Source organism: Eleutherodactylus coqui, chromosome 6, assembly GCF_035609145.1.
Source record: "Eleutherodactylus coqui strain aEleCoq1 chromosome 6, aEleCoq1.hap1, whole genome shotgun sequence".
In the NCBI taxonomy this organism is placed as follows: Eukaryota; Metazoa; Chordata; class Amphibia; order Anura; family Eleutherodactylidae; genus Eleutherodactylus; species Eleutherodactylus coqui.
In genome coordinates, this window is record NC_089842.1 from 237774196 (window position 1) to 237831028 (window position 56833).

Here is a 56833-nt window from a genome sequence, read left to right on the forward strand (position 1 = left end):
TTCTGTGTTGCATGATCGGTGTGTATTGCATAGCTGCAGCACTGAAAGAGTTAATTATTAAGGATGAGCGAGTATACTCGCTAAAGCACTACTCGCTCGAGTAATGTGCCTTAGCCGAGTATCTCCCTGCTCGTCCCTGAAGATTCGGGGGCCGGCGCGGGGCGGGGAGCTGCGGGGGAGAGCGGGGAGGAACGGAGGGGAGATCTCTCTCTCTCTCTCTCCCGCCCGCTCCCCCAGCTCCCCGCCGAGACTCACCTGTCAGCTGCGGCGGCCCCCGGATCTTCAGGGACGAGCAGGGAGATACTCGGCTAAGGCACATTACTCGAGCGACTAGTGCTTTAGCGAGTATACTCGCTCATCCCTAATAATTATCTGATATGCGAGTTGTCTGTCTGGAAATGTATCGTTTTATGTTGTGAGTTGGTGGTCACCTGACCATGCTTCTTATATGTGATTGCAAGGTGTGTGCAAGAGAGTTCTGTTCTGGACCTGCCAGAAAAAAGTTTCCTGAGTTCCTCAAGAGAGCCACACAGGCACCTTCAGCCCTGTGTGGCGCAGAATAGAGGGGGCTCAAAGGAATCTACAGCCTGCCCTGTGCCTGCTGTACCCAAGAGATGCCAGCGTGTTCCTTCAATACTGAGAGAGTGAGCGAGTGAGGAGTCGCCATGCAGCATACCTTTTCCTAAATGGGAGTGTTGACCGGTAGAGAGGTAGAGAAGAGAAGAGTCGCTGGGATCAGGACCTACAGATAACAGAACTGTGGTTACTCCTGACCTCCCATGAATCCTTCCTGTCACACCGTCTTGTGTTTTTGCGTTGTTCTATTGCTGACGTGTATTGATGGATGGTGACCAAGTTATTTTCAAGTAAACGAGCTTCACCTATCTTTTCCGGTTTGGCTCAGAAAGTTAAATCCCTGTGTGCGGACTCTTTATCACCCACAACTGGATTCACCGCAGAGGATGGAACGGTGGTGTCATGTGTGACACAAACCTTCATTGGGTTCCTCTGTTTTATAGCCTGCCCTCGGCCCCTTGGACATGTCACCGGTTACTCTCCGGGTGGGAGATGATAGAGCCACTGTGACAGGGCCCAAACTCTACCCCGCTGTCTCCTAAGCTGGTCCCTGCTCCTCGGATACTGTACTTGGTAGCCCCGTTAATTAGCTCAAGCTCATCACCAGACGCACTGTCAGTGCACACAGTGCTGGAAGCAGATAGAGTTGTCTATATTGCAGCAACCCGGTTTGGCACTTCAGGCATAGCTCCAATGCAATTCAAAGGGAATTGTGCCTGTAGTATTAAACTGGACCACTGCAGTGCTGGCAGTGCTACCTACTTCCAGCACTGTCTACACTGACAGCGATCCTAGTGATCAGCTGATTGGTGGGAAAGCCAAGTGGCGGATATGTCATCCATAGTAAAAGTCCCGGACAACCCCTTTAACAAACAATGGAAGATCAGTAAATGGCTCGTTTACAGTTGGGTGGCTCACTACTCAACCTAATGCCACCTGCAATCCCAACCATTTTTGTACTTATTATTGTGGTTACATTTTAAATAATCAGGTTTTATGGATCACTTCATACAAAACGGTACAGTAGAGGGAGGTATTTAGGTTAAGCCACATAAAAATGGACCTAATGTATATGATGAAATTACTGGATCTAGAAAAGCTAGAATTCACAGAATAAATCACTGAAATATAACTTTTAATATCATTCATAAAAAGAGAGGGACGTTGTTAAACAGCGAGGTCTCATGTCCATGGGCAGGTTGGATTCTGCATGCGGGAGCCCGCAGCAAAATCCGACCCTGCCTGCCGCCAAGGACCCTGCGTGCCTGTCCGGGTTTTCTTTTTTCTGCATTGCGGATGTTTGCGAAAGCATCGGCCGGCGCACATGCGCAGTGCAGTTTTTTTTCTTTTTGAACTCCTGCTTTCCTGCGGAATCCATTGCCCATCCGCAATTCAATTGCGGATGGGCCGTGGATCGGTTGGCTTCCATTGACTTCAATGGAAACCGTCCGTACGGGACCCGCACTGATATGGAACATGTTGTGATTTGTTTTCAGGACCAAAAGGTCCATAAAACAAATCTGCATGCTTTAATTCAGATGCAGATGCCCATGCTTCTCTATGGGGTCACCCTCGCGGACTTCGTAAATCAGATGCGCTCTAAGTCAGAAATTACCTATTTTTAAGTTCCTATAAAAAAAGACTGTAGCCACCCAAACAAACCGTTGTTAAGGTTAATACTAGGATTCAACCTCAGGGCCCCAGAGTTCCAAAGCCAAAACACTAACCACTTTACCTAGCAGTTACCTTATAAGGTGATAATCAAAGCATGCTGAAGCCCAAATAATTAGAAAGCATCCCTAAGATGATACAATACAAAACATAGACGAGTTCCACTTTAGATAGTTCATAGGAAGTCCTTTGTATCTTTTGAGAGAGACCAAGGTATAGGGATCAATCCCTCTGATAAGGGGGGCAATATAGTCATTCTTAATCAGACCACTTACATTGAAATGTGTGTAATAGAATTTTGGATGATCGAACGAGTTAAAGGCAACCTGAAACGGATGTTTTCTCTAGACAGCTTAATGAATTACTTATTAACCCTTTCCAATCCACTGTCTGACGTCTGAAGACATTCTGATTGAAAGCTGTACAGCTTCGATGTCGAAAAAGACGTCCGGCAGGGTAATCTTACTGTATATCACTGGCCGCTCTGTTGTCAGGGCCTCTCCAGCATGTCCCATACAGCAGTACTGGCTCTAGCCAGCAGATGGCGCCATTGTATAATGGCAGAAAGATAAAACCCCCTAGGAAACCCTAAATCCAAAATTGGATTGCAAAGGGTTAAAGCAAGTGAACTAAAATTGATCAGTCTCTCTGAGTACTCTTCTATGGCATCGTCACAACCACAAATATTGATCATCTACTGGCTTTCAAAAGTACATAAGGGTTTGACCCGGATTAAGGGACGCCCTATCGTGTCTGGTATAGATCTATCTCAGAATGCAAGTATGTCGATGAACTTTTACATCCATTTATAGTATTGTTACCTACACTTCTACGAGGCTCAATGAATGTTTTAAGGCATCTGGATGGGGTGGAATTGATCCCACGGACTAAGCTTGCCAGTTTAGATATAGAGGCCCCGTATAGCTCGATTCCCCATGTGAAGTTCATCTTTGAACTTCTTCCTGTTTAATGGGAATCTCTACCGCCAGCTCAGGGGTACCAGTATGGGGAGCCCTTGTGCTCCCTCGTATGCAAATGTGTACCTGGGCCGGTGGAAAGAGAGTTTCGTTTTCTCTGATGCTGATAAACGATGGACCACCAATATCACAATGTGGTTGTGTTACATCGATGATGTCCTGATTTTCTGGACAGGTTCACAGGAGTCATTTGTTGAATTCATTGTATATTCTAATACTCGGGGTTTACACTTTACTTCTGAACTTCATAAGTCAGTCCTGAACTTTTTGGATCTCTTTTTATGAATGATATTAAAAGTTCTATTTTAGGGATTTATTCTGTGAATTAAAGCCCAACTTGGCATTTCGGAAAAGGCAACACAGACTCCCTGAATTACATGTATTGTAGAGATGAGCGCCTGGGGTGGATCCATAGAGTCCCCCACCTCCCTCCACCCTATCAGCTGTCCCTTTTGTCTATTGACACAATAGATGCAGCCCAGGTGAACAAATACCCGTCAGTGAATAAGCATATGCCAGCTGCTGTACAAACAGGTCTTGGGCAGGTGTGGCCCCTGGGATGACCCTCAGCTGCTCCTGTTATACTTTTCAGCTGTTTTTCTGGGTGGGGAGATGTTGTTACTCCACAGGGAAGGACTCATTCGCATGGAACAGAATTGTCTGCAGGAAATGCTGATTTTTCATCATTTTTAACTGCGGAATGCATGCTACGGGACGTTTTCGGGAATTTCTTGCATATTTTCTACAGATTCTAATTGCAAAAATATGTATGTTAGAAATCCACAACAACAGTTCCAGAAGACGTCCTTAAGAACACTGAAAGCTTTTCCGCTGCGGAATTGAATTTTGCGGTTTTGAATTAGACACACAAAATAAAATTGTGATGCAGAAATGTCTGCATGTCACCGAGTATAACGTGCGTGAAAAGTACTGACGTAACATACGAACATCATACGCCCATGTGAATGAGAATTAACCCTTTGCAATCCAATTTTGAATTCAGGGTTTACTAGGGGGCTTTCTCTTTATGCCATTATATAATGGTGCCACCTGCTGGCTAGAGCCAGTACTGCGGTATGGGACATGCTGGAGAGGCCCCCGACAACAGAGCAGCCAGTAATATACAGTAAGAATACCCTGTTGGACGTCTTCCGACATCGGAGCTTTACAGTCTTCAATCAGAATGTCTTTAGACGTCAGACAGTGGATTGGAAAGGGTTAAGGGACCGTCACATGGGACGGAATATTCTGCAACAGTATTGCGGAATATGCCGTCCCTGAATTCCGCATCAAAACCTGCAAGCTAGCAGTGAGGATTATGGTGCTGAATATTCCACAGGGGGGCGTAATCCGGAACGCTATTGTGGAATATTCCATCCCGTGTGAAAGGTCCATAAGGGGAACCCTCACATGGGGTGATTATCCTACGAATTATCTTTGGAAACGGCAATAGTTGTCCCGCTGACATGCGACCGCCAGCTGGGCACTGAGCATGAAATCTCTGACTCATTGGAGTCGCTTTGTTTCTAGCAGAACTGTGAATGGAGGCGGACGGACCTGAACAATCTCCGCCTCCACTCAAAGAATAAGCATCGCTACTGTGTAACGCACAAGAGCAATAGTCAGCGGTAGCCTGAGGGCCGGCTGCTTCAATGAGCGTATTTCATCTCCGTATTTGGTCTGTGTTTTGCAGACCGTAATATGGAAATAATGTGAATCCATGCATTTAGTCACATGGCCGCATTTTTCATGGCAGTTTTTTTTTTTTATTGCAGCATTACCATTTTTTGGATTTTTTCACTGTACGGAGACAAAAACCGATCAGAAACTGATGAAATACTGAAAACATGCGGTTGTAATGTCAGCCGTAACACGTCCGTATTATGGATCCATATTGTCTTACAACACGCTCATCTGAAACTGTCCTTAGGGCTCTTTCATACAAGCGTATGTGCAATGGCGCACACTTCAGCGCAATGTATTTGCGCTATGTACGGGGTAGATTTGCGCACGTGTCAGCACATTTTACTGTACTTTCTGCGCACACAGGGCAGGGGTTTTTGCGCACGGGATATTACCACCTCCTGATTTGAAAGGCTATTTAGCCCAATGAGGTCCAGATGTGTTCTTTCTTTCACGAAACTGTGCAGCGTACTGCAGATTTGTGCTCGTATTGAGTGTGAATTTGCGCATCTCCCATAGACTTCCATAGGGACAGCAGGTGCGCAAAAGCCCCAAAAAAGGAAAAAAATGCCGCATTTTTTCTGCATGCGAAATGCGTGCTGAAAAAAGAGAAGTCGAACTGATTGAAATCACTGGGTTCTATTCAAATTTTGCATGTGGAGGGAGTAAGTATAATAGCCGGATCGCTTGTGAGATCGATGTGCTTTTTCCATTTTAATACTGGAACCTAAGGGTGGTCTTACACCGAACGACAGCCGTCCATATAGTCGCTCATAAAAGTCGCTGAAGTCTATGAACAACAGTTGTCTGATTTTACACACAGCGCTTATTGTTCATTAGTAGTTTGCCGATAGATCGTTTATAGAAGGGATCTCCATGCCAATTAGTTTACAGGTTATTCAGATACAAATGACTGACTTTACACCAGACGACTTTTGATCAACCAATGACTACTTTTTAGGTGAGCTGTAATGAAATGACTTGTGGGTAGAGATGAGCGAGTATACTCACTAAGGCTAACTATTCGAGCGAGTAGTGCCTTAGCCGAGTATCCTTCCGCTCGTCTCTAAAGATCCGGGGGGCCGGCTGGGGGCGGGGAGCGGCGGGGGAGAGCGGGGAGGAACGGAGGGGAGATCTCTCTTCTCCCCCCCCCCCGCTCCCCCCTGTTCACCGCCGCAACTCACCTGTCACCCGCACCGGCAGCCGAATCTTTACAGACGAGCAGGAGGCACTACTCTCTTAAGTAGTTAGCCTTAGCGAGTATACTCACTCATCTCTACTAGTGAGACACTTATCGCTCCTGGTGGTCAGGTTTACTCAGAACTACTATTGTTTGCATTCATTTGACTGAGCAATTACTTGGAGGATAGTTGTCCCATGTAAAGGTATCCTTAGGCCAGTTGCACACTTACTGTGCACCCGAGTTGTGCCCAAGAGGCTTGGGCGTAACTACTATTGGACACCTCATGGGCAGTTGTCCATATGCCACCCAATACATGGCCATCCCGCACATTGACATACATTTGCATGTCCTAATTCTCATTCGGGATATGGAGAAGAATAAGACATGATGAGTTTTTTCACATAGTCCATGTCTGCGTGAAAAAAACTTGGTAGGGTGTGCTGCCCCATTGAATAATATGGGTCTGTATGCTTTCCCTGTGTGGTACGTTTTTTCATGTCCGACACAAGGATAAAAAAATAAGTAAAAAACTCTAGTGTGTCGGAGGCCTTAGATGTTGGTGCCCTGCTGGGAATACCCTTTTATAGAGTTGAATGCTTATATAAAGACTAAGCCTTAGTGTATATACAGGTCACTTACGTTTTTTTCTTCTCTTCCAGATCATAAACACCGTCCCGACCATCAGTAGAAGGATTACAGGGATAATCAATAAAATATACCAGTGGCGAGTCTGATCTGTGGAACATAACAGCAGGAAAGAATATCAACTCACACTCTACAAGTGAACACTACAAGGATGAACTCCTTAATGAGTGCCTAGGACATGGGGAGATATTTGGACTACACCTTGCAGAGTTGTAGATGGCTGCTCCTATGGGGCCAGTCGCAAGGAGTGTGCCTGGTGGGGGGCAGTATCCAGGGTACCAGGATCGACTGATGGGTGTTGTAGTTTCTGAGGGGTCAAAATGCAGTCTGGGTGTCAGAGTCCTCCAGGGAAAACTTTGCTTCCACATCATCAGCCCAGCTCTGGCTTCTGAGGATTGGCCTCTCGGGCACCGCTTTGTCTCTGGCTTTCACTAACCGGTCTTCATTCCATTTTGTAGACTCAGCCTCATTGCCATGAGAATGAATGGGGTTTATATCCATCGTGCCATCAACTAATTTATTAACTTGATGCTGAACTTGCTTTCTCCCTGGGTACTGGGAGAACAATCCGTGGACCTCAGTAGCATGTCTCCACTTCTCTTGTTCTTGGCCTTAGGCTAGCTACTACACTGTCTCAGACCTGGCAACGTTTGGTTTAAAGGGGTTGTCTCGCGAAAGCAAGTGGGGTTAAGCACTTCTGTATGGCCATATTAATGCACTTTGTAATATACATCGTGCATTAAATATGAGCCATACAGAAGTTATTCACTTACCTGCTCCGTTGCTGGCGTCCCCGTCTCCATGGTTCCGTCTAATTTCGGGGTCTTCTTGCTTCTTTAGACGCGCTTGCGCAGATCCGTCTTCTCCCTTCGGCTCCGCTCGGCAGCATCGGCGATTTGGCTCCGCCCCCTTGTACGCGTCATCGCGTAGCTCCGCCCCATGATGTGCGCCGGTTCCAGCCTCCTGATTGGCTGGAATCAGCACGTGACGGGGGCGGAGCTACGCGATGATGCCTACAAGGGGCGGAGCCAAATCGCCGATGCTGCCGAGCGGAGCCGAAGGGAGAAGACGGATCTGCGCAAGCGCGTCTAAAGAAGCAAGAAGACCCCGAAATTAGACGGAACCATGGCGACGAGGACGCTAGCAACGGAGCAGGTAAGTGAATAACTTCTGTATGGCTCATATTTAATGCACGATGTATATTACAAAGTGCATTAATATGGCCATACAGAAGTGCATAACCCCACTTGCTGCCGCGAGACAACCCCTTTAACTATACCGACTGTCTGCCAGGGGGTGGGTACCGGCCTCCAATATATATCACGGGAATAATTTGGAACGTTACACCAGACACACACTCAAGGGGTACAGTCTTAAAGCATTTCAACAAAACAATGGTAAAAAAAAAAAAAAAAAAAGAAATGATCACCTTCAGTATGACACCATTTAAAACCTGCTACTCTACTGCTACCCCAATTCAGAAAAGGACTTATTAACTGTATAAAATCATAGCGAAATTATGTCAATGATGAGTTATACTCCAGACCTGAGGCACCTTGGGTCAGTAGAAGTGGCGACTCCTGTGCTACATAGCCGTAAGTGGGGCCGGCCCGCAACACATACGTGGCACACTAGGTCAAAATAGTTAGCCAACAGGCCTGCTGTGAATAAAAAGAGGTACATATCAACTGCAGTTGACATGCTGTGTTTCAGTGTATGGTGCTGCTAGTAGTAGAGCATTAACCCTTAAATTATGCATTGCATAAACTGTATTCATACTGCAAACCTATTTAAGTTTGTAGACCCCTTTCATTGACCCCTTAATGACACAGGACATACACATAGAGTTATATCCTGGGCCTTCGGGGTTTGTGTGGAAACTCATAACATGAATATAGCACAAAAATGTAGCTTAATACATAAATATTACAAAATACAGCACCAGATCCAAGTCAATAACATAAATGCAGTACCAGAACCTAGGTCAGTACATAAATACAGCAGAAACAACCTTAGTACATAGATACAGTCTCAGTTAAAGTCAAACTGATAACATAAATACAGCATGCAGAAACCTCATTGCATAGATTCAATACCAGAACGAAGCTCATAACATAAATACAGTAGTAGAACTAAGCAACTGAGTTATGAGGGTGCCAATGGACTGACAGTGGAGCCTCGGAACATTAGAGTGGGAAAGACAGGGCCAGGAAGAAGATAATCTATGCAGCTCGGCAAGATGCTGCTGCAAGGAGGAAGAATATCACCTGGTCTGACGGATCTAAGGAGTGGGATGATAAGTTAAAGGCTACATCTGCCTGGTGTAAACAAGAATTCATCTATTCACTTGGAATGGTAGAATTTAGAGATGAGCGAGCATACTTGTCCGAGCTTGATGCTCGTTCGAGTATTAGGGTGCTCGAGATGCTCATTACTCGAGACGAGCACCACACGGTACTCGTCTCGATTAAACTAGCACTGACCATTGAATTCAATGGAGCCGGCAATACAGCCGGCTCCATAGAAAGCAATGGGCTGCCGGCGATCGCGGGATGAATTGTCGGGAAGGGCTTAAATATATAAGCCCTTCCCTGCAATTCATCCAGAAATGTGTAAAAATAAAAAAAATATATACTCACCTTGTCCCGGCAGAACGATGTTAGCCCATTGAATTCAGTGGAGCTGGCAATACAACCGACTCCATTGAAAGCAATGGGCTGCCGGCGATCGCGGGATGAATTGTCGGGAAATGTCATTCAGCTGAGAGCTGCCCCTGAGCCAATCAGAGGCAGCACTCACTCACCCATTCATGAATGAGTGTGAGTCAGACCTGCCTCTGATTGGCTCAGCGCTGAGCCAATCAGGGGCAGGTCTGACTCACACCCCCTTCACACCCACTGCAGGCCGGCCGAGCTGAACTCCGTCTGCCGGGACAAGGTGAGTATATATATTTTTTTATTTTTACACATTTCTGGATGAATTGCAGGGAAGGGCTTATATATTTAAGCCCTTCCCGACAATTCATCCCACGATCGCCGGCAGCTCATTGCTTTCAATGGAGTCGGCTGTATTGCCGGCTCTATTGAATTCAATGGGCCAACATCGTTCTTCTCTGCCACAGCTGTTACAGCTGTGGCAGAGGAGAACGATCTTTACGCTGACAGTGGGGGGGGGGGTCTCACTCTTGCCGCTATTGTGGCTTAATAGTGGGACCTGGGAACTTGAGATGCAGCCCAACATGTAGCCCCTCGCCTGCCCTATCCGTATCTGTGTCGTTCCCATCACTTTCTTGAATTTCCCAGGTTTTCACAAATGAAAACCTTAGCGAGCATCGGCGATACACAAAAATGCTCGAGTCGCCCATTGACTTAAATGGGGTTCGTTACTCGAAACGAACTCTCGAGCATCACTGAAAGTTCGACTCGAGTAACGAGCACTCAAGCATTTTGGTGCTCGCTCATCTCTAGTGGAATTGTATTGCAGTTAGGCTAAATCATGTAACCTCTTCACCTATGTGACACAGAGCACCTTACAGACACCTCTGTCCTTACAGATCTCACCAATGCAGCTTCCTACTCGGGCCTCATGTTCTCATTTTTAGTATAATGTATCTATTTTAGGAAATGTACATTTGTGTTTTACTGATGTGTCTACAATGTATGAAGAGGTCGAAATAGCTACCAGGTGACCACCGACACCACACAGGATGCTGGGAGCAGTGGAAGTAGTCTCTCGGTGCCTTCAACCAGTTCCTGTCTGCATGTCTACATTTCAGATAGCTGTGGCTTTAGATCTTAAGCCTCTTCTGACCACTTCTGCTTCAAGTCTTTTTAAAGAGTGGGTAAGAATTTGTTGGATCCATTACTTTTACCTGAAAGAGATTCCCAACAATTGTTTGGAAAGTTAAAACTTCCCACGATTAGTATATTGTATGTTTTTTAGAGCTTGGCCATCTGATGTAGAAAGAGTTCCTCCATATCTTCTGCTTGTCCAGGTGGCCTATAGTAAATGACTACAATGGTGCCCTTTTTGTTGTTCTCTCCTTGTATTATTATCCACTTTTTTCAGAACTCCCATGCTCTGAAGCTTGAATCTCTCTGGAGATAAATGTTTTCCTAACATACAACACAATATCTCCTCCCCTTTTATTATGTCTGTTTCTTATAAATAAGTTGTATCCTTCAAGTCTTGTATTCCAATCGTGTATCATTCCACCAAGTGTACGTGGTGCCTATGGCATCATATTTCTCTTCCCTTGCCAGGAGCTCTAATTCTCCTTGTTTGTTCCCCATGCTCTGTGCATGTGTGTAGAAACATTTTAGTTTGTGATCGGTGTCTCTTACTCCTCTACTTTCCTCTTAAAGTTTTTGTCTTTTTGTTCTTTCTTTCCACTTCTAATTGCAAAGTTCTCAAATGTATTAATTAGCTGTATATTTTGCCTGGCCTTTCACTCCCTTCCCATATTGTTTTAGTTTAAAGCTCTCCTGATGAGTGAAGCAAGGCGCCCACCAAATACATGCTTTAGCTATCTTTGTAAGGTGCAACCTGTCTCTACCGAGGAGTCCATCATTTGTTTAGTAATCCAAAACAGCACCATCAACGTAGCCATTTGTTCAACTCTTGAATCCTGTTCCATCTTCTTATTCTATGGCCATCCAATGGGAGGATGAGAAGATCACCTGTGCTCCTAGTCCCTTCAATTTCCTGCCAAGGTCTTCAAACTCTCTGCAGACTTTAATTGGATGGTGTATTGAGCATTATCTGGGTGTTATACCAGATACATGGCATGAGACAAAGCATGCCTACCACACTCTCCCCTTAAAGGGAATGTTACAGCAGTAAATGATCTATTATATAAATCACATATTTGTATTAAACATATCTTAAGAATTTTTGATTGTTCTTTTTTTATTTTTGGTCACAACCTGAATTTGAAAAAAAAAATAAAAAAATTTAAAGTCCTGCATTTTTCACACTGATTACGAAGCCTAATACTAGTCCGTCACTTCCTGATGTTTAGAGAAAACCTTGCAGCAGTCATCTCATTAACATCACAGCCAGGGTGACATTCAGAAGTGACACCTAGATGTAGATAACACAGGATCCACCAGTCACAATAGGTGATCATCTGTGACTATGTACCCCCTTCATGGATAGGCAAGATGGCTGCCCCCAAAGTCATATACAGACAAGATGGCCAACCCATAGTCATGTGAGGCAACAGAATAAACAATTCTACAATCAGAAAATTAAAACAGATTAGAGAAATTGAAACTATTTTTCTATCTATTTTGTTTTAATTAAGTAAAAAAAAATGGTGATCAAGTCCCTTTAAAGCTAATCAGTCATCCTGTAGATTAGAAATGGGATAGCAGACTGTTACCCTCATAAAAAGAGCTCCAACTCTTAAGGTCTTATGAGAACTGAATAACTTGTGAGGGCACAGACACAAACTAGGGCAACTTAACACAGGTGTAAACTCTCCAACTTTACAAAATGACTCTACAGGACTGGACCATTACAAGTCACTGCTCAATACTTCTTTAGGAGTTATCATTGCCATTGAAGACCATAAGGACTTTCATAGACTGATATAATTAAAGGGGTTTTCCCACTATTATGGACATGTTACTGTTTCAGCCAATCACTGGCTATAGAAGGTCAATTCCGTGACCAGTGATTGGCTCCAGCACTCACATGTCCTGGTCAGCAGCAACCAGGCAGGACAGAGCAGTGGTGAGGCAATTTTAAAGTAGTGGGAATGCCTCTTTAAAGAGGTATTCCCATCTCAGACTTTTATAGCATATCTACAAGATACACCATAAAAGTTAACTAGGTGTGATACTCGCACCTATCTCTAAGTTGGCCCCTACCACCCAGCCTATGGAAACAGCTTAGCAGACTTTGCTACGAGTTACAATGTAGTTCCTGAGTTATGGAAACCGCATAGTCCAGCCATGCTTTGCTGGTTCCATTTTAATGGCCACTTCACATAGAGATGTGTTCCAATTGTGGCCATGTATGGTTGAGGTCTCTATGTCCTGCCTTGAGCTAGCTCCGGCTCACACCTCCTCCCCATCTGCAATCTCTGGAACTATTTTAAGAACATCCTAATTAATGTCTGTAGTATTCTTTGAACACTGCCATTTTGCCAGAAGGGTCCCCTTGACAATAGGCTGATGACAAGGAGCTCCACAGTTAGAACACCTAACAATCAACTATTATCTGTGGTAGTCTGTGGGCAAACCGTAAAGTAAGTGTACAATTTCCCTACAGCACCTCCAGAGGAGAGATGAAGCATTACATTGTTGCATTGTAGAGCGCATGGACATGTCAGGTCTTGCAGGTACTTTTCTCAGCTGCTCCCTGCTCTGACTAATAGACAAGCATCCTGAATGGAAAACCCCCATCAATTAATTCCATTTTAACCTCCCAATAGTTACATTAAAATTGGAAAAACCCTCCCAAAAATCCCATTTGAATTTATGTCTCATGCAAATGTATTTGATGCAGAACTCAATGACCTTAAGTGCATTTTAACCCCTCAGTGATGTAACTACCGTATTTATTTGTCTGTATTTTTCTGACTATAAGGCTCTATACACACAGATGAGAATCTTGGCCCGATATCACATTCGCCAGCATGCGTCATCATGCCGATGTGAGATGTTTTCCCAGCAAAACACCTCCTTTTACTTCTCTGAAGTAGCAATCCTCCGATGCGGCTTTCGGCCACTTTAGAGGATCGGCAAGAGTTTCCCATTGTTTTCAATGGGAAACCTCGCATTGCACTTGCAAGCATTTTGCACGCCGCTCAACGTGTTTGCCTGTCCCATTTAAAACAATGGGCGATGGGTTCCGAGGAAAGCGAAAATATAGGATATGCAGCATCGCTCTGTATATGACTCAATTCAAAAGGATGGGATTTATATTTGTGCCAGTTTCTTGGCTGTGTGAATCTGGCCTAAGGCCTCATGTCCACGGGCAAAAGAAGAATTAAAATCCGCAGCGGATTTTAACTCTTCCCCCGCCCGCGGATCCGCATCCCATAGGGATGCATTGACCACCCGCGGGTAGATAAATACCCACAGATGGTCAATAAATTGATTTAAAAAAAAAAAAATGGAGCATGAAAAAATCTGGACCATGCTCCATTTTCGTGCGGGTCTCCCGCGGGGACGGCTCCCGCAGGCTTCTATTGAAGCCTATGGAAGCCGTCCGGATCCGCGGGAGACCAAAATCGGAATTTACTCACCTGCTCCGGATCTTCCCTTCGCCGCGGCTTCATCTTCTCTCTGTCGCGGCCAGATCTTTTTTCTTCGGGCCGGTGCATGCGCGAGGCACGCAACCGACGTGCCCTGCGCTTCCGCCAGGCCGAAGAAAGAAGATCCGGACGCGTCGGAGAGAAGATGAAGCCGCGGCGAAGGGAAGATCTGGAGCGGGCGAGAGGTGAGTTAATTCTTATTTTCAGCGCTCATGTCCGCGGGGCAGGAGGGACCCGCTACGGATTCTCCATGGAGAATCCGTAGTGGGCCTGATTTTCCCCGTGGACATGAGGCCTAAGGCTAACTTCACACGCATGAGCGCCGTGAATCCCACCCCATATCGCTCTCCCTACGATGTGAACCCGTAGATGTGAGGCGTTTTCATAGCAAAGCAGCCCCACATCACTTCAGGGATGAAGGGAACCTCCGCAGTGCCTGTGACAGTTTCTCCTATTAAGCACAATGGGGCTGCGATGCGAGATCACGGAGCCAGATAGAACACGCCGTGATTTCTTTCCCGCATCGCGGAGGACATGCAGAAAACATCGCTTATTTGTATGACGCCATTTAAAAGAATGGGGTTCATATTTGTGCGAGATTTGTGCATCTCATAACGCCCAAATCTTGAGCAATGTTATCACCCATGTGAAGCCGGCCTAAGTGTCGTATCCTGTGAATGCACCTTTAGAAAGCTGTTTGTCTTCTGGGAAGTGCAGGAGGGGATTAATACTGGTAATCTGAGAGGGTTCTTATCTCTCTATGTCCTGTTAGGTCGGCTGGGGGAAAAAAGCAGTATGGCCAGGACAGATCCCTCTGTGCTCTGATTATGGCTGCCTGCACATGACCGGGTCAGATTCCACAAGCGGGAGCCCGCAGCAGAATCCGGCTCTGACCCCAACCGGTGACCCCACGTACCGTCTCTTTCCTGTATTGTGGATGACCACGGACGCTCGCCGTCAGTCATGCACAGTACAGATTTTTTTTTTAAATATGTTTTTCCCGTGCCGTCGCTAGGCGAAGACACAAGTACCCGCAATCTATCCACAAAGCCAATTGCGGATGGACTGCGGGTCAAACTACTTCCATTGACTTCAATGAAAGCCGTCCGTGTGCAGTCTGCAGAAAAATAGAACATTTTGTTTTTTTGTGATTTCTTTTTGTGGCGTCCACGGGGTGGTAGAAATGTTATGTTACCTTTTTCTACGTGTCATTATTATTATTCTGAGGGTTCACTCGGACAATCAATAGCGTCGTTTTCCCTGCTTCTTATAGGTGAGATGTTTACTGGCTGTTTCAATAACTGTGGATTGTATATCATGCAATAGGGGAAAAAAGTTTAAAAAATGTTTTCCTGTAAAACCATTTAGGTGCCATGGTGAGCAATGACTGCAGCATCTGCTAGTCCTTATCATTCCACTCCTTTTCTGGGAAAAGCCCATATGTGATAATCAGAGAGCAAATATGTTGTCTGATTGATGGGGGAAAGGGTGATAACATGAACAAATATTTATGTCACCCCTCCCCTGAGAGAGGGAGATAGAAAAGAGAAGAGCAGATCTTCCCTGCTGCCGCTGGTCTTCCACCCTGCTGTCTCTTCTGCACTCTAACAAACTGACAGCTGTACATTCAGTGTTCCCGACTCCTATTCTAATGGCTGTAACTCCGGTTCTAAGTAGAACAAGCTCTGTTCTTCCCAAACTGTAATGTTCTTTTTCCTGCAAAACGAACAGAGCTCATCCAAAACTGCTGGGAGGTTGAAGGGGTTATTTTAAAGGGGACATAGTTCTGCTCAAAAGCTCTTACTCACCCTTCCACACTCCTCCGCTGTAGGCATCTAGTCGGCTCTCCAGAATGTAGAGTAGCCACAAATTTTCTGAAGGATCAAGCATGTCTATGCAACCCAGAAACCACTAATCCCAGGAGATCGAAGGAGGATAAACAGAATCCTTACTATGTACATAGGTGAACCCAGACAACTCCCATCTCTTTGTAAACCATGACTTCACCATTGTCAATGGCATAATAAGAAACAATCTCATGGCATTAAATATCATATTAAGTCTTCACAATTCACCATGTATTCTTTACTCCTTCCCCATTCAACATAGATTCAGCTATTGTCATGAGCAACTAAATATGAGTTCATATAGCCTCTAGCTCAAAACATTGCATTACTTATCCTGTACTGATGCTGAGTTACATCTTGTATTATACTCCAGTGCTGCACTCACTATTCTGCTGGTGGAGTCACTGTGTACATACATTACTTATCCTGTACTGATCCTGAGTTACATCCTGTATTATACTCCAGAGCTGCACTCACTATTCTGCTGGTGGAGTCACTGTGTACATACATTACTTATCCTGTACTGCTCCTGAGTTACATCCTGTATTATACTCCAGAGCTGTGCTCACTATTCTGCTGGTGGAGTCACTGTGTACATACATTACTTATCCTGTACTGAGCCTGAGTTACATCCTGTATTATACTCCAGAGCTGCGCTCACTATTCTGCTGGTGAAGTCACTGTGTACATACATTACTTATCCTGTGCTGCTCCTGAGTTACATCCTGTATTATACTCCAGAGCTGCGCTCACTATTCTGCTGGTGAAGTCACTGTGTACATACATTAGTTATCTTGTGCTGTTGTCCAGTTATATCCTGTATTGTAGTCTAGGGCTGCATTCAATATTCTGCAGGCATCAGAGCTGAAATTTCACACCAACCCCTGCTTGTTCAGTGTCTTCACCAGGCTTATTCTGGCGTTTTGTTTTCTGTTGGTCTTTGCACCGAGCACTGTATATAAATGTGGTAAAAACTAACTGTCCAATAAAAAACCGGAGCTCAACCGCACTACTTGCATACTTATTCCAGATAACAGATAAGATATGGCACTTATATCTGATACCCACCTGTACTGGAGCAGAATTCTACAGTGATAGAGACGTTCTTCTGGTCGGCCGGGTTCTGGACTATACACAAGAACTCCATGTCCTGGTGGTCCAGTGGTAGTGATATCTGGATGGTGCTCCCAGTATTATACTGCTGGTAATGGCCGTTCTGTCTGTATTTCCAAGTATAGGACTGATCTGATGTATTTGATGAGACTGAACAGTGAAGAGTCACATTACACCGATCCGTGGCATTTTCCTTCACAGTGGTTACATTTGGAAGGGGAATAGGCTCTGTAATAAAAAAAGACACACCAAGTATAATTATGCAGTATTAGTAAAGTTTAATGTGATATAATGTGTATATTATGTATATATGTAGTATGTGTTGCAGTTTCCCAAAATCCAATTTTAAAGTGACTTGCATGGGAGAGTGCTGTGGGCATGCTCTGTGGCCTGTGCAGGAAGGGGGAGGAGGTTAGCTGAGATATTACCTATTATGAATGGTGGATCCTGTGTTATCTACATGTAGACATTACCATTTATTGTAATCCTGCCTGTGATGATAAGGAGATGACAGCTGAGAGGTCCTGCAGTTGCAGAAGAGGTTGGCTGTCAGACTCAGCTGACTCCTGTGGATGGCACAGGATCAGCTTCTAAGCCCATGCCAATAGGACATAAGCTTATGTCATTTACGGGAAATGCTTCCCAACCAAGACGTAAACTTACGTCCAGGAGTGGGAAGGAGCTAAAGTAACAGTAATATCTTCAGAAGTTTTCTTATATTACAGCAGCAACAAATTAACAATAAAACTCAAGTTCTTTGCTAACTTAACCCTTTGCAATCAAATTTTGGATTCAGGGTTTCCTAGGGGGCTTTCTCTTTCTGCCATTATACAATGGCGCCACCTGCTGGCTAGAGCCAGTACTGCGGTATGGGACATGCTGAAGAGGGCCCCCAATAACAGAGCGGCCAGTAATCTACAGTAAGAATACCCTGCCGGATGTCGTCCGACATCGGAGCTGTACAGGCTTCAATCAGAATGTCTTCAGACGTCAGACAGTAGATTGGAAAGGGTTAAAGCCTCTTGGGAAGAGCGCAGTGGTACCCCGCTACATTGGGACCATCAGAAAAGAGCTGTTTTTTATAGTTGCTGCCCACTCTGGTCCGTAGATGAGGTCAGTGGTGGACCCCCTCTATAATATCCATATGCTACATGAAACACAAATCTATAGTTTGCCACAATGTACCAGCGCATGTACAATTTATCAGCCTACTGATACATTTAGCATACGGAGCGCTTTCCTGTGAAACCAACTAAGTGATAGAGGAGAAGAGAAAAGATGGTATCCGATACATAAGCCTCAGGTAAATGTAGCAGTGCTATCACCCATTGTTCTGCCAAACGAGCACTACACTTGAACAGAGGTATACGTTTTGCACCAGACACTAAGAGCAGCTTAACGCGTGTGCGATTTCGCTCACACTTTCATACTTTGGCGCACACATTTTGTTCACGCAAAAAAATAGAACATGCTTTATTTTTTTGTGTATTTACGTACCAAAGGTCTCCTAAGAAGTCAATGAGGATACGCAAATGCACACGCAATACGCAAGGAGATGCGTGAAACACTGCGTAATTGCACAGGAAATAGAACACATTGGGAACTCATTCGATGAATTAGCCATTTCAACCAGTGTTTGTGTCCAGCGAGCAAAAAATTAGCCCTGCGTGCAGAAAGAGTGCTGCAGGCCGACACTCGAGCAAAAAAACTCGTTCAGAGTACAAAATATTGCGCTAAGGCGTGTGCAATGGCACATACGTCTGAAGCCAGCCTTAGGTTGCTTTTATATGGGACAATCTGCCAGGCAATAAATGCCCCACAGATCATTCCAGCAAGAATATTCCTTGAGATTTTACACAGGTAAGAGCCGGAGGTCGTTTTGGTCATCCCGTCTCCATTCACAGTAAGCAGGCTGTCATTGATGATACAATCTGTGATCACGGAATGATATGTCATTCAGCAAGCATTTACTGAACGATAATCATAAAAGCTCCAGTCAGGGCTCGAACCCACGACCTCCTGTACTTTGGCCTGTAGCTCTCCCCAGTGTGCTATCCAGTTCTCCTGGAAACCTCAGCCTTGTTCTCTGATCCCAGTTCTCTAGCTCCTGCTTCCTGTTTCTGACTCCGCCTCTGTGTTTGATTGCACTTCCCATATAAGCCTTGCCCTGCCACTCCCTCAGTGCAAGATGATTCTGCTCCAGAGTGTAGGAATGTATTAAGAGAATAAACGTATAAAGGCAAGGATTATATATACTGAATGCTAGAGGTTGAAGATTACAGGAAGATGGATATAAAAAGAAGAAATGTATTAAGATAAGAAAGATATAGAATGAAGGAATGTAAGAAGAGAATAAAGATATAAAGGCAATGATTATATATACTGAAGGTTAGAGACTGGTTATTACCGTAAGATAAATAGAGAAGGATGAACTGTTATACGAAAAAAAGAAAGAAAAGGAAGTAGTATGAAAACAGATCTCTGTGCTTGTGTTATGCCTTGTTCTGTTCCCTTTCCTTATCTGTCATACATGTACATTCCATTATGTCATTCATACTCACAAACTGGCGAAACTCCGGCAGAACTTGGAAACAGCAGATATAACTCATGGACAGGCATAACACACTGACTGACAAATGCCCTAACCACAACCAAGCATACTTGCACGCAGAAACAGATGTACATAGATATGATGTGAGGTATTAGTTCGTATTTTGGCCAAGATACTTGAGCCCGCAAGCCCACTTCAAGGGTTCTGGTACAAGGACGGCCCCGGGCTGGAACCTAGGAACCTACCTAGATCTAGATGACAAACGAAGCACAGCAGGACTGAGCGCAGCTCACACCCACATGCCAGGGATTTGCATACAACACCGAACACCATGCGCACTGAATAGGACTGTCTACACCTCATGTCTGGCACAGACATGCAGGAACGTGATACTGTTCATACTGAGCACACTGAACAAGCAGTAAAGCCCAGAAGCCTCTAGCAGATGAGCTGTCATATATAAGCAGCAGACCGTGGTGATTGGCTGGCTGGAGAAATCTACACCCACCCAGCTCAATCAAGGCACTGGTTCCCCTTAATACCTGGGTGGATGAAGCTTTACAGCCTCTTGTTCATCATATTCCACGACCCGGGGAGGCCAGAGTACCCTCTGCTGCAGCTAGCCTCCTCCAATAATGACATACACAATTCTCTTTGGATAAAGTGGCCACAGCTGTCATTTGATTAGCATATTGTCATAAAATTATAAAAACCGAACACACAACCTAAAATCTGGTGCTAAACATACTTATTACCAACTTTACCTAACAGGACATACTCTGCGTTGTATAATGACTTTGGCCATGATTGTCGGTAATTTCTTTTCTCACTGTGTTTGTCCTTGAAACATTCGAAATTCAAAACCATATATTTATAATTATCAATGTCCTGACCACAAAAGCAAACTATTTTCGAAATGAAAGGTATTTTACATTATATTTGATAATAAGCTAACAGGAACAAATAAACTTTTCTTAGACACAAAAATTGTGTTGTTTTTTTTTTGTTGCCTAGTGCAATTAATATAATTTACAGTTCACGAGTCGAGAGGATGTGTTTTCTGCATCATTTTTGGAAATTGCTCTCAGTGTCAATAAAGACACTAATAAACTAGTCACTGGATTTTTTTTAGAAGAGAACACGCAGGTAACACTATTCTACAGGCTGAAAGTCCCCATCCTTCCCATACTACTGAAGGAATACCCATTGGGGAGTTAATCAGAGCAGAACATATATGTTCACAGGAAACAATTTATTAATTGTGATAGCGAGCACATTATATGTAAGATGTTTCACACCAGCTGTAATACGATCTATACAGGACGCTCTGTTCGTAAGTGAAAGACCAGAATTGTGGAGTAGATCCATGAGATAGTAAAGAATAATAATGGTTCAGGTGCAGCAAGACATTTTCTGGAACATCGTGCAAGAATTTTACATTTGTTCAGAGTCTGCCGTATTAAAGTGGTGCAGAACTTTCTTGTGGGATATTGGATTTCAGGAACACGCCAACCAGAAGGTTTGAATCTCAAAAATGATTTGCTTTGTAGTTATCAATATATGTGTCACGTTCGCCCTCGGCGTAAGACTTACCACGTTCAGGACAAACGTAAGGTTATGTTCACACAGAGAGAAGATTATAGGAAGGAGTAAAATATCATATCATCTAAACAAAAAAAGGAAGGGACAACTTCATCCTGACTGCTAGGACAAGAACAGCTCTGCCTAAAAGCGGGGTAGTGCCTCAGCCACCGACTCTAGCAGCTAAAAAAGCAAAAACACTAATAAACACACAAAAGCACCACTTAACTTTACAACAGAACTCCAACCACCGCGAACATATCCTCTCTGCAAAAGACTGAGAAAATAATCAGCAACATCCAGACCCAGAAGCGGACTTAAGTGACCGAAGCAATGCAATTATATAGACAGGGTTCCAGAAACACCAGAGTAAAATCCACAAACGAAACAAGAGAACATAATCAGTGACAGGGAATACAAAGGAACACCTAAAGAAATGAGAACCAAGGAAACATAAACATCAATGTCACATAGAATGGAACAGTGTAGACAGTCCGTCTATGTGTCGAGACCACCGTGCCCTGACCCCTTGCGGCCGACAGACTGTGACAATATGAATTGTATTTGAATTAGGCTTTGTGAAAATGTATCTAATTATATGCTCACATTATCGCATGCATGAGATCCGATTGGCTTCAATGGTCGGGTCTGTTAGCTGTGATCAAGAAAGTAGTAGGTTACAAAACACGTCTTAGAGCGCACATGAAGTTACACGGAACCTTCATTATGTGATTTCATATCTTTTTTTTAAGTAAAAAGGATTGTTTTATGGAGCCAGCATTTCTTCAGTGTCTTACTGATATATTTAGTATACAGAATGTCTAGAGTTGATACATGGTAACAAACCCTGACCCGTGTAATGAGGTTTTCAGATGTCATAAGACAACAAGAATGTTCCTATGTACTAGAGGGGGTGGTGGAAAGAGAGCGGTCAGGTAGGGCAGGTCATGGGAATATATATATGTATATGCATCTGACATCCACCTACACAGGAAGGAAGACAAATGAGGTCTTGTTTGTGACATTTCACCAAATAGGGGTTGCTGCAGACATATAATTCAACTGATAGTGGTGGGACGGAGGGATTCTGGGTTTGACTATTAAGTAAGATGTTGCGGTCACTTAGCATTTCTTATAGTAACTTGTATAAAAATGCAATCAATCTATAGGGCGACGAATACCTCATGTATATACCATGGAGAGAAATGTGATATTAAAAGGCCACTCCAGCAAAAACACATTTTTTCATCTCTACCCCCCCCTCCCCCTTGCCTGATTGCCTGTCACACTCTGGAGGTCTCCTCTGTGTATTCCAGTCACTTCCCTGCAGTGCAGCCCCCTGTCTGATGCTCATCAGGCACTTACTTGATGGTAAGATTTTTTTTTTTAACTTTCACTTTCAAATCAATCCCAAGATGCATCAGCGCAACATTAACTAGAGGTTATTCCATTTCTGCTTGCTGGAGGTAGAGTTAAATTGTCATTACCTTCTATATTCACCTAAATAAGCTACAGGGCATAAGTAAACAGCCAGGAGGATGAGCTGTTATCTTCTTTATTATAACTGTGTGACAGGACCTGTGTGATCAGTAACTGTGACAAGAGTGTCTGCCCCCCCCCCCCTCCCCTAAGCAGTTTCTGTAGTAAATCCATGTAACAGCATCACACAAACTGAGAATCTGACTAGTTTAAGGCAGCATAAGCCAAAGTAAATCTGAGCTGGTCAGAAATGGGATCCCATGACCATCTGAAGCAAAAGAGGCCGGGAGTTTCAAATAGAAAGACATAGCTAACCAAGGTAACACTAGTTCACGTATATATATACTGGGGGGAGAGCTACATAATGAATGAAAAATAAAATCACCGAAGTGGGCCTTTAGGGTATGCTTACCGGGGGGGAAAGCTGCAGAATGTCTGCAGCGGAAATTCCGTAGCAAATTCTGCAGCTCTACCGCATCCAAAACAGAGTCAAAATCACACTGTTAAATAGAGCTTGTTGACCACTAGATACCTCTATGACGCAGAGAAGAGATTTCACCCTGTTACCAGAGTCTGAGAGGGGCGCATTATTGGGATGTGAGAAGCTGGATAGTCATATCAATGAATTGTCACCCACCGGGCAATTCTAACTAGACTATTAGGAGGTGTTGGGTCCAGAGGATGTGTGAGGACACACAAGGTGACGGGGCTCAGGATGCCCCCTACAGACCACCAGTAGAGAGGAGAGTCTGACCAGACTGTTAGGAGGTGTTGGGGCTGGTGGATGTGTTAGGGCACACAAGGTAACTGGGCTCAGGACGCCCCCTACAGACCACCAGTAGAAAGGAGTGTCTGACAAGACTGTTAGGAGGTGTTGGGGCCAGTGTATGTATGAGGGCACACAAGGTGACCAGGCTCAGGACACACCAACAGACCACCAGTAGAGAGGAGCATCTGACCAGACTGTTAGGAGGTGTTGGGACTAGTGGATGTGTTAGGCCACACAAGGTGACCGGGCTCAGGACGCCCCCTACAGACCACCAGTAGAGAGGAGCGTGTGACCAGACTGTTAGGATGTGTTGGCACCAGTGGATGTGAGGGCACACAAGGTGACCAGGCTCAGGATGCCCCCTACAGACCACCAGTAGAGAGGAGCGTCTGACCAGGCTGTTAGGATGTGTTGGGACCAGTGTATGTGTGATGGCTCCCAAGGCAACAAGGTTCAGGAAGTCCTTGACAGACCACCAGTAGAGAAGATTGTCCAACAAGTACAAGCAGCTCTGTTTCGTTGTCTGCCATTCAGAGACAGGTACCATCGTTAAAAGTCCATGTCTGTCAGAACCACTTGACTGAAGGATATTTGGTTTCATGGTGCCCATTACTTGCACTCTGTTTGCAGTGGTGTTGTAATGGAAAAACTTGGAATGGAATTGGGTAGTCTTCAGCAGCAAATCCAGGATTCGTTTAGGCACTGATGATGCCTGTGTTTGTTTCGGAATGATGCTTGGCTGCACACAACAAGGGGGTCACAGGAATAGCTCCACGACATTTCCACACTTCTGTGTCTACTTCTGTGTCTACCTGATCTCCAGATTTATTGCCAATAGAACATTTATGACATCAGAGCAGAGCACAGTCAAGAAAAATGCAGCTGAATACAACTTTTATGCTCCAACTAATGTGTCCAAACACACCACCTACTGTTCCTTAGGACAGATGGGCTAAAACAGCAGACATCCAATTCCATCGCCATTGTGTCTAAGTGAAACAGTAAAGCTAGACTCAATGGGCAAGAGTGCAAAAATTCTATCACTGATCAGTGGAGAAAGATTTTTGTTGAACCGTGCTTATGTGAGGGTCAGAATTTAGCACAAGCAGCATGAAACGATGACCCCTTCCTGTCAGCTGGTCAGAAGGTGTCAGTGCCTCTATCTAATGTGCAGCAACTACAAGAAGCTTCGTGTCCGTGGGGGCCGATATTCCTGCAGAATGATTTCATCACCAAGTAGAATCTAAGCAATGACTAATTGTTGCGGTTCTGAAGGTCAAAGGAGGTTCAACGTGCTTCTAAATGGGGGTCTCTAATAAAGTGGCCCTTCAGTGTATATAGGTTTTAGGCCTCTGGACGTAAACAAGAATATTTCCTTCCACTAACAAACAGAAATATTTTAAATGGTGAAGAAATGAAGAATTATAAAGTTGTAGAACTTCTCATTCTGCAATAGATAAGCTTTGTTTTCATGAAAACCGGAAACATCTTTAACACCATTGGTAAAGAAGTGCTATACATGTTGTGGGTGACAAGAACAGACAAGTGTTAACCATCTAACCAAATAAGAAGCTTCTGTGAATTTTTCTTAACTAGTGAAACCTCAAATAATAGTTTTTCCAAGAATAGATGGCTGATTCGCTGGTGCTCAATGGATCACTTACTTTACGATTAACCACTTAGTCTGACAGCTTATTACCAAATGACATTGAATTACCTGAGCACGCTACTGTTACTGGTACAGACCTCTACATTCAGTGCATGGACATAGAGGGAAATGATAAAATTCTGGTTGCAAGCAGTCACCACTAGGGGGAGCTCACTGTAGGCTGTTAATTCATTAAAGGCATTGTACTAGCATCACAATTTATCCCCTATCCACAGAATATCCATGCAAAAGGACAGGGCATAAGTGGCTGATTGGTAGGAGTTTCACCACTGAGACCCCCACTGATCCCAAGAAAGGGTGTCCCGTGTCCCCTCATTGCAGGCTTACTGAACCCCATGCAGTGTTAAAGGGGTTGTCCCGCGAAAGCAAGTGGGTCTATACACTTCTGTATGGCCATATTAATGCACTTTGTAATGTACATTGTGCATTAATTATGAGCCATACAGAAGTTATCAGAAGTTTTTCACTTACCTGCTCCGTTGCTAGCGTCCTCGTCTCCATGGAGCCGTCTAATTTTCAGCGTCTAATCGCCAAATTAGCCGCGCTTGCGCAGTCCGGGTCTTCTTCTTTTCTCAATGGGGCTCCGTGTAGCTCCGTGTAGCTCCGCCCCGTCACGTGCCGATTCCAGCCAATCAGGAGGCTGGAATCGGCAATGGACCGCACAGAAGCCCTGCGGTCCACTGAGGGAGAAGATCCCGGCGGCCATCTTCAGCAGGTAAGTAAGAAGTCACCGAGCGCGGGGATTCAGGTAAGCGCTGTGCGGTGTTCTTTTTTAACCCCTGCATCGGGGTTGTCTCACGCCGAACGGGGGGGGGGGGGGGTTGAAAAAAAACAAAACCTGTTTCGGCGCGGGACAACCCCTTTAAAGAGACTGGATAGAGTTCTGCTTATGAAAGCACGCTGACGCTCCATTCACTTTCAATGGGACTGTGGAGATTTCCCCCCTCCGGAAATGAATGGATTACTGCCTGCGCATGCTTGACCAGCACTTGCCTTGACTGTTCATGCTGATGTAACTGCTGGGGAAAAAGTGGCCTTGCAGTGACAGGACAATGGGAAAACAGGACCCCTGTGATTGAGATCAGCGGGGTTTCAGTGGTGAGATCTCCACCAATCAGCAAGTTATCCCTTATCCTGTGGATGGCTATAACTTGTTACTGTGATACAACCCCTTTAAGCTCAATGACAAAACCTGTATGCAAAGAGCTCCCTCTAGTGGTAGTTGAAGCAATGAGAACTTTATGACATAACTATATCTATTTAGGAGCTTTGGAGCTGCTTTGTATATATAAAACATAGAAAAACAGAACCTCCATCAATATGAATTATTCTTGATGATAATGAAAGGTGGACAGTCACTGTAAGTAACTGTATTTTGGTGAGATGGTCTGTCCAATAGAATCACCCCGAGCGCAGCGCCATGTTTGATTCCATGTAACGGTAACCTATTTCTTTAATCGATATACGGGCATATCTTGTACATACCATATACTGTGACGTTGTATCTTGCATCACGTGTTTCACCATCTATGGAGGTGATTGTTAGCAAGTAGACCCCTGTGTCCTCCATCCTCAGGTCTTTGATACGTAACTTTGTCCCATTATTGGATATTTCCACACGGTTGGTAAACTGAGATTGGTAGATTGTTTTTAGTCCTTTATGATATGTGACCACTTTGATTTTCCTTGGAGTTAGAAGTTCCCAGGCAACATCTACAGCAGAAAGTGATAGATCCCGATAACCTAACTCTACGGAATGGTGCAGGAGTCCAGCCACCCGCTGAGCACCAGCTTGTCCTCCTGTAATAAAAAATATCAAAAATTAATAAAGTAATTAGCAAGTAAGAATTCATCAAATTACCTCCCACACATAGGTAGACTGACTGCTTGGGCGTTAGGGCAGTGCTCAACGGCCCATGGTCAGAAATCGTTCCCATCCTCAGTCAGATCCATTAAAATTTAAAGAGGTTTGCTTCACATTATCAAAGATGGTGGAGTTCAATAGTCCGGGTGTAAGCGGATCCATTTAAAGGAATGGGAGAAGTTGTAATCACTTGTGCGAATTAACGTTTGTACAAAGGATTTTTCTCATGTGTGAAACTCAGCTCCATCCCTTAACCCCTTGAGTGGAATACCTGGAAATTTTTTGCAATGAGTTCCACTGCCCATAGTGATATAGCCCGGAAGATTTCTGGGCTATGTTTCACTATGGGACCTGCAGAACACAATGTCACAAGCTGTGGTAGTGTGCTTTGCCTGCACAGACCCTCAGAGAACAGTGCAGGACTTTAAAAAAAGAAGCAGGAAGATATTACCAATCTGCCGGCAACTTCCCACTACCTTTTTAAACTCCTGCACTGTTTACAGGTTGCCACAGAGACCATTGGCTTGTCAGAAGCCGGCCGATGGACCCCGATGGACCCCGTGGCAGGTAGAGCTGGTGATCAGCTGTCAGATGATAGCCGGGCATCAGCTCTTACAGCGGAGAATGGAGAAAACCTCTGATCTCCTCTGTTTAACCCTTTACAGCATTTAAAGGGCTGTCACCATCGGACCCCCTGCAATGTGATCAGGGGGTTCTGATGGGTCTCTGTGGTATCTGGAGGCTTGATTATAGCCTCCAGGTCTGCCAGTAATCTCTGGCTGTTTAACCCTTTACGTGCCGTGGTCTGTGCGACTGCAGCATATAAAGGGCTGACAGAAGGAGGGGGCTCCCTTTGTCACTATCGAACCCCCCACAATGTGATCAGGGGGTCCTGATGGGTCTCTGTGGCACCTGGAGGCTTCAATATAGCCTCTGGATCTGCCAGCTTAGGCTATGATGCTCAGACAAGCAGAGTATTAGAAGAAGTAAAAAAAAGTATTATGCAAGTCTCCTAAAGGGACAAAAAATTTTAAAAAATTAAAAAATAAATAGTAAAAAAATTAAAATAAAAACGCCAAAGCCTCAGCTTTCTCCCTTTACTTTGTAAAAAATTAAAAACAAAAATGCGCATGTGGTATTTTTGCATTTTGAATGACCCAGAGAAGGAAGTTAGTACATTATTTAATCTGCAGGGTCCATGGCATAGACCATGGCAAAAAATTAAACGTGGCAAAAATAGCTAATTTAACCATACATATCTCACCATACAAAAAAAAACGGAATAGAAAGTGATCATAATGCTGCACAGATCAACAAATGGCACTAATAAAAAGTACAACTCATCCCGCAAAATAAATACCCTTACACGGCTCCATTGATAAAAAAAAATTTAAATGCTAGGGGTCTTTGAATGCAGCGATTAAAAAAAAAATAATTCTTTTTTATACTGTTAAAAAGTAGCGAAAAAGAAAAAAGCTATTAGAATTTGGTATTGGCATAATCCTACTGGCCTGCAGAATTTCTATAATATTTTATATTTTTTATACAGCTCAGAGAATGCAGTGAAAAATAAAAATAAAAAACATGCCAGAATTATAGATTTTGTTAATCTTGCCACTAGAAAAAATGGAATAAAAAGCAATGATAATTTTACATGTTCCCAAAAATTAGATAAATGAAGACTGGAGTTCATCCCGCAAAACACAAGGCCCTCTAGAGCTCTGGCAATAGGAAAAAAAATACTACGGCTCTTCGAATGTGGCGACACAAAGCAAACCTTTAAGAAAAAAAATGTTTTAAATGTACAAATATAGCAAAACATAAAAAAACTGTATAAACTCGGTATCGCCGGGATCATGTGACTCAGAGAATAACGTTATCACACTATTTATTCTGTACGCTGAACGCCGTAAAAATGAAATTTAAAAAAAAAATGGAAATTTTTTCCCCCCAATCTCCCTACATATTATTTTACAAAAGTTATGCATTACACTATATATACCCCAGAACAAGCCCTCATATGGCCGTGTCAAGGGAGAAATAAAAAAGGTATGGCTCTTGGAACGCGACTGGTAAATTAGTTGAAATTAAATGATTGGCCCATTTAAAAAAACCTGTCCTGGTAGGTCTGATAGGATGGTAAAAAAGCCGCCACTGAAGAAGTTAAGCCGGGTGAATATTGGCCTCTAAGCACCTAGTATATAAGCCTTTGTCCTGTGTCACTGCAGGCAGAGAGAGACAGAAGAGAGATCAGCGGTGTGTGCTTCTGGGTAGCATATACACAGGGCCTGGACTGTAGGAGGGCCAGCACTAGATGAGCAGAGTACATGGTGGCAGCTGGAGAAGACTGTCCCCATTTTGGGGAGCAGCGCAGGCCAGATGAGGGAAGGGCCTGATGACCGGGTCAAAAGACATAGGCCACGTGGAAGGAGAGGGAGGATGACTTCCATGGGGACTTGGTCCCATATTAGACGACAACAGAATGCACCTAGAACAATGAAAGCTGCCAGACATGTGATACCGGTCTCCAATGGCCAAGTGTGCACAGACTGGACAGACTTACAAACATACGTGACTGGTGATTTGTATTTATATGTGTGGCACAGTAATCAGGGTACAATGCAGACATCAGCCTTACAAAAACATATATATATATTTTTTCTAGCAGATAAAGTTGCTGTAGAAGCCTCAGTTAATAGATACGTAATATATGGTTCTTCAGAAATGTTAGACAACCTAACTGACTGTAACTTATGGCCCATTTACATGCAACGATTATCGCTCAAAATTGGTTCAGTCGAACTAATATGACTGATAATCGTGCAGTCTAAATGCAAAATAAAATCACTCACTATTTGTTCGCAAGTCGCTGCTATCGCTGGCTTCTCGTTCCGCTCAGCACTTCACACAGTAGGTGAAGGGCTGAACGAGAAGCCAGTGAGAAGCTTGAAATCTGGCAGCGAAGTCTGTCAATCTAAACACTCTTGATGAGCGCTAACAACCTTAGCGGTAATGTCAGCACTTGTGCAGTCGTTTAACCAACTGTCGTCGCATGTAAAAGGGCCATGAATGGGGGATGGTAACAATCTGTCATAAATCACAAAGATCAGCAATGCACTTCACTATAGAACACGTGGTAGTACCACCCAACGCTTCAACCTGGCAATAGCAGTCTTTTGCACACAGTTTGAAAGAAGTGCAAGTGTTTTCCAATAACTTGTCCACAACTGACGGATGAATATGTGTTCCTCTGGTGTCGGCTTGATCTTGCATATTTTAACTGACAGGCCTGCTTTTAAGTCACTACCCGTGACTCCTCACTCCTTTGGTAGCTCTCTTTCGGCAATGCAGTCTTTCTGAATTATTTTTCAGCTTCTATTTTTCTATAATCTCAAATTCTCCAGATCTCTCAACTGTCCTCTGCAGCCAATAGGAAGTCACATACAACACTCCATAGAGGAATACACAAACTGCAGTAATGTACGATGGCCAATAGAGGTGCCCTTATAACATTCAGATTACATAACCATAGGAACCATAACAGAACTAATTACGGCAAAAACTCAAACCTGGGTTCCCTGCTGAAAAATCTGTGCCTGTAAGGCCTAATTCCCATGGGCGGATTTCCGCTGCGTATCACGTGGCGGAAATCCGCGACGTGCCCCACAGCTATTAGGTGGAAATCTGGTCCTTCTGCATCCAGACCTCATCATTGACCATATAAAATCACATAAGGGGCTGAATTCGACCTGCGAGTCTGACACATGTGCATCAGAGGGTTAGCCAGTCCTGCCAAAATGAGTCAGCTGTTACCATGCGGCGGTTGCTGGTCCTCCCGGGGTGGCGGTGTGCGGGGTTCCGCAGTCGAGGCGCGTCCCCCCTCATGTTGTCTGGCTGCCGGAGGCGCGGGTGCCTGGCCGGCGTGGGCAGTGTGGTAATGGTGGCGCGCGGCGCCGTGTGCACCTATGAGTGCAGCTGCCGTGCACAAGCTCCCTTCTATTATGTTCTGTTGGGAGTTGGCTGTCTCCCTCTCTCCACCCCTGGGCGGAGGCTCTTGTCTAAAGGTCGGGCAAAGACTTGCAATCACTCCCAGTTATTGGTTTCCCTCAGTGTGATAGCTAGTCTGCCTCTGTTAGTCTCCTGCTTCTGTCAGATTGTGTGCTATACTTTGCTGTTATCCACCAGGTTTTTCCATCTGCCTCAGTTCTGCTTAGTATTATTCGTGTTGGTTATTTACATCTGCCTTTTTTGCCGGTATTCTGCCCTTCCATCCAGGTACACCAGCGTTCCTTTTTTGGTCCCTAGTGAGAGTAGGGACCGCCGCCCATTTGCCTGCCTGGGGTTAGCCAGGAGTGGGGGCAAGCAGGCAGAGACAGGTTTGCAGGTGAAATCTAGGGCACCTGGGCTGGCATATCAAGGGTAGTATACTGTAACATCAGCTTGGCCAATACACATCTAATAGAATTTGGTCAATCAATGTCTTATGTGAAACAAGAATCTTTGGGCCCACTCAGACCTCTGTACTCCCCCGTCATATGTTTGCCTGGGTGAGAATAATAATGCCTGAGAAGCAATAATACTCTATTCGCAGAGTAACAAGTTGTATTCTGCATGATTAAACTCTATTATTGCATAACCAACCAACCATATCAGTCTCAGGAAGGCAACTGTGGGGGTTCACTATTAATACTGAGGCCAATATAGGGGACACTATTACTACTAAGGCCACTGTGGGGTCATAATTATTACTGGGGCCATTATAGGGGACACTATTACTACTTGGGCAAATATAGGGGACACTATTACTACTGGGGCCAATATAGGGGACACTATTACTTCTGTGGCCACTGTGTGGGTCACAATTACTACTAAGGCTAATTAATAGGTATCACTATTACTACTGGGGGCAATATAGGGGGCACTATTACTACTAAGGCCACTGTGGGGGACACTATTACTACTAGGGCCATTCTGCACATGACAGCATACTTCAAGATTTCTTAAAATATGTTTACACGTGACATAAATGTTCGCAGCTGAAATTTCCGTGGCAAATTCTGCATCCATAAAACAATTGTAGTGTACAGAATCTGTACACTCCATAATAATAACGTGGATGCTTTGTTAATGTATGTCTAACTTTAAGACAAAGTTTGGTTGCTTTGACACTAACTCCATGCTTAAGAAACCTTGATCCAGCCCCATTGGCCAGTTAGCCCTAGGTAGCTGCCCTGGGATTGGGGGAATAGCACCCATGCACAGGTTGGTCTAGAGACTTCAGATAAAAGTGAGGGGGAGGAGTTGAGAGTGTGCCTCGAGAACAGAAAAAGGAGAGATCAGTCTGAGGAAGAAGTCAGCTTACAGGAAAGAAGAAAGCCAGTGCGATGGAAAGGAGCAAAGTGTGAGTACCAAAGTTGTATAAGAATTAGAGAAGAGAAAAAGAAGAGATAAAAAGCAGGATTTTCAGTAAACGAAGAAAGATGGAGAAAAAAGAAGAGACAAAGATTAAAGGAACAGTCTAAAGTAACAGTAACTAACTACAGAAAAGTTTCATACCCAAAGGAATAGAAGAGAAGAAAGTGAGAGAAGCAGGAGGGCAAAGCACAGAGGACAGAAAGTATTCCGGTGCTTATTTACTACTAAAGAGCCCATCAGTGTTCAGATAGGATTTCTACACTTCATGCCTGCACTTGTTCAAATTGATGTAACTGAATTACCTAAATAATGTCTACCTCAAGATAAAGTAATGCTAGTGTGAATTAAGTGTTGAAAAACCTTCCAACAAGCATAATGTATTCTATGGTATCACTGTTCATCCTGCCTCCTGGAGTCCCTTCCCACCACCGAATCATCTGCACTGAGGTACCACAATACATGTCAGGGGAAAGGAAAAATTTTATTTTATTTCCCCATACTTATTATTATTTTGTCTGGCACAGGTCTGGGCCTGTATATGGACTGATGTCACAAACTGACAAATTACCATCTTGCCCCGCCCGACTTCACGGGTAGCACTATAATCCAAAAAGTTAATTTATTTATTATTTTTCCAGACTTCGCACCACCTTCCGAGGGCGAGGGAATGCAGCGTAGCCCTGGTGACCACCACCATTGCTGCTTACCTCACCTCGGTCTGCCAGGTTGCAGAGTCAAAAATGACTTTGATTGGAAATCAGCCACATATCCACAGCTGATTTCATTCTATGCAGCACTCTCGTTCACTTCCTCTTAAAGCTTCCCGGTCAGCCCTCCCCGACTTCTGGTTCCCGCCAGCCTGGTCAAGTGCGGCGCCGCTGGTCAGGTGATGCTGATCAGGTTAGGGCACTACAGGCCACTGGGAACCAGAAGCCAGGGAGCGCTGACAGGGGAAAGCCTTTGGAGGAGGTGAGGGTGAGCGCTGCCTAGATTTCCAGTCAAAATCTGCACCTAGTGTGCAAATTTTGAACGTTTTTTGGATACGGAAATGCTGTGAATTTGAAACGGCCCTGTACTTTTTATAACGAAGCAGGTAAAATCATACGTTGTGATAAGCCCCGCCCTTGACCACACTTCTCTGTCCCGCTTTGACTCTGGAAAAATCTGTTCACCTTAGGGTACGTGACCGCTTGTAGCCCAGAAACTGGAGTACATGATAGCTGGAGGCTGCGCCAGCTCACATACACAACGTGGGTCCAAGTAAACCGTTCCGAGAATGCTTTAATGTGCAGCGTGTCTATATGCTGTCATCCACAATCAGGCGTTACCCATCATATAAAGATACCTGATACAAGCCAATGTACGGCAGCATCCACTCTTAAGACTCCTTCAGACAAACGTATCTGCGCCATGTAGCATGGAATTAGCTTGCAGAATGCAGAGAATGGAGGGTTCATTCGCCATAGCTGTTTTTTGGGACCATAGGATCTGCTCTATTTTTCTCTGTGCCAGGAGGGTTCATTTATTTTTAATGTTACCTAACAAAGCGGAAGCATAAACTCTTAAAGCAACAGTACTCCTAAATTCACGGGGCATCTTTCACCATCCAGATACATCCCCTGTAACTCCCAATGGCAGCAGCAAGGCACATGACTCTAACTTGACTTTCAACTCACTTGCCTCTTATCTGCAGCGTAGCCGCCACATACATGACTATCAATATGGCTGTAGGCCCCGACCTCAAATGCCCCGTAGGAGCAGCGTTCCTCCTGGCGAAAGCATCATTTACGGCACATAAATCCAGCGGTCGTCCAGCCTCATCATCACCATCAAGCGGTTTCTCTCCCATGTTTCATTATGCTCTAGGCCGCGGGCCTCACTGCGCCATTACACACCCTTCATCCTGAGCCTATCAGAATCATATTACACTCCATGCATAATGTCATTAACCCCTGCAAGGCCTTGCTCAAACCCCTTTACACTAGCACAGTCCATTGAGTCCATCACCCCCACCCTGGCTAGAGGAATGCGACACAAAGTCTTTTATTAACCCCTTAGTGACCAAGCTTTTTTTTTGTTTTTCCATTTTCTTTGTTTTATTTCCTTCCCCTTTTAAAAAATCATGACTCCCTTATTTATCTATCGACGTCGCTGTATAAGGGCTTGTTTTTTGCGTGACGAGTTGTATTTTTCAATGGTACTATTTAATGTACCATATAATGAACTGAAAACTTAAAAAAAAATTTCAAGTGGAGAGAAATGGAAGAAATTCTGACATCTTTTGGTGCTTGTTGTTTATGCGGTGAACACACTGCAACAAAAATGACATAATACATTTATTCTATGGGTCACAATTACTTCGATATTTTTTATTTTTTGCTGTACTACTTGTATTTAATTTTTTTTATTATTTTCTACCGCCATTTTCTGCACGTGATAGCTTTTTTATTTTTCTGTCAACATAGCTATGCAAGGGCTCACTTTCTGTAGGACATCTTGTAGTTTCCGTTTTTACCATTTTGGAATACAGATGACATTTTGATTGTTTTTTATTGCATTTTTTCTTGGAGACAGGGTGACCAGAAAAGCGCATTACTGGTGTTCTTTATTTTTTTTTTCTGATGATGTTTATTATGCAGGGTAAATAATGCATTACTTTGATAGATAATTGCCAGCAAAATCTCCTCATCACGGGCTTCCATATCTATCAATTTGGCACCTGGCAACGAGGTCATCAGATCGGTACCGGTGTGGCCCGATAACAGGGATAATGTACACAGTAATGCCACAATGTAGAGATAATACACACAGTGATGTCACAATGTAGGGATAATGTACACAGTGATGTCATAGGACAGGGATAATGTACACAGTAATGCCACAATGTAGAGATAATGCACACAGATGTTACAATGTAGAGATAATACACACAGTAATGCCACAATGTAGAGATAATGCACACAGATGTTACAATGTAGGGGTAATGCACACAGTGATGTCACAGTATATGGATAGTGTACACAGTGATGTCACAGTATATGGATAGTGTACACAGTGATGTCACAGTATATGGATAGTGTACACAGTGATGTCACAGTATAAGGATAATGCAAACAGTTCGGTCACAGTGTAGGGATAATCAGAAAGAAGGAAAAGTACCTCTACAGCGCTATCTATTGGATGGCAGCATTCCTTCAATTCAAAGTGACCTAATAACAAGTCCTCAATGATTGGGAATATTAAACCAAGCCAGAAGCCACGCTCAGACAGACTGTTTCGGAGTGCTTGCCCCTCATCAGTGTGCAGTAGGATTCTGGCTTAGTCTGTGAGGGGCCTATGACGTGGGTCAGAAGCGGTGTCGTGTCTCCTTAAGGAGAGCACCCAAAAAGTGTGTGGGGACACCTCGGAGGTGAGTGGATCAGGGAATGCTACAGTCTCTCCCCATAGAGAGCACCCAGAAGGGGAATGGGGTCACCTAAAAGCTAAGTAAGGAGACTTATAAGGCAATGAGACTATACCATCCCCTTCTCCACTCACCTCTTAGCTGTCCCCATGTAGTGCCCCGAAACACTTATTTCTGGCCCCTCCATAATTGTCATACATGTCATGTCTTTTATGTGGATGCACAGTGCAAAGTGTCTTGTCTGCTGTTATGTGTATTGCACAGCTGCAGCATGCAAGAGGTTAATGTCTGAAAGTGGCTGAGACATGTCTGGATAAAAGTACACGTTTGTTTAGTCACGTGGTGTTGGATGATTATAAATGAGTGAGAGAGGGATGTCTGGGGTTCTATTGAGTTCTGTCATCTTCAACAGTTAGGAGTGGAGTAGTAGTGCCGGCCACATGGGGGTACCTTCAACCCTCATATGGTGAAGTGATGAAAACAGAAGTCCTCCTCGCTGACCGTCAGCTAAACTGTTTTTACCTGCATGAGCAAGTAACCTGTATTCTGCAAATGTCTGAAGTAAAGTGTGCCAGTCACTACCCGTTCCCAGCGACTCAGGTTCTCAAGTTTAACCGTGTGTGGACTCTATTTATACCACCGAAGAGTCATCGGTGAGAAGGAACAGTGGCGTCACTGTGACAGTCCACTACACACCTATACAGGTAACCGCTACCCAGTGTTGCCTGGAAGAGGCCTGGTCATGCCTTCCCCGAGGTTCCATGCATCCCTCCGGGGAGCAGTCTGGTAGAGCCACTATGACAAGTGCCATCTCTACCCCGCGGGCTCCTCAGTGTGGGCCTCGTGTCTCGGTCGCTGCACCCACACACTTTTTAAGTGCTTTTACTTAAGGAGACACAAAACCACTTCTGACCCAGTGTCCCCCATGATGTCATATAAGATCTCTGGCGACATTCATAAAGTCATTTTTCATTCTTATGTTATATTTATCCACTGTAGCGGTATTATTGTATCTTGATGCCACCAGTAAGCTAGGGGTTTGACAGGTGTTGGATGCAGGAATGCCCCTGTCACACCCCTAGCTCCCCATTGGCTGACTTCTCAAAGGTCCTAGCAGCAGCGTGTCTATAGATTGTTGACTGGGCTGCACGGTTAAAGGTTTGTGTTCATGTAAAACTAATAATCTGCGCTGTTAATACTTCCATGTTACAGGGATAAAATGGAAGTATTTGCAGTGAATAAAGTAAGCCTAACATTAACACAAACCCCTAACCGTGCAGCCCTACAAGGAGTAATACCCACTGCAGCTGGTGCAGCCATATGAGTAGCATCCATTGGAGTCCCAGTAACATGGGAAAACAGCCCTCTAGTGTGACATTAGTCACTGGCAGAGCTGGACTGGGGTCTGCTAAGACTCTACAGCTCTGACATGCTGGAGGTCACCAGTGGTCATGAGATTACCAGGTCCCACAGAGGAAGCAGCACTAGAGCTTCCTCTATTCTCTACATAGTGCTGATAAGAGAAAGCAGAAGTTGTTATAAACCACTTTTGTCTGACAGCCGAGCACCTGACCTGCTCTTGTTGGAGTTCAGAAGCAGAAGCTTTTACTTCCACTATTCGATGGAATTAAAGGCCAGGATCGTATATTTATGGCACTTGGTTCTAAATGGTTTAATACCATTAAGGCTCTTACTTTAAAGGGGCTATCAGGGGATTTAAATTATATATCTATCTATTTCATATCTATCTATCTATCTCATATCTACTATCTATCTATCTCCTATCTATCTATCTATCTATCTACCTACCTATCTATCTATCTCCTATCTATCTATCTATTATCTATCTCTCTATCTATCTCTCTATCTATCTCCTATCTATCTCATATCTATCTATCTATCTATCTATCTATCTATCTATCTATCTATCTATCTCATATCTATCTATCTATCTATCTATCTATCTATCTATCTATCTATCTATCTATCTATTATCTATCTCTCTATCTATCTATCTCATATCTATCTATCTCATATCTATCTATCTATCTAATATCTATCTATCTCATATCTATCTATCTAGCTATCTATCTCATATCTATCTATCTATCTATAACATATCTATCTATCTATCTATCTATCATCTATCTATCTATCTATCTATCTATCTATCTATCTATCTCATATCTATCTATCTATCATCTATCTTTCTATCTATCTATCTATCTATCTATCTATCTATTTATCTATCTATCTATCTATCTATCTATCTATCTATCATCTATCTATCTATCTATCTATCTATCTATCTCATATCTATCTATCTATCTATCTATCTATCTATCTATCTCATATCTATCTATCTATCTCATATCTATCTATCTATCTATCTATCTATCTATCTATCTATCTATCTATCTATCTATCATCTATCTTTCTATCTATCTATCTATCTATCTATCTATCTATCTATCTATCTATCTATCTCATATCTATCTATCTATCTATCTATCTATCTATCTATCTATCTATCTATCTATCATCTATATCTATCTATCTATCTATCTATCTATCTATCTATCTATCTATCTATCTATCTATCTATCTATCTATCTCATATCTATCTATCTATCTATCTATCTCATATCTATCTATCTATCTATCTATCTATCTATCTATCTATCTATCTATCTATCTATCTATCTCATATCTATCTATCTATCTATCTATCTCATATCTATCTATCTATCTATCTATCTATCTCATATCTATCTATCTATCTATCTATCTATCTAATGCAATCCTATGGCAGCGTCCACGGGCAGAAATTCTGCGGGAAATTCTGCCACAGAATTTCCGCCCGTGTGCATTTGGTCTATCTCATATCTATCCATCTCTCTCTCACATCCATCTATCGCTGGTATACGTTATCCATCTCCCTGTATTTACTCTATATAATTGCACATCCTTTACGCTCAATTAAAAAACACATCCCAACCACCTGCAGTAATTAATAGTGTCTGCGGCTCCTTAATAACGTACGTCATTCTTAAATACTGCATGCAGGTTTTTTATGTGTTTTTCTTAATTGTGCTTCTAAAGGTACATAAACATGAACCACCCTAACGTCCCTCTCACGTGCGTTCAGAAAACGCAACTTGAAATCGTGGCATTTTTACCGGATTTTCGAGCTTGGTTCTTGACCGCATGGCACAGCGGTTGACAGCGCTTTTTAATGCACCCCCCATCATTGTGATGGGTGAAGAGGTGCATAAAAAAACGAGAAAATGCAAAAATAGAACAGACAGCTCTCAAAAATCGCAGCATTAGAAACACCGTGTTCAAGCGCAGGTTTGAGTAACCTCATTAAAATCAATGGGAGTGTTGTACCGCAGTTAGTACGGCACTTGGGGCGCTGTTTTAATAGCGGTAAAAAGCGGTGTGTCTGTGAGAGCGGCCTAAGGGGCTACAAACAAATTATCATGTAGTGCAGGAAATGCTTCACGTTTGGAAAGATTACACCAAGGGGCCGATCATGGATGGAAATTCATTTGGCAGCTGTATGCAGCACGATCTAGGTATAGGTACAGGGGGTGGGGGGTAGGCTGGGGATGGGGGCCCAAGCTGAACATTTGCACCTGGGCCCCTGAGCCTTTAGGTGTGCCCTTGCCTTCGATGTCAGTAATGTCAGAGGTGAGGATCGGGCTGTTGGTTTATAATAATAACTAAGCAAGCCCCTCTACATCGGCAGTGATAGAAAGAGGGTCTTGCTGAATTATTATTACGAGCCGAAAGCCTGTCCCTCACCTATGATGTTATGGGCATCGGAGGGCCACTATATGGGAGTGTAGGTGCATTGATAGAAACAAGTATTTTGTGCGATGTGGCGGTGGAGCGCAACCAGATGATCACAGTGGAACATGCGGCACTTCTAGCTTCTGCACACCGCACGTATAACACTGAACCCTCAGTTCAGGGATGCCTTTGGTAATTGTATATACATAAATACCCCCTGTGGGTATCATACAGTTAGAGATATGGGCTTGAAAAAGGGTGCAGTGATCACCCAAAATGTGTAGCTTATGGTCATGTTAGCCGGCAGAGGCATTATCTTTTGATGACTACTATTGCTCTACTCATCATGCCCATGTAAGAAGGAAGCCCACCTCTTTCGCAAAAGCGAATGTACTTGTGAATGAGTGGATGCTTGTGTGAGCAATTGCTCGCCTTGGTGAAGGGTTTTGGGCTAAAGCGAAGCCCTGCCTCCACAGCGGGATGGGACTGTGGGGTGTGGCCACTCTTCTCTCACCTTTTTATCTCTAACCAGAAGATGGGAGGAAGGTGTAGTTGTCGGGCTACTATAGAGCTAAAGAGAAGGTGTGTGTGCACCGCTCCTCTCCATGGGTCAGAAGTGGAGTTCTTGCCCTATGGGCTGTCTGAGGCTGTCTCTACTCACACACATTTCAGAGGACAGAAGTTAAGGACAGCACTTAGGAAACCGTGGGGTAATAAGGGATTAAATTATATGTGGGTCTCACCTGGCATTAGTGGCCAAACCCAAAGTGAAATTTAGGCCAGCCGCCAACACCTCAGACTGTCCCAGAGAGCAATTGGTACTGTCAGTCCTTATGTATAGCGATATATCCACAAAGGCAGAAAGAGTCCAGAAGAACACCAAATAACGTAGTGGAAATTCAGGAAATAGAATAGAAAAGTGTGAAAAAATATCCAGCGCCCATAAGGATGGTGCAGAAAAGATGAAACGAGATTGGGAAAATGTGCATGCAACGCGTTTCGGGGTACAGAGGACCCCTTTCTCAAGCATAGTATAAACAGGAAAAGACGCTTATTTGCTTATATATTCAGCTAATTGCCATTCACTTTATTGCGGTGTCACATTTTGATGACGTGTCTCGGGTGGACACGCCTGGGGGGATGTCACATGGCACCTCAGGAATGACATTGTGCTCCAAGGGACGTCTGAAATGGTGAAGGAACATCATCCAATGACATAACCTGCCTTGCGACAGAAACTGGGTAATGGCCTATACTAAAGTGGGTATTGACTGTTTATCTGGATGTTCTAAGCAGTATGTTGTGCGGCTCTGCTAAGGGACTTTGCTAACTATTATTCTATGGACTTTGTGGACTGAGGAGTCTGCGGTCAGAAACGACTTTGTTCTGTTGATTGTTTCCAAGGGACTTGTTGTCTGTCACCTATTGTGTCCGGATCGGCCCAAGTTGAACTATTGGTTGATAAACTTTTTGAGCACCCCATTATGCCCAACTAGACAAGCTTTCCTCAGAGGTCCCACTGGCTCCCATTTCCATTCAAGGGGGGTTCTACAAGGAAGTAAAACATTGTCCCATACCAGACCTTATCTAGCCCAAGCCCAGGCAGGAGAGCCTTGAGTCCACGCTGCCTGAAACTCGGGAACAAGGTACAATGACTCTTAATCGTACATATAGAAAGGTGAAAACTGAGATAAGTGTTTGCTGTCGGTAAGTGATAAAATATTGGGTAAAATGTGCCTTGGCCAAAGATAGGAACAATCCAAGGATGCGCCGGGTGATGGCTGAAAATTACAGCTTAACACAGCTGTCCTATGATAATGCCTGTTAGACTAATAATGGATTGGAAAGCACAGATATTCTAAAGTATTGTACGGGAAATTTACTACGTTTGTCATTTCCTGCGCCGGGTTTAGTAAGATTACCTCCCGGGCACACCTCTTCATGCATTCAGCGCATCCCCCGCACCTGTGTGCCTTCACTGATATGTACATCTGGTCCCGGCTGGATGTACAGTTCAAGCATGATTTACTCGACTTGTGGTGTAAATTACACATACATCTGTCGACCAAGGTGGCCATGTCCCCTGCAGACAAGCCACACCCACTTTTCAGAAAAGTGGCGAGGACAGCCCAAAAGGAAGAATGCCCAAAAATTTGTCTTGTGCAAAAATATATGATATTTCTACGCCAGAAGTCGGGTATAGACAGTTAATAAATGTCCCCCTATATTTTAGAGGGGTTTTCCAGGGAAATACTATTGATTGCCTCTCCTCAGGATTAGTCATTAATAGTTGATTGGCCAGGATTCCGGCAAGTGGACCCTGGCCAATCAGCTGATTGGGCACCCACTGTCAGCGCTGCAGTACACAGAGGTTGGAGTAAAAGCAGATGTCTATGACTCCGGTGTAGTGGTCAGTGCTTGTAATTACAGGCGTAGTTCCCATTGAAATGAAAGGAGAGCTCAAATACTAAGCCTGGCCACTGCAAATAGAATTGAGTTCTCTGCTTTCTGCACTAATCAACTCGGTGCATAAGCACACGGAACAACTGATTGGTGGGAGTTCTAGGCCGCAGATTCCTACTGATTTATTACTAATGGCCTGTGCTGTGGCCATCAATAGTTTACAACTGGATAGCCCTTTTATAATGACTGCAGAAATACTATATATTGTAACACTAGTATTGCAGTAAATTGTATCAGCAATCAAACGATTGCAAATTCAAGTCCCCCATAGGGACTAAAAAAATATGAGAACAAGTTTTTATCATTACAAAAAATGTTTTTTTTTTCCACATTTATAATGAAAAAAATTAAAGCAAAAAAACACATTGGGTATCGTCATGTCCATATAAGGGCTTATTCAGACGACCGTATATAGGCCGGGTTTTCACGCCCGTCCAATATATGATGTCCCTCTCTGTAGGGGGAGGAGGCTGGAAGAGCTCCCGCCCCCTCTCTGCCCCTCAGCACTATTGGCAATGAAAGGGGGTGCAGCTAAGTTCTGAGACTTGGCTCCGCCCCTCCAAGCCCCTCGCATTGCAAATAGTGCTGAGGGGCAGAGAGGGGGTGTCGAGGAGGCGGAGAGGGGGCGGGAGCTCTGTGCACTGCTTCTGGCTTTTCCAGACTCCTCCCCCTGCAGAGAGAGACACCGTATATCGTCCGGGCGTGAAAACCTGGTCAATATACGGTCGTCTGAATAAGCCCTAAGTCTGTTCTATTAAAACACTACATTATTTATCGCACATAGTAAATGCCGTAAGAAAAAAAAAACAACACAAGAATTGCACTTTATTGATCACCCTGTCTTCTAAGAAAAAATAGTAATAAAAAGTTATCAGAAAGTCAAAAGTAATCCAATTACCAATAGAAACCACAGGTTGTCCCATAAAAAATGAGAGCTCACACAGGAGGGAAAAAATGATGGCAGCCAACAGATACAATTTGGTATCATTGTAATCGTACTGAAATAAAGCTATCATATTGTTTTTGCTGCAATGTGTATGCCGTAACCCCTTCGCCCCCCCTCTAACCCCCCTCCAAATGATGCAACTGCCCTTTTTACAGTTCAGCACATTAAGGCTAGATTCACACGAAAATGAAACTCGCGCACGTTCTGTGTGTTGCAAGACAAAACATTTTTTGCGTCCCCTCGAAACACATCGCCAATTGTTTTAAATGGGACAGTCAAACACGCAAATGCGATGGGATGTTTCTCACTATAAACAATGGGAAATACTTGCCGATCCACTGACGCTCCTGAAAGACACAGCGAAGCATCGCTATTTGACAGAAGGGACGGGGAACTTTTTTGCATAAAAAAGTCTCGCATCCGTGTGTGAAACGCATGTTGGCCAGCGTGATATCAGGCGGGCAGCGCTCACCTGTGTGAGAGGAGCCTAAGGGGCGTTTCACACAGGCGAAATACTTGAAAAAGACCTATAAAGGGTCGAAACGTTGTTGTCGTTTAGAGGAATAAAATCAACTTTTATCTGCACCGCGGATGCTGCCATCTCTTTCATCTACATTGATACATGGGCGAAATTAGCCGCAGGATGCATCGAAGCCACAGTACATTCCACACCTGAATCTACAGGCAATCTTAGGGCTCAGTCACACAAGCGATTTTCACGTGTGCGTATAGGCGGGTGGAAAAAATAAAAATAAAAAATTGCACTTTGCACATAAAAAAATCTGCGTGACCGTGTCCATTGACACCTGTACGTTCTTTCTTTTGCAGGTGCGAATTTTAAGCGTATGTAAAGATCGCACATGTGACCGCTTCCATGGGAAACCATTTGTTCCATATAGATGCAATTTAAAATCGCTCCTATACATGAGTGAAAATAATCGCTCATATCCCCGAGCCCTCAGGGTGCGTACCCACAGCAGTTGTTGGAAGACGCGTTGGCACTTTTTGATGTAGTTTTTTGAGCCAAAGCCAGACAAAGATTGCAAAAGAATGCGAACCATAAGAGCTTTTACCCAGTAGCGGTTTTTTAACGCTGCGATATCGCTGCGTTTTTTTCAATGGGACTTTCTAATGTTAAAGTTGCATTGCACAAAAATCGCAAGTTTGTGCATTTGCGATTTTTGTGCGAGGCGATTTTAACATTAAAAAGTCCCATTGAAAAAAACTGCAAGATTAAATTCTGCAGTGGAAAAGCTTCCTGCGGTATTACGGACGTCTTGTGGATTTGTTGTTACGGATTTCTAAGATACGGGAGATAAAAGTCTGCAATTAAAGTCTGGGGAAAAAAACGCAATAAATTCCCGTGAAACGTTTCACAGAATGCATTCCACATTTAAAAACACTACAAAATCCGCACTAATGGACAAAATCCACATCTGTGCTCCGTCCTGCGGACAATTCCGTCCCGCGTGAAAAGTGTCTTAGAGCTGCAGACTTTGGTGTGGAATTCAATAGTTCTACATCATGTATTCCGGATGCGTGAAAGGTCACTAAATGGTTCCATTAAAATACAACTCGCAATAAATAAGCCCCCAGACAGTGATGGAAACGGAAAAATAAAAGGCGAAAAGGAAATAAAAATGAATAACAAATTGCTGCATCCTTAAGGGTTAAAGTCATTGTGCAGCAGAAGATTAATATACAAACAGCAGCAACAAAAATATCTATGTGATGCTTATCTGTGTTTTTCTAGAAGGATCCGTCCCGTACCCGTGATATTACTGTATCTAATTACCTGGGATCTGTAGTGCGAGGAGCAGGAGCACGGAGAGAACACCTGCGGCCGCTGTCATTGTGACACTACGGAGGTCTGTAGGTAACTGCTGGGGAGAAGTGAGAGGAGCTGCGGAGTCTCTCACCCCTCCTCCTCCCCTTCCTGTAAAGTGCGGGAACCTATAACTTGTGGTGAGATCACTACTCCCATCAGGGGGGAAGATACCTAAAAGGAGAATTTTATACCTGCGTATCCTGGGAGTATCACAGATGGAGACGAACCCTGATCTGCTTAGTCATATAGACTGTTCTAACTTGTTCAGTAATGTTTGATCATTCTGTACCACCGAAACATCAGAAGATATTGGAAAAATTACCAAATTGAAAAAGGCATTGAAAAAATAACCAAAAATGGGACTGACAAGGGAATTGTTAGGTGGATTCACAACTGGCTGAGTAATCGTACTCAAAGAGTGGTCATAAATGGCTGCACATCCAAGTGGAAGAATGTATCAAGTGGGAACCACAAGGCTCTGTCCGATGCCCAGTGTTGGTCAATATTTTTATAAATGATCTGCAGGAGGGAATTGATGGGAAACTGATCAAATTTGCCAACAACACAAAACTAGCAGGGATAGCTAACACTAAGGAAGAGAGAGGATTCAAAAAGATCTAGAAAAGATTGAACCGTGGGCGGCGACTAACAGAATTGTATTTAACAAGGAGAAATGCAAAGTCGTACATCCGGGCAAGAAAAATGAAGAAAGCACATACAGAATGGGAGGAATTGGGCTAAGCAGCAGCACATGTGAAAAAGACTTGGGTATACTAATAGATCATAGACTGAACATGAGTCAACAATGTGATGCAGCAGCCAAAAAGGCAAACACAATTCTGGGATGTATTAAGAGAAGCATAGAGTCTAGATCACGTGAGGTCATTATCCCCCTCTACTCTTCCTTAGTCAGACCCCATCTGGAATACTGGGTCCAGTTCTGGACACCCCACTTTGAAAAAGACATAAACAAACTGGAGCAAGTTCAGAGAAGACTTACCAAGCTGGTGAGCGGTCTGCAAATCATGTCCTATGAGGAACGGTTAAAGGATCTGGGAATGTTTAGCTTGGAAAAAAGAAGGCTGAGAGGAGACTTAATAGCTGTCTACAAATATCTGAAGGGCTGTCACAGTGCAGAGGGATCAGCCCTATTCTCATTGGCACAGGGAAAGACTAGAAGCAATGAGATAAAAGTGAAAAGGAGGAGACACAAACTAGACATTTGAAAAAAACTTTCTGACTGTGAGGGTGATCAATGAGTGGAACAGGTTACCATGGGAGGTGGTGAGTTCTCCTTCAATGGAAGTGTTCAAACAAAGGCTGGACAAATATCTGTCTGGGATGATTTATTGAATCCTGCACTGAGCAGGGGGTTGGATTAGATTAGATGACCCTGGATGTTCCTTCCAACCTCTGGGTCTGACCACTCCCAGGTGTGGCTGGTGTGCGGGAGCAGCTCAATACTGTGCAGGAGTCAGTGGTGGTGAGCAGACGGGCTGTGGGACCTCTCCCTCTGTCAAAGGAGAGGGACTAATCTTTGGAGCTCATGCCTCAGCCGGAGGAGACCTCCACCTCCCGGGGGGGATCAGCCGGGGGTGGAGGAACGTTACTGGTCCAGAATAAGGCAGTGGACGAGAGGAGATGCTCCCTGAGGACAAGGGGATCGACATGTTGAGCAGCTTGGTGGCCCAGAAAGGTCAAAACATCTTGGATGCTCGGCACAACATCCTGGGCCATTTCACCACCGAGAGTGAGGCTGGTGAGGCCAGTAAGGCCTCATGTCCACTAGCTAAATGGAATTGCGGATTCCGCAGCGGATTTTGCCCATAGGGAACCATTGGCCATCCGCGGTCCATTAAATTGATTTTTACACCCACGGAGGGCATTTTAAAAGAATTGCGTTTTTCACGCATGCTCCATTTTGCCGAGGATTCCGCGCGGATCGGCAACATTGCTATCACATTGATAGCAATATGTGCAGATATCTGCATGAACAAAAAACATTTAAAGCAAATCAGTGCGGAATCTGCTGCAGAAATCCGCGGCAGATCCTGCACGGATTGTATTTTTCTAGTGGACATGAGGCCTAAGTACAAGACTCTGGTGGCGACCCTGGTAGAGCGTCCTGTGACGACACCTGCATCATCCCCCAATGGATCCCCACGCAGGTCAGTTAGTCTGGCAGGTTTGCAAGGGTGACCAGTGACTATGTCATTATGGATACGACTCCCCACTTGTGCCTACCCAAGCTCCTGTGGTCGTGGTGAGTACTAGGCAGGGGAAGCACAGAAAGGTTCTGGACAAGGATGCACCTGGGGAGGGTCCAGGAAGTGGGTGTGTGCTTAGTATAACCACTGGGGGTGCTGCTCTAAAACTCCAGCAGGTTAAAGCAGCTGGAGGGGGTCCCCCTGCCAGAGCCGGCCCAACAGCAATTTAGGTAGCCGGGGGCTTGATACAGGGGATCTCGAAGGAGAGAAAAGACAGGGATGCAGTAGCTAATCTGACAGTTCTGGAGACGGTTAGTGTGAATGGTGTTGTAACTGATGGTGTAACTGGGGTGGTAAGTGACAATAGAAGTGGTGTGAATGCTACAAATGCAAGCAGTACTGGTGGTATGGATGGAGGTAACGTGAGTAATATGATTGAAGTGAATGGGATTAATAATGGTGGTAATCAGCAAGGAGGTAGTCAGCAAGGGGCAAGTGGAGGGACAAGTGGTGGGGCAGGGCCTGTGCCGGGTCCATCTGTCCCTCTGGTGACCCCCGGTATTCGTAGTTATGCCATTGTGGTCACTGGGGGAGCAGAGGGTTCTTTGTCCGGAAGTAATGGGAAGATAAAAGAGTTAAAACACTGCCTACTGGAAGCTCTTCGGCATGGTGAGAGGACTGCCCTCATAGTGGATGAGCTGGTAGACCTAGAGTTTTGGATCCAGAGACATGGTTTGTCAGCATTCCAAGAGGATAATGGGAGGTGGTCGCTCCCAACAAGCGAGCCACCTGGTGGGCGGAGGAATATGGTCTGTATAAAGTGGCGGGGCGATGAGAACATTCCTAAAAGATATGAAGTTGTTGAGCTGCTCCTTGAGAAAGGCTTTTGGGTAAATTACATAGTTGCCCTAATCCATATTCTAAACACTAAGGAGTTCGATGTCAGCTTTGTAAGGTCAGAGGGATTAGAAACCTTCTGGTCTAACTATGAGCTGATGAAGAACAAGCCTACTTGGCGGGGTTTCGATGTAACTGTGATATCAGACTTCGGCAAAGGTGGTGACCATTCTAACCCATAACGAGTCGCTTTCTCCGGTGGATATCTTGACCTGGCTGTCGGGATTTGGTAAGGTCCAAGGGCTACCATCTAAAAACCACGACAGTTATGGCATTTGGTCCGGGGCGTGGTCTTTTTATGTCCTATTAAATAGATCAGGCAACATGGTCATCCACATTCCTTCCTCTGCATTTCTGGGGAGGGTTAGGATATTGGTATTCTACCAGGGGCAGCCGAAAGTCTGTCACAAGTGCGGCGACCCCACTCACTTGAGTGCAGTCTGCGCTAGGCAGATGTGTACGCGGTGTGGTGGGGAGGGCCACTCAGCCGCATCATGTCAGATAATTAGGTGCCATCTGTGTAGTGGCATGAGACACCCCTTTATTCACTGCGCTCAGGCCAGCAGCAATATGGCTCCTGTGGCCCCTGAGTCAGTAGGGACCCAGGGGGGTGAGAACCCTGCAGGGAAGTCCTCTGCAGCAGCAGAAGCTACCGAGTTTGCTGATGGCAAGGGTCCTATGAGGAAGAACAGGCATGATAGTGCTAGCCAAGCAAGGAGAATGGCGAGCACCAAGGGCATCAGTGGGAGTGATGACCCTAGACCCGGTTCCCGAGGGGCCTGCTGTTACTGACGTTCCACAGATGAGCGAACTGGAGGAGGAAAAGACTAGCAAGGTTCTGAAGCAAGGAAGGATGTCGCTTCTTCAGGATTCCATATAGAAGATTGTCTGGATGAGGACAGCAGAGAGTGGCTAGAAAACAAAAGGAAGAAGGGGACCAAGAAATCTAAGAGCCAGGGGAAAATTACTGGGGTTCTATCCCCACCGGTCCAGATGCTAAAGTAAAGTGAAGTCGGCTCCCCATTGGTGGAATGCTCTAACTCCTACAGGCTCCTGAGAGAGGATCCTTTCCTATCCTCTGAGGAGGGTTTTACGGAGGACTCAATCATCTGGGGTACGCAGAAGGGAGGCAGCGTTCCCTTTTTCTTGGAGGGGTTGGTCCCCCCTGGGGGGGTCCTATGACCTCCAGACAATGTAGACTCAGCGGGTGGTGGGAAAGTAGTGGGGGATGTGCCTGAGGGGTTACTGGTGGTCCCTGATGCCACAATGGATACATCTCGGAGTTTGAAAAGAGGAAGAGAGGAGGCAGGTGGATCAGGCACCAAGGGGAGGGAAGGGAAAGGGAAGGTCATCTAACTCGATCATTTATGATCGCAGCACCCTCCCCGTCGACGCTGGCAACCAGGCTAACAGATTTAGCCGCATTTCATAAAGCAAGGAGGGAATGAAAGCATGGGCCATCCTACTGGTCTCTTGCAGCTGAGCCATATAGTGGGGTGGTGGTCATTTTTAAGACTGCAGAGGTGAAATGCCAGCAAATTATCGAGCTAGAAATGGGAAAGTGTCTGGTCATGGACACTCTTGTGAGAGTTCATGAGCTTAGGCTTATGAAAATCTATGGTCCACAAACCAATTTTGAGCTGAAAGACCTCTTTACAAGGCTCAAGCCCTATCTTTTTACACATTGACTGGTGGTCTTTGGCAGGGACTTCAACAATGTCACGAGACTCTCTGACATGTGAGGTAACAGAGACAGGTTGGCCCATGATAGCATCATGCTCAATAGCATAGTGAGTGAGGCCCGCCTGGAGGACGTCCATGTTCGGCACGCCTCAGGCGGCATGGGATTCACCTTTTAGCGAGGTAGCAGTAGGTCTGTGATAAATAGGTTTTATGGAAAAGGCCGTCTCATTGCCCTTACGGGTAATTGAGGTGGAATTCTCCGACCACTATTTAATTGTTTTTCTCAGAAACCCCTCAGATGGGAAAAGGTTTATGGAAGCTAAATCTAGCACTCCTGGAAGAAGTGGAGATTATAAAGTCATTTGAGAATTTTCTTCAGAGCCAGATTCCACTCATGGGCCTCTGAAATAGTAAGTCAGAGTGGTGGGAGATCTTCAAAAAAGAGGCCGACGAAGTATTTCCATGAGTTATCGAGCATTAGATCCCTGACCTTGTACCGAGTGTAAAAGGGGCTAAGGAGGAAGCTTGAGCAGCTCGTCTCTACTGGTGGCGACTGTGAGGAAGTCACCAGAGTGAAATCCCTGTAAGAGATTGTCAATATGATAGACACGCATCTTTAGTTCTTGGAAACTCACTACCCTCATCAACAAAGCACTCCACAGCACTGCCCCTCCCTACATTGCTTCCCTCATCTCAATTCACCACCCAGCCTGCGCCCCCTGCTCTGCTAATGAAATCTGACTGAGTGCCCCTTTAATTCAAACCTCTCATTCCCGCCTCCAAGACTTCTCAAGAACAGCATCTATCCTCTGGAATACGCTACCAAAAAATATCCGGGCAATCACTGACACACTAAACTTCAGGCGTGCTCTAAAAACGCACCTCTTCAGAGAGGCATACCGTATCCCCTAAACCAAACCCCTCTGTACTGCGCCTGACAACATGCTCCCTGTCCCACAGACTGCAAACCTGCTAGCCGTAATCAACCAGCACCTGCAGTCATCCTGATTCCGCTACTATACGGCCTGACCATTGTCTGTGTGTATAGAATCCCTCACTCTTCACCTCGCCATAGCATGCACATCTCCAGCCCCTTTACTTTCTGTATCACCCCATTATCTGTAGTATGTAAGCTCGTTGGAGCAGGACCCTCACCCCTACTGTTTCCATCAATTGATTACTTCATGTAACCGTTGTCTTGTGTTATTTCTCCTGTATTGTAAGCGCTGCGGAATATGTTGGCTCTATATAAATAAAGATTATTATTATTAAGAGGGATTTTGAGAAATTCTGCTCACCCAACCCCTAGAAGAACTGTAAGATGTCAGTGAATAGTAAGTTGGTCACTGGACTGATTGATAGTACAGATTCTCTGAAGCGGTCCAGTTCATGGATCCTGGAAATCCTATTCCTATTTTACACATCTCTTGGCAGAGAAAGATCTGGATAGGGGCGTAATCTCAGGTTTCCTAATCGAAGCCATCCCAGAGTGAGGGGTAGCCTCGGGACTTGACGATTTGATAGAGCCTATCAGGGAAGAGGAAGTTAGATGGGCTTTTGATGGGCTTCGGCTCAAGAAAATACCTGGTCCTGAAGGCTTAACGTCAGAGTTTTACAAGACTTTTAAGGAACAATTGGCTTCCCTCTTGACCGAGGTCTATAATGAATGTCTCTCCTCGGGCATTCTGCTAAGGTCAATGAGGAAAGCTGTCCTGATACTCTTATCAAAGGGTAAGGATCTGTCCCAGGTTGACAATTGGAGGTCCTTAGCTCTTCTCAACATGGACCGGAAGGTTCTGGCTAAGATACGTTTCAACAGGTTTGGGCACTTTGCACTGGAGCTTCTTTCAGGCAGCCAGCATTGTTCTGTTACTGGCCGCAGCACCTTAAGTGCTGTGTTGAGCGTCAGGGAGGCAGTGGAGCAGGGCAGGGCTGGAGATTGGAAAGGGTTCCTTCTGTCATTGGACTAGAGAAATGCTTTTGACAAGGTTAACCACAAGAAGCTCTGGTTGAGCGTTCTAAGGTATGGTCTGCCAAGTGGGTTTGTGTATTGGCTGAAGATTTTGTACAAAGAGGCAGAGAGTTTCTCGCTGGTGACTGGTTGGGATGGGCACTCCTTTGTGGTGGGGTCTGGTGTCCATCAGGGCTGTCCTCTGATCCCTCTGCTATATGTGTTTGCGATCGACCCCTTCATTAAAAGGGTAGATTGCGGACCATTAGTGAGGGGCAGGGCGGGTCTGGGGAGGCCGGACTCTGCTTTGAAAGTGGTGACCTACACAGATGATGTCACTATCTTTGTCTCTTCCCAGGAGGAGGCAGGATGGGTGGTTTCAGAGGTCAGTAGGTGTTTGAAGGCCTCTGGATCCCAAATCAACTGGGAAAAGTCTCTGGCTGGGAGAGGGAGCTTCTGATTATAGTCTCCCGGACGCCCTCCCAGAGCCCCAACAACAGGCAAAATTTGGGGGCATTGAATTTGGCCTGGGTGATTACCCCACGAATAATTGGGATAGTAGACTGGAGGATGTCAGCCGGAAGGTCAGACAGTGGAAGGGATGGTCCTTATCCCTGAGGAAAAGGGTGAGCATGGTCAAAACTTTCCTGCTGCCATTGTTAATTAATTTGGGCAGCATCTATATGTTGCCAGAGCCCCTCAGGACATGGGTCTTCAGTTTATTTTTCCAGCTCTTATGGGGGAACAGACTGAAGCTAGGTTTGATGTTACATACAGGCCAAGGAAGCTAGGAGGCTTAGCTATGGTGAACCCCATGGTGTTCCTTGTGAACACCTTCATTAAAGTTAATATAGCAAACTTCTGGAGTGCAGGAAGGACTCAATGGTGAATAGTCTCTTCTAAGAGATGGTTTTGGCCGTTCTTCCAGGAATGGAAGACTGGAGGGCCTGTGAAAGACTTTTGCAGTCCCCATGGACATCTCCTGGTTTATGGTGCTCCAGGTGTGAAGCTCGTTCATTGGTGGGGTCTGGGTGTAGAGGTGGTCAGATCCCTGTCGAGAAGGCTGACAGGAAGGCCTTGATCTCCCATACTTAGAGGGAGACTGACCAGGGACTGCCCAGGTCAGGATCTGGAGGGTGGATTTAGGGTATTGAATTCTGAGCGGGTCCCCTTGAAGTACTGGGATTTGGCCTGGGGCAGCTTCCAAGGTAAGTTGTATGTAAGGGACAACTAAAAGTACAGGAACGCAGATGACAGGTTCTGTCCCCGTGAGGTGTGTGTTTCCTCCGTGGAAACCATGGATCATTTCCTGCTTCAGTGTCCCTTTAATACAGAGGTGTACAAGGGGCTTCCATCGGTTGGCCATGGCTAGCTGATCTTTCCTAGCCTGAGTAGGCATATGGAGCTTTTAGAAAGCTGGACGGCAGGGATCACTGCACTTTATACTTAGTTAGCCTTGTGGTTAGATATTACCCATGGCACGTTAGAGGTGGTTTATAGGAACATCCTTGGTGACCTGGTGAAGGTGCGTTCTCGGGAGTGTAACAGGATGGGTGCACAAAGAGGCTTAAGGAAATGGAGGGGCTTCTCTTCCCGTTTGCACTAGCCTGTTGCCTCCCTTTCCTGTTGTTGGGCTATAAACCCCTTCCGTCACTAATATAGTTTTTTGTTTTGTGCTTGTGAAGTATGGTGCAGGGCTTGCAGACGCCATCCTTGGACCTTACGAGTATGGTATGTATTATAATGTTTACGTTATGTGATATGTATTGTGTATTAGGTTATATAAGTGTATTTTTATTCTAGGCTATGTTTAATCATGTATCAGATTTTTTGGCTTTTATATATAAAATCCAGCTGTGGGGTGGTGGGTGAAGATATATTGTAAATTCTCGTGGGTTTTCTGTTTCTTTTCATTATGGGCTTCTTTATTATTGGCAATGGTTGTTTCTATGGGGTTTAAAAAAAATACATATATTTTGGTGTACATTTATATTTTTGGTGTAAGATATTGCAGTGCATTTGCTTTAGGGTTTATACAGAGTATATATAAAGATCAAACAAAGATCAAACAAGGATCAAGTAAACATCAAGGGAAAGCTTAAATTAAGCAATTGAAGACTTCACATTATAGACCTGTTTGTTTTTATTGATTGGTTACTTTTGTTAGACGCCAGGATTGACTGTTTATTTACGTTGATTAAGTTTCGTCTTTTGAGATGTTTTTGTATTTTTGTTATAAAAAAAAGAAAAGCGTTCCAACTCTACCATTCTATGATTCTATGATAACATCAAATACAACTATTTATCTTCATTTAGTCAAGGCCGACTCTTGGACACTTTATGGATCAGTCCTCTCCATGTGGTTCTGTTTTGCATGGTTTCTTTCCATTCGATCATTTGCATGTCGGTGTCGGCTTTGATAATATCATCCATCCAGCGCATTCTTTGGCACCAGGTCTTCTTTTGCTGCAGAGCACTCCAAGCATTATTCATGTTTCTAATGAATGATCTCGTATTACGTGGCTGAAGTCTGAGAGTCTGTGTTTTGTAAATTTGCCCTCCAATGAAAACCATGGTTTGATGCAATCTAGGACTGCGTTGTTCATGATCTTGGCGGTCCAAGAATTTGTAGAAGTTTCCTTAAGCACTAAAATGCAAAGGCATCAATCTTCCTCCGGCCTGTATTCATCAGTGTCCAACATTCACAGCCATAAGACTAACTGGCATTTCATTGCAATGCTTCTAAAGACAGCATATGGTCAATAAAACGTTTGGGGCAATGCAACAACAGTGGTCTCTGTCTTTGTTGACTCAAGCTTGTGACCAGGGGTGGACATGACCTGCACTTGATGTAAGACCCCTACTCTGTGAATCCCTGGGGAGCCTAGCTCTCACCTCAGGGCCTAACTCCTTACAATATAGTGTATTAAGTGGCAGGATAGGAGCTCCTGCTTCAGTGTCAACCACAATGCATAGAATATCGTGCCTATGATGGAAGTACCCCCTTTGCCTTTGGTGCAGCTTAAACCACCATCTTTGCCTATGCTTGAGCCGACTGTGAATGAGGAACTAGAGGTAGTGGTGGCTGCAGCCCCTTTGGTGCCTGGACCCTTCTTTGTGTCTCCTTCACCTCTCACTTGCATGGAATTTGATTGTCCCAAGTGGCAAAAGATCGATACTAGGGAAAGAGGCTTGCCGAGTGCAAAAGGGTCAAGGAAAAGGAAGAATGGAAAACACAAAAGCAACTGGTAAAAATGACTATGGAGGAATAACAAGAACCCCAACCTTTTGGACTAGTGACTAATTTCCATCCTAAGGTTGGTCCAGGACTATTATCAGAAAGGGATCATATTCGTGCTTCGTCTATCAGTTGCATTTCCAGGGATGCACATAGATTGGTAAGACCTCTAGCCTGGGGAGGTCCTCTTTACTTGAAGGACAGGCCCCCTCTGGTGCAGCCTGTTAACACTATCCATGTGCTTTACCATGTCATCAGGATGTTGGGGCTCGCAACCATGGGGTCCCTATCTACATCACCCTCAATTAACATTGAAATATGTTAGGTCTGCTACCCATGTCTGCCGCCCTCTTGCAGTTCTGGGCAGATGCGAGCATCATTCTGCTCCTCCTAGGTGTATGGACTCTATATGTCTGTTTTCCTCCAGCACTGAAGGAGTTACCCAGTTCCCTTGCTCTCAGCCCACATATTGGATTAATGGGCATTTCTCTATGAGCATTTCTCTAATAGGCATTTATGCCTATTAACAATACACAGGCAAAGATGAAGTTACTGTCTGTAATCATATCTTTACATATGTGTCTGCTGAGAGTCCTATACTTCTTTCCTGTTTCCCATTAGGGATAATCAGGCCCAAGAGGAAGACAGTGGGGCCGTTCTTATCAGGACGCCTACCCTGCATATAGGCAGGGGTACCCTCATCTCCCTTACAAGCAACGGGCTACATTTCCTATCTGACCACCAGGGGCAGCTGCATGCCACACCAGACTAGCGCAAAGCCAACCCAGTAGGTTGGTCCAGTGGGTCCACACTCGTTTCCGTTACAAAGTAATTGTTAATATGTTTGTTCGGGCAAGGGTGATAGATTAGTCTAGCCTCTCCACAGGCTATATTGTTTCTGAATATGTGGTTTAATGATTCCCCTACGCCTGCTATACTGGGTTAATGAAGTTGTAATGTTGATGGGTTGTGGGTTGGGATGACTGCTTTAAAAGGGGAATGATGTAAGGCACATATGCACAACATTAGTTAGGATGCACTGGATTATAAAAAGATGTAAATATAACAGGTGCACGTTTGGTTTCCTTTGTGTATGTGATACTCAGGTGTCAGGCTGACATCTGGTGGTCAGTTAGAATATTGCAATCCTTATGTTTTATATGTGATGATGGTTGGCTGAGACGTGCTAGGTGGAACCTTCTGAAAAGAGGAGCCGTCAGGAAGTGCAGTGTGAAGTAAGCAGCTTGCAGCCTTGAGTCAGGGCTCCTCAGCTTAAGCAGTGATCCAACAGCCTACGACCAGCAAAAGTTTGGCCTACGGTCTGTACTGATTTATGTTCCTTGTATGAGGGTTCTTCTACTTCTGTAATAGCGGGTATGCTGCACTGCTTCTCATTGTCAGATCCTTATTCCCAGCCTCCTCAGCCCCATGGGATACTCCTGACGACTCCAATTTGTGGTGAGATCACTACTTCCTTTGGGAGGGAAGAGACCTAAAAAGACTGTAACAATTATACCGGCATATCCTGGGACTATCACTCTGATAGCCGGGATCTGAATAAAAAAAGGGTCAATACAAATAAAATGGCAGACGCCATAAAGTGGAGGGTGGAACTATGCCTATTTAAGGGCGAAGAAATGCGACAGCAGTTTGTATGAAGAAAAAAGTTTACTATGCCTGAGTAGCAATGTGGCAAAATGTGACCAATCAGCATATATATATAGATAAGAAAGGTCTGTTTGATCAATTCTGCAGAGGTGAGTAATGAATGAAAGAAGTTTTCATGTAGGTCAGGTCTACATGGGACAGAATTTCTGTACAGACTTTCTGCACAGAAATTCCACCTGCGACCTTGGATATCCTGGGATTAGCCAGCAACGTGGACAAAATTTACAAAAATCTCATCCCCAGGCTGTGGCCAAGCTGCGTTGAAATTGACATGTCGAGCGGAATTCAAAGATGTGGCATGTCAATTTTTTTCCCCATTTCTGCGGCAGCCTCTCCCCTTTCCATGGGGAGAGATGGCCACAGCGGAATGCAGGTGGCGAAGCCACTCCAAAACCCACAGAGAAAGGCTGCGGGTTTTGAAGCTGTATTTCTCCCGCGGAAATCTCACAGTATTTCTGTGCAGTCAT

The 56833-nt window shown here is 44.5% G+C and overlaps 1 protein-coding gene across 1 annotated transcript; it reads right to left on the minus strand.

Moving 5' to 3' along the window:
• Positions 1–15398: 15398 nt before the first annotated feature.
• LOC136571906 (CD48 antigen-like) lies at positions 15399–44817 on the minus strand. The gene is made up of 4 exons (XM_066572523.1): positions 44690–44817; positions 26494–26808; positions 16915–17187; positions 15399–15424 (listed from the first exon to the last, which is right to left on the minus strand). Exons 1-4 carry the CDS (start codon positions 44745–44747, stop codon positions 15399–15401), a joined length of 672 nt encoding a protein of 223 aa, XP_066428620.1. The 5' UTR covers positions 44748–44817.
• Between the last annotated feature and the right edge of the window lie 12016 nt (positions 44818–56833).

Bases quoted from the DNA above. Each gene is read 5' to 3' on its own strand.
- LOC136571906 (XM_066572523.1), bottom strand. From the start codon at position 44,747: ATGACAGCGGCCGCAGGTGTTCTCTCCGTGCTCCTGCTCCTCGCACTA. The intron at 26,809-44,689 runs GTAATTAGATAC...TTTTTATTACAG, and splicing joins CCTCGCACTACAGATCCCAG to GAGGACAAGCTGGTGCTCAG. The intron at 15,425-16,914 runs GTGGGTATCAGA...GGCTTTTCCCAG, and splicing joins AGAATTCTGCTCCAGTACAG to AAAAGGAGTGGAATGATAAG.